The sequence below is a fragment of the Prionailurus viverrinus genome, chromosome E3 (genome assembly GCF_022837055.1).
Source record: "Prionailurus viverrinus isolate Anna chromosome E3, UM_Priviv_1.0, whole genome shotgun sequence".
Taxonomy (NCBI): domain Eukaryota; kingdom Metazoa; phylum Chordata; class Mammalia; order Carnivora; family Felidae; genus Prionailurus; species Prionailurus viverrinus.
Window position 1 is genome coordinate 34,772,581 of NC_062576.1, and position 69,455 is coordinate 34,842,035.

The following is a 69,455-nucleotide window of genomic DNA, read 5'->3' on the forward strand; positions in this document are numbered from 1 at the left end:
CTCGTGGGGCTCTGTTTTGAGGACTCATTATTCACATATCCTGTTGTGATTCGCGACTCGGTTTAATTACGGCAATTTTATCAGGGAGGGTTTTGTGTCGGAACCTCCGGAAATGGGAAGAGCTCAAAGGCTATGCATCTTGAACCACTCACCGCGCACAAATCACCGGGGTCTTGTCAAGGAGCAGAATCCGCGTCAGGCCTGGGGCTGGGGCTGCTGCCACCGGTGGCCAGGGAAACTTGCCGCGGGAAAGCGTGGAGAGTGTGGGCTCCGAGCCCGACGCTGCCATTTGGCAGCTCTGTGATGTCGGAAAGGTGGCTTAACTGCTCTGAACTCCAGACTTCTCATGTCAAGTGGGGATCACTCCTGCCCTCTAGGGTCTTTGTAAGGCTTAGAGACGATGCGTGTGAATCTCCTTCCCACTCCCAGAGGGGAGGGTGAGACTCATTCATGGACGTTCAGCTGAGATCCGTCTTTTTTTCCTAAACAAGCTAACATTCTCCCTGATCCAGATCTCTGACCCTCAGCGCTGCCGCCCTGGGGGCCGTCCTATGCATTACAGGACGTTAGCAGCATCCCTGACTGGTAGCACCCACCTCCCGGAGTTGTGACCACCAAAACCTTTGCAAACACTGCCAAGGGCCCCTGGAGGTAACAATGTCTGCAACTGGGAAACCCTCTCCCCAGCCACAGTTCCTATTAATTGTTCATTCGACAGTTTGTGTTGAGTACGTACTTTGGGCCAGACTGTGTGCCAGAAACATGTGGATATTTAAGCCAGATAGGGCCCTGACCTGTGGACATTTTTTCTGTTTAGAGCCGATGTCTTCTCAACTGTTCGGTGGATGTAACCAGACTACTAATGTCACGTCCTGGCTGGGAGGATGAGGTGAGTTAATCTGGTGTCCGAATGGAGCCGGAGAGATGCCAGGAGCAATCTGGGCTGTGGGGCAGGCAGGGAGGCGCACATGCTGGGCCCGGGGTCCAGGCCTGCAGGAGCAGCAATACGGGAACGGGATGTGCAGGGAGGGCCCAGGCAGCAGGAAGTGGGACTGGACCGGAAGGAGGAGGAGGGGGAGATGGTGGGAATGGTCGTAAAGCAACAGGAAGGGGTGGAGACAGGAGGGCCAAAGAGCAAAACATAAAAAATCAGACGGAGATGTGCTCCTGTGATACAAGCCGAGCAGGGAGCCCCAGGGCAGGAGGGGAAGGAGCCGGGCTGTGGGAGGGAAGGCTGTGATGCAGATCATGGCACGGACCCCGGGGCAGCCACACAGGGCGGGGAAGAGCGGCTCTTTCTGTTCTGGGCTCCCACGATTTTGGTTACAAAGAGTTAAAACAGAAAATAAAGGTCACTTGGCCAGCTCCTGCCGCCTCCTCTGAATGGGCGTACCCAGAGGGACAGGAACGGATCACAGGCAGCCTTGGAAGGAAATGAGGTTGCTTTGCCTCACTCTGCGTGGTGTTTTTGCCGCCAGTGTGGCGTGGACATTAAACACATCTGTGAGCAGGTGACAGAGGGGGGCACTAAATGCCCCGGGCCGGGCCCTGGGTCCCCTGCCCCCCAGGAGCCCTCCAAGTAGTCCACTCAAGTGGAATCCAGTTGCAAATGTTGATTCCAAGCCAGCTCGCAGCTCGCGACACGGCCCTGGAGTGCGCATGATGAGCTGGCCGCACGGAAAACACGGGCAACGACACGACTTCCAGCCCAGAGCAAGAACGCTCTCCGGCTGCTGCTGGGAGGCAGCAACGGCCCCCAGAAAACAGTCTTGAGGCCTGTAACGTACACCTGCCACATTTTTAAAACGATAAAATCTCAAGCACATCACTTTGTGAGCTTTTGATTTTATTAGAGATGTACTCTAAGAACAGTCGAGAAGCCATGCTTGGGGATGCGGTGGGTCACATCACCGGTTCCACAAAGATCTTCCAGAGCTCCTGCAGCAAACAGAGAAAGCGGGGGTTCCTGAGGGGCGCAAAGGAGACCTCGCGATGTCAGAGAGGCAAGTGATTCACCACGGAGGACAGCACACAGCACACGAGCTGCCCTAAGGGTGGGGAGCGCCTCCTGATTCTGTCGCTCTGCCTCGCCACGGGAGAGCGAGGAGCTGGACAAACGAGAGGACGTCACACAATCAAGATGGGCCAGAAGAGGGTCAGCCAGCCACCGCTTTCCCGTTTGGGGAGCTCTTAAGTGCCATGCCCCGTGGCTGCTGACTGTCCGGGCCGCGTGCCTCTCCTCCGACCGCGGGCAGGTGGAGAAGGTGCAAACACACAAACTCCTGGTGGAAACCCGGCGTCCTCGCGGGCAGAGGACGGTTGGCCGTCTGTGGGGGGCGGCCCGGAGGCAGCGGAGCCAGAAACACAAGGTGGCTCCTCGCGTGCGGCAACCACACGGATTCAGCGCCGTGCTTGCTGGGCGGGCTCCCTGTTGGCCCTCCTCCCCCCTGTCCTCCTCAGAACTACACCTGGTCTCCACGCACCCGGAGAAGGGGCACCCACAGCCAATAGGCAAGGAGAACAAAAGAGATTAATCCCGGACCTTTGGACTGCAGCTCCCAGTTACGTAAGTGATTATTATCAAGGGTAATTTTGACTTCTCAGATTTCCTCCATGAGGGGGGGTTTAAAGCTGTAACAGGAAGCAGCTGGGCCCCAGCTCCGTGGCTGCCTGGCGGGGTGACTTACCTGGTCTCGGCATCAACTGAGGCTGGGGAGGAAGGAGCTCAGCCCGGTACCCGGCCCGTGTACCGCTACTGGGAGGCTTCCTCAGAGGCCTAGTCTGATGGACCCAGCGGGCCTGGTGGGAAGGGCCACTGGCCATTAGACAAGCCTGCCCAGTCTGGGAGGCCAGCCCATGTCCATGGCGAAGGTGTGGCCTCCAGCACTGAGAACTCCAGCACTCCTGCATCGAGAACCCCACCACGTGCCCCCCGGCGGACTTCCTGCACCCCAGCCGCCTCCTGTGCTTGGCCCACTTCCTCTGCAGCAGGAACTGCCCGCAGGGAAAGAGCGCCCTGTAAGTCCAGGGCGACAGACGGCCCGCAGGCCCACGTGCAGACACGGTGGCCCCTCAGGATGGGGAGACCCCAGCGCCGTCTTTGGTGCTAGCCGCCCCTCTGCCCCGGCAGCACCGGGGTGCGGCACCCGCGTGTGGGGGCCCTGGGTCCGCGGCGTCGCGCACGGCAGTGACAGCCTGCACCTACCAGCTGCTGGATGCGCTCGTAAACCAGGAGCTGCGGGAAGGAGGCCTCTACCCGCTCAACCGCGAAGCGCAGCCGGCCGTCCGCGAGCCCCTCCAGCCGCCGCAGCCAGGAGCGGAAGTGGTCGTACGCCTCGCATGTGACGTCCAGGTGTCTGAGTGTGAAGTTCAGCCTGCAAACAGGCAGGTGACACACACTCGCCTCGCCTTCCCGCCGCCTCCCCGACCGCACTCCCCACCGGTGGATCTTCACTGCGCGCCTACTGGTGCTGAGCACTGGGCGCGCTTCCTTCCCGAATCTGCAGGGGAGCCCAGGAGGTGGTTCCACTTCACAGACGCGGGAACCGGGGCTCAGGGAAGTCGAGTCAGGTGCCTGAGATACCACCGCCTGACAGACGGGCCCCGCCCTGGACTTCAAAGTGGAGCAGGAGGCAGACACTGAACCGCGGGCTGGCTTCCCCACTTCCCCAGCACAGAATATGCGCGTGGGGTGCCCCCGGCTGCACATGTGACCAAAGGACGAAGGGCAGGGGCCTCAGAGCAGTGGGCGCCGAAGGCTGCCGGGAGGGGGTGGGCCAGGGCCACTTCAAATGGGTCCTTCCAGAGCCCTCCCAGCCCAGCTGCTCGGCCATTTCTCCACCCCAACCTGCAACACGATGCATCCTGAAACTCAAATTCTTTGCCTCTTTCCCTTTGCTCCCCCACATCTTTTACTAAGAAGAATTTCCAACAGTGTGATGGATGGCCCCACTTGCACCACCACCAGCTCACAGCCGCTGAGGCCCCTCGCACACCCAGAATGGATTATTAAATGGCTAAGGCCAGCCACCACAGCATTTCTCCCGCGAAGATGGACACAAGCATCTCAAAAACATAAAGCCTCTTCTGTTTCTTTGGTTCACCTAAAACAAATCTAATGATAATTCTTTATCATTCCAACATTCAGTCGGGGTTCAACTTTTCCTGACGGTCTCGCGTTCTCCCTGGGTGGTCTATAAAACCAGTCTCCAAATGAGATCCACATGCTGTCAGTGGTCACGTGTGCCTCAAAGGGGCTCCTCGACATTTTAGGTATGAACGATATGCCCAGATGGATGGTGTGGACACAGCCATGGTCATTTCCATAGGGCGGATTTCTAGATGCCAGACTGCTGGCTCACTAAGTACGTTTGGTTTCACGGCTTTTTTTTTTCTTTTTAATATTTTATTTTTAGGCAATCTCTGCACCCAACATGGAGCTCGAACTCACAACCCTGAGATCAAGAGTGGCAGGCTCCATTGACTGAGCCAGCCAGGCACCCAAGTTTTATGGCTTTTGCTACATATCCTGAATTGCCTTCAGAAAAGTTGTGGGCTAGGGGCCCCTGGGTGGCTCAGCTGGTTGCGTGTCCAACTTCGGCTCAGGTCATGAGCTCACGGTTCGTGAGTTCAAGCCCCACATCGGGCTGGTGGCTGTCAGCACGGAGCCTGCTTCCGACCCTCTGTCCCTCGCTCTCTGCCCCTCGCCTGCTTGCGCTCTCTCAAAAACAAATACACATTAAAAAAAAAAAAGGACAAGTTATGGTCTACCACATGATCGGAGAAAACCGTGTGAAAGGTGTCTGCTTCTACCATGAAATGCCACTCCCTCAGCGGGAGCCCCAGGGCTTCCGGGTGGAGGGGTCCGTCTGCATCGGGGGAGGACAGACGGACAGAGGCCTGGGGTGCTGAGGAGACAGACGGCATCCTGGAGGGGACGTTCAGAGAGATAGGCCCTGGACAGCGTGGTGGCCACGTGTCCATGGTGCAGCTACGTTCAAGGGCTTGTCTGCTCGCAGACCAGCGTGACAGGCTCCCTGGCGCCCCTCAGCCTTCCTCTCCACCGGCAGGGCGGGGGCGGCCGCAGGCACACACAGGGCCGGGGGATGACACGAGGTCACGTGTGGGAGGGCAGCACGGGCTGGCACACAGCAGGGGCTCCGTGCGTGCGCGTCGGGACGGCGCGGACAGGAGCGCACTCCAAGGGGGGCGCGGAGCTCACCGCTTCTCCACAGACAGAATGGCCGTGCAGGCGTTCTGCAGCTTGTGAGCGAGGCGGGACAGGGTTTTAAACAGAGCGTCGGTTAGGTCATCATCGTAAAACACTGCGGGGAAGGAAACGGGCATGAGGGGAAAACCCACCACCACGGGCAGATCTGCCCCTGGGAGGACCCCCGGCACTGCACCGAGTCCCTAGAAACGTGCCCCCGCGACGGTGCTCAGGCTGGAAACCGCAGGCGGGCACGGCGGGCGCCTGGGGGCTGGGAGGGCTCTGCGGAGGAGGGGCGGGGGTACCGCTGCGACCGGGACGCCTCACCTTCGGCCGCAAGCAGGATGGTGGTGTGGCTGTACAGGTCGGAGACATCCTCCTGCGACCAGCTGAAGGGGACCTCCGGGTCTGTGAAAGAGGAGAGGCCACTCTGTGCACGGCCCTTCCCCCGTGGGCCAGCCGGGAACGGCGGGCACCAGCAGGCAGGGCTGCACCCAGCAATGGCACGCGTGGCTGCCAGGGGTCTGCCTCCCCACCGAGGGGCGGGCACTGCTGCCCCATGGACTGCTGTGCGGCCCTGAGGAGGGTGCTTCCCCTCCCAGGGCATCACACAGGAGTGGGCGTTACTAGACATGCCCTCAAGGGCGGCTGGGGAGCTCTGGGGCTATGGGCAGACCCTCGACACGCAATGACTCTCCCACCTGACACCTGACGGGAAAGGACACTTTACACACAGCAGGCAGTTCACACAAGCATGTAGGTCTGACACAGCCCAGGTGATCAATTCAGAAAACTCCCCCACCGGGGGGCCCTGCCCTTAGGACAGGACAGAATGCCGTGTGCGAGGCTGCTTCCCAGCCCTGGGCAGGTGCTCAGCCCTGAGCGCCAGGCCTCACCTGTAGCTCAGGGGCCACTGTGCCTACTATATGGGGACGCTCCCAGTCTGAGTGACAGAGCAGGTGGAAGGTGCCAGGAGCGGCCATCATCAGCCAACGGAGAGAAGGGGCCGTGGGCCAAGGGGCTGTGGCACAGCCGGGAGCCTGCAGCTCAGCCCAGGCCACAGGGAGCTAGGACAAGCGGCCGTGAGTCCGCTGGGACGGGGGTGGGGGACGCACCTGTGCACAGGTCGTCGCGGAGCCAGTCCAGTTCTTTGACCTTAACCACACCGCCTGCAAGAGCAAAACCAGGCAGAACGTCCAGACTCTAGTAACAGTCGGGGAAGAAGATAAGCCTTCCCATTCTACGCCGAAATCCCTCCATCCCGCCAGCACGGAGCGCCAAGCATCAGGTCTGGCACCGGACACGGGGAATACAAAGGTGTATGAGATGTGTCCCTGTCCTCGGGGACCGGCAGCCCAGGAGAGACTGGCGGGTGGGCACACACCAACAAGGCAGGGGTCAGGGCACTGTGATGAGGACAAGCCGAGCACAGGAGGAGAGAGGAGCTCAGGTGTCAGGCGGGGGTGTCAGGGAAGGCTCCAAAGAAGGTGAGTCACACCTGCCCCTCCCCTTCCACCCTTGTTGACTAGGCATTCAGACAAACAATGTGATGGGGATCAGGCAGGCCCCGTGGCCCAGCAGGGTGTCACCCAGTCACACACAGGTCAAAATGCAGTGGTTCAAGGCGAAGCCAGGCTCTGATAGGGAGCTGGGACCTCCTGATAGGGAGCTGGGACCTCGTCTGGAGGTCTGAGCATGATTAGGGGCAGCAGCACGAAGGGCCGGGGTCGGCGGGGGGAGCCTCAGACAGGCCAGGGTGACCAGAACGGAGGGAGCCCTGTGAGGCAGGCATTGCAGACGGCAAGGCCAGACCTCAGTGAGATCTGGGACAAGCAGAGGGGTCCCGGATCCACAAGCAGTGGAAGACCTGGAGGGCCTGAGGCCCATGGGCTGGAGCGGCCGGACAGTGGGAGAGCGCCCCCAGCTGCTCGGGAAGGGTCTGCATGTACAGTCAGAGGAGGGTGGCCGCTGCTTCCGTCACATGAACTGGATTCTGCGGGTGGTGCGGGGGGGAGGACGATGGTCTGGGCAGAGGGAGGAATTTGTGACATGAGTGCCCTGCTTGCCAGTGAGGCAGTCAGTGGAAAAGGGAGGGGAGCAGGCAGGGGCCAGACCACGAGGGCTGAGAGGCAGAGGGGCTCAGACTTCACCCTTGAAGCTTTTTCAGAGGGGACTTAAGGGGTCAGGCTTCCATCGTCACTCTAGATGCTTCCCGGAGGACACCTTGGGCGGGCCACACAAGGAGCTGGGAGACCAGGTGAGGGCCACTGTGATGTCCAGAAGGGAGCGAGCTGAAGCAGGACATGGCAGGGGATGTGGGGAGGAGGACAGGGCGCGACGACGCAGTCATCAGACGTGAAGCTCTGGGAAGCCAGGCCCATCTCCCAGTGTCACAGTACAAGGTGCTTGTCCCACCTGCCAGAGAACCCTCCCCCCAGCTGGAAGACCCACCGGGCCTCACCTCCAGCAGCAGTCAGGTGGCCATTGAGGGCAATATTTCGCTGGCACATGGCCAGGAGATCTGCGCCGACATCTGGAACAACAGAACGGCAGGCCATAAGACCCCAGCCGTCACCACACTGTCATCCCCCGGTTTCTGCCTGGAGAGAGCTGGGACGACAGCATGACTGCAGAGAGGCACCAGACGAAGAGGAGAGCATCTCCCGCGTGCGCACTGCCACGGTTCAGTGTGATCCCCTGGAGGCTCTTCTCGATGACCTTTCCCTTAGGGAAGAGTTGACGGTGCTGGTGGGGACGGACTCTGTGCGCGCTCCAGAGGGAAGGGGTGAGGGCTCGCAATGCGGTTAGTGCGTGTGACACAGACACGGGTGTTTGGATGTGACGAATCGAGACACACAGCGGGTTCCAACGAGCCGCGGGTGCCCTCCCGTGCATGACTCGCCGTCACGGCTGCATGCGTCCCGGGCCTCCCACTGCTCTGACCAGGTGGTGTCTCTCACCATTTCAGCAGAACCCAGGCACAGTCAGTGCATCCATCCCTGATGGGCATGGGGTGTGGGCATTTTACCAAAACCCCTAACATGCGTCAGGAGAACACACGTGTGGAAGGCACCGAAGGCCGTGTGGTGACGCCTGCCTGGCCTACGGTTGTGGACGCCCAGACTCTGTCCCATCACTCACTGTGGACTCAAGGAACGTGCAGAGCCTGGTTGTGGGGGAAGTGCCCTGCTCGGCACAGGGACACATCTGTCCCTTTCCCTGGGCCACTGGCTCAAGGGACTACTGCACACACCAGTCCAGCGGCTTGTCAGTGTTTAGGGCAGTTCTTGTCCAAATAGATCTCGTGTGGGATTCTGACACAGAAAATGGGACAGAAGAGAGCAGCTTTGGCCGAGGGGGCGTGGTGGTAGACCAGAGGCCTGGGGCTGGCCCCCAATTATCCCTCTGCCAGCTGCTGAGGGAGCTCTCACATCTCTGCTCCGTGGAAAACTCTGTTCCATGAACCACCAGCGCCCTCCCCACGCCCCACATGACAGTAGCTGTGTGTATGACCTGGGGCCGGCCACCCAACCTTAGCCTTAGTCTGCCCACCTGGACAGACTAGTGCCCGGCTCCCTGGCGAATGCCCGGGCTCACTTTGAAGGTACAAGCAGGTGCAGAAGCATGCGAGAGGCCGTGCAAACTGCAGCGTGCTGTCTAGAGGCAAGCTCTCTTCTCTGTGCTAGGAAACCTCCCTCTCAGGGGTAAGACAGCTTGGTCACGTCCTGCAGCTGGGCACCAGGCACAGGGCAGAGCACCCGCGAGTGGCATTATGGCCTGACTCTGAGAAGCGCTTGCTGGCAGCCGACACGACCCAGTGATGGAGCAAAGGGGGGGGCTGCCCTGCGGACTCCCGGCAGTGGCTGATGCAGAGTATCTGCCAGGCGTGCCCCGTCCCAGGCGACCCCCAACCTCCCTTTCCTGTCTCAGAAGCAAAAGATGGGCACCATGAGCAGGTGGCCGGGTGTCAACGAGATGCAGACCAAAGCAGCAGATGCCCCTTCCCGCCTAGCAGATGTGGAAGATGTCAGGCACAAGGACACTAGCTGATGAGCTACTGCCCTCTTACGAACTGGTTCCTACTCTCTGAAAGGGTGTGTGGGCCAGCGGGGAGCCGAGAGCACTGCTCCCGCATCGAGCTGCCGGCGTCATCGCCGAACTACGGTTAAGTAAGACGTCATCACTGCGGGGAGGGGAGTGAGGGCTACACGGCATTTGCTGTAATATTTTCGCAGTTTCCATGCCGGTATAATATTATTGCAAGATAAAACAGTGAAAGAGAAATCCCTTGGCAATGTGTAGCAAAAGCTTACAAAGGGTCACGCCTGCTTCTAGGAGTCCAGCCTGAGGACTATGAGACAACGCGGCACAAACGTGCTCGCCACGGTGCAACGGACAACTGTGAAAAACACAAACAAACAAAAAAGACCAAAACGCATGGCAACCACCAAAATGCCCAGAGATAAATATTACCTGGTCATTAAAAGTCATACTTATAAATAATTTCTAATGACTTTGGAAAATGCTTTTGGAAAAACGTTTTTCAACATTTTTGGCAACACACAGCACAGAATACACAGTCTGATCTCAGCTACTGTCTGGGAGTAGGTACGCTCCAAAAAACCCACAAAACCACACACACAAAAAAAAACCACAAGGGAAAAAACTGTGTAATGATCGCAAAGCTCCTTGCAGACAGCAACTTCATCTGTTCTATTCACTCCTGGATCTCCTGCATCTAAGACCCTGTCTGGCATATTGCCGGCCAGAGCTCCATAAATTGCACACTGTTGAATGGATCTGGGGTTGGTAACAAAATGAGTAAATTGTATCTGCTGCCCTAGAAAGCTTCCACAACACGTAGGCAAGATTTTCACAACCAAGATAAAAACGATAAACCCGTTTTCAAGCCTTATAAAAGGTACGCTCCTCCCTGTTTTCTGAGACATCTGCTCTTTCCCAGGGTGATGGGGTGTGAGAGGAGGTTTCAGGGGGGTAGCTGGTGCCTCCTGGAGTGAGGGGTCCTGCACCGTGGGTGTGGCCGGAGGGTGGAGAAAGCAGCAGAATGGGATGGCAAAATCAACAGCGGGCCAAGGCCCAATTCCCAGCCGCTCCTCCCTTTCTGATAGCACGCTCCCTGCGAAGAGACGACGTCCCCACAGCCCGAGGTAGCGGGCTTACCTGTACAATATACCGTGCGTGCCACGGTGGCTGCGATGATGCTGGCCAGCCCCGTGCCCGCCCCGAGCTCCAGCACGGTGCGGCCCTGGAAGAGGTCCCGCTGAAAGAGGATGTAGTCTGCCAGGAGCAGGGCGCCCCGCCACACCTGGAGGAGACACGGACCAGGAATGACAGGGGACGTGAGGCTCCGGGGAGACCCCACAGGGCCACAGGAAGTGGATGGGGCCTACCCACCTGCTTGCCAACATCCTCCAGGGGGGTGGCCATGGTGTGCTCTGGACAGGATGGAGACCAAAAGAGAAAGGGCCACTGTGAAAATGCAGACGGACAGAACACAGACAGACGAGGCGCATGGCATCTGCAAACACGGCCAGATGGGCACTGAAGTTGGGCGTTCTAGAGAGTGGCAGAAACACAGGCCACGCAGCAGTCGGGGCGGAAGCGGGTGGGTGAGCATCACTCACAGTGCAGGCCCTGAGGCTGCTCAGAAAAAAGGGTGTCTGGGACCCACAGCCTGAAGACTAGGGTCACCGTGGGTCGTGGGCCCACCTCGTCAAACACGCACACGGCACTTCATGATGCTCGATAACTACATGTTACATTACAACATACTTCTGTTGTCCTGATCAACTGTAAGCTGGTAGGAGTCACAACGCATTCCAAGTACTTTCTTTTTAAAATTTTTTTTAACATTTATTTATTTTTGAGACAGAGAGAGACAGAGCATGAACAGGGGAGGGTCAGAGAAAGAGGGAGACACAGAATCTGAAACAGGTTCCAGGCTCAGAGCTGTCAGCACAGAGCCCGACGTGGGGCTCGAACTCACGGACCGCGAGATCATGACCTGAGCCGAAGTCGGCCACTTAACTGACTGAGCCACCCAGGTGCCCCATTAATTTTTAAATTTTTAAAAATTTATTTATTTTTCAGGGGGAGAGAGAGAGAGAGAGAGAGAGAGAGAGAGAGAAAGAGCGAGCACAAGCGGGGGAGGGGCAGAGAGAGAGGGAGACACAGAATCCGAAGGAGGCTCCAGGCTCTGAGCTGTCAGCACAAAGCCCGACGCAGGGCTCGAACCCACGGACCGTGAGATCATGACCTGAGCCGAAGTCGGACGCTTAACAGACTGAGCAACCCAGGCACCCCTCTAAGTATTTTCTTACACTTCCAACCACACCAGAAGTCAACAATGTAACTTGGAGCTTATATCCTTTCTTAGGTGAACTATGATAAGAAGTCTTCTCAAGCGCAAAATATATTCAGCTAAAGTCAGTGGAAGCATGGGGGCGAGGGGGAGAGAACAGAAATTTGAGACCAAAGGGCAAAAGGAAAATGGCAAATACCCTTGCTGTTAATCAGAGCTGGCTGTCGTATTTCTTAAAAATTTTTTTTCAGGTTTATTCATTTTTCAGAGACAGAGAGATAGAGTGTGAGTGGGGGAGGGGCAGAGAGAGAGGGAGACACAGAATCTGAAGCAGGCTCCAGGCTCCGAGCGTTCAGCACAGAGCCTGACTCCCGGATGGCAAGATCATGACCTGAGCTGAAGCTGGACGCTTAACCAACTGAGCCACCCAGGTGCCCCGCGGCTGCTATATTTCTAAGCAAGATGGTGACAGCCACCAGAGGAAAACACACACGGCACGTGCACAGGGGGGCATGCACACAGTGGGGCAGCTCCGTGTGACCACCAGCCTTGCACAGATCAGACCACACGCTCACAACAGGAGCAGGGACCAAGGCCCACAGGGATGTGTCCCCACGTGCCCTCTGTGAGGGTCTGCCCGAGGAGGTGAGGGGGTCCCCACGTTCTCAGAGTGCCGGCATCTCAGGGAGTCCCGTGAAAGCCGAGAGCCGTGCATACGAGCAGGGTCCAGAACAGAAGGCAACCTCTCTCGTGCTCAATCAAAGCGGCAGCCACCTTTCCCCGGGCCAGGGGGGAGACCGGTCGTGTGCGCTCCTCCTGAGAACCGGGGCCGCTGCTCTGTGGGCTTTTCCAGGGTAAATCTGACCCAAGATTTTTGCCCGAGGTGCAGACTTAAAATCTGATCCCTGAATGCATGACTGACGCACTGCCTGGTGGCACCTTGGCTGGACAGGATACTGGTGGTTCGGGAGAGGCCACGTCTAGCCCCGACACGCACCCTTCAGGACTTCAGGCCACCAAAGCCCAACACGTACCCACCCACCAACAACAGAGTCCCTTCACTGAACACTGACTGGACAGATGCCCCCTGAGCCAGGCCAGGGGCCACCGAGGTTGTACCTGATCCTGACAACAGCCCTGTGAAGTAGCCATCACCACCCCACCTACAGACGAACACACTGAGGCCAATGCACGGCACTGTGGTTGTAAAAGTTATGGAAAAAGCACCTTTTCTCTGAACCGGGCACCATGCCAAACGCTCTGAGAGCAATCTCTCATTTCACCCTCAAAACCACCAGGGGAATGGGCTTGGGTGCTATCTCACAGATGAGGAAAGGAGGCTGACAGAGGCGAAGCGGACGGCCTGAGGTCAGAGCTAGTAAGTGGCGGGCGTGCGGTTGGACCCAAAAGGGTGCCCAGGGATGCGGTGTAAAGAACAATGGGCAGGGGACCCCTCTGGCAGGCTGAAGAACCTGGAACTGAGAGTGGCAGGGAAGAGGCTTCCCCGGGGTCCTGTTTCTGCAGCCCTGCTCCAGACCCTCGGTGTCGGCTGCCCCCGGCCTGTCCCCTCCCCAGTCTTCGCACCCCCACCACGCACCATCCCCTGGGTGCGGCCCGTCTTTCCTCCCGTGGGCCTCCTCCCATGCTGAGGACTATGCCCATGAGAAACTGGGCTTAGCAGACGGGCTGAGACAAAGTTTCAGAGTCTGGTCTATGTCTCTAGACCTGTGAGAACCTCCCTCTCTCTCAGCCAGCCTCCCTCCCTGCACTCAGAGCAGACCCCAGGGACTAAAGCTAACGATCTGACCAGGCACTGTGCTAAGAGCTCTTTGCGAGCCATCTCCTCGTTCTTCACAACTAGAAGTGGTTACACCCATCTTACAGATGAGGAAATAGAGTTTGGAGAGATTAAGGGAACGTGGCCAAGGGAAGAGGCATGGGCGTCAGAAGCTGACAGCCTGAGTTCCAGCCCTGCCTCTTCCTCCTCTCTTTGGGTCTCAGTTTATCTATAAAGCAGAGAAAATGGCCATAATTTACTTTGAACCTTGGGTCTGTGGATTCCTAGCAGGTCCATGGATAAAGTTTTTAAGTTTTTGACAATCCCTTGAAATGACCTGGAAACCATTCTCTTTCCGTATTTTTTAATCGGCTTCTGAGATGCGTCCACACCCTGAAAAAAATGACTTGGTTTATGGCTCAGAGGAAAAGGGTGGTCAGGAGACAGACATCAGCTTAGCATCCGCTCTGTACCAGGCCCCGTACAGACACTTACTGGGCATTATTTATTACATTATTATCAAAAGGCAGTATCCTGGACTCTGTTTTATAAGTGCAAAAACAGGCTCCGGGTGTGCAAGACACTTGTCAAAGATCACTGGGCTTGTGAGGGTGGTGGGGGGTCAAAGCCCAGCTCTGCCGGTTGCCAGAGTCCAAGACCTGGTCCCTTACGTCACAGTTGGAACAAGAGGTTACTGCTGGAAGCTAATTTAATTGCCTTGCACTCCCCTCCCTCGGGGCAGGTAGGACTGAATGACACTTGCTGAAAGGAAGGGACCCCGCCATGAGGTCAGTGAGATGGACTGGCCGGGAACCTGGCCATACACTGGCCCTTAGCTGTGGGACTTTGTTCTCAGTTTGCAAGATGGTAAATTCTCAGCATGTTAAACACACACGCACGCCAGAGGCCGAACCCTCAGTATGAACAACCAAGTTGGCCACTCTCTGCTCAGGGAAGCCAATTAAGTGACGAGTGAGAGCAAAATGAGCCATCATGGCATTCCCCCCAACCCCCCTGCCAACAGCTCCCCAGAACAGAACTTTCCAGTGTTCGGATCATGTGACATTGAGTAAGAACATAGGCTGTGGTGTAGACAGACCTAAGTGGGATTCGTCATCCTGCCACTGACTGGCTGTGTGACCTGGGGCAAGTACCTCAACCTCTCTGGGCCTCAAATCTCACATCTGTGAAATGAGCATGCTCACCCCTGGAAAGGCTGTGAAGAATAGAGGTAATCCATGGAAAACACGGAGTAGGGTTCTGGTGTGAATTACACATCACCCCCAACGGAACGGTCTAGAACAGTCGGCCTTGTACCAAGCAGACACTCAGCAACTATGAGTCGTATGGCTGCGCGGATGGAGAAGAGCTGCTCTGCTTCTGAGAGGGCCCTAACTGACCCTCCGGCCCCAACCTGCACCGTTGCCAGGGGTTGTGGGACCCTGGATCTCAATGAACAGACTCAATTCAGAGTCCTTTTCCCCCAAAACAAGCAGTGTTGGGGTGGCAAGAGGCCTGGCTGTGGAGATGGACGGCGTGGATTCAGAACCTCCTCACTGCCCCCCAGCTGCATGGCCTCAGCTTGTCACCTCCTATCTGTACACTCCCCCTGACCCTCGGAGCAGGGCTGTCAAGACTCCTTTTTACGAAGTGACGCAGATAAAATGTCTAAACACAACAGGTGTTTAACATCAGTGGCTCACTTCCGGCCCCAGCTCCCTACCGCTCCTGGTGTTTCTAATGTGCCCGCTTCCAAGATCTGAAATCCTGGTGTCATCAAGCCCCTGTGCCCAGCGGTGACCACGTGATGCTGCCCTGCACGCCTGCCAGAACTCATTCCGGCCCTTCTCCTGCCATGTCACCGCCTCCCCTTTCCCAGCTGGCCTCTAGCTCCCAGGCCGTCTGATTAGCCCACAAGCCTCCTCCACATTAATTCTGGTCCACCTCCTTCTCCCCCCCTGCCATGCTCCAGCTCCAGAATCTCCCATGGCTCCCTGTTGCTGGCCAAGTTTTCCACAAACTCTACCCTGACCCATGGTCCCAGCACACTGAGTTGGATCAGAACATCGACGCAAGAGGGGTAAAAGCAGGGCTCCCTGGAGGAGGCGATGGCTAAGCTGATACATATAACAACTAGCAATGTGTTAAGAAAGCAAAGGCTGGGGGCAGGCTCTCCAAGAGGGAGGTGGAGCAGAGCAGAGGTCCGCAGCAAGAAAGCGTATAGAGGGGTGTGCGGTGAGCACAGCCATGTCAGACAGGGCCTTGCGAGCTATGCCCAGTGGCCTGGACTGTACCCTGGGGGCAGTGGGGAGGGGACCTGTGTGTCCTGAACAGCTCCCCCTACTGGCAGCGGCACCACCTGCTCTCAGTTTCCGCGGAGCTGGCTCTGGTCCCTTGTCTGGTCCTACTGCACCCAGACTTGGGCCTGCACACAGAGCCCCCCACACACAGCCCACGCCCTGGGCCGTGATCAGCACTGCGGTGCGACCCACAGCGCAAACCGGACCTGCATTTACCTATTCTGACGATATCCCGGGGGCTGCTCTCTCGTGCTCCATCTGCCAGTGGGTCCTCTTCCTCCTGCGTTAGAATCGTGGGATGTACCTTGTCTCTCAGAGGCCCTGCTGGCTCGGGGTCCGAAGCAGTCGGTGGTCTCCTCTCCACGTCCAAATCCCCGTCTTCGTCCAGCCGAGTTCCCAGCCCCAACTGGCTGGTGGCGTCACTGTGGCCACTCCCCGGAGGGGGCCTGGCACTGCCCGGCCCGGATGGCGGCGTCTCCTCGGCGAGAAGAGCGCCATGACCATCACCCTCGGCCCCTGAGTCTGTCCGAGAGTCTCGGTTCCACAGAAGCTTGAACTGGGACAGGAAAACTGAAAGGCAAGACGAACACAAAAGGAAAGTGTCTCCAAGCTGTCTCCTCCTTCCAGAAAATCTTATTTCCACCCAGAGTTTTAAACGCCAGATGGAGGCATCCCAATGCCTGCAGCAAAGGCCCGCTGGACGCAGCCCAGATGCTGGGGCCACTGAGAGCAGCTACCATGTGATGAGCGTCTCCCGTGAAAACACTTAGCTCTCATTATCTTAGCCCTCCCTGTTGCTATGAAGACAGTGGCACCAGCTCCATTTTTCAAATGGGGAAACTGAGGCTTAGAGAAATTAAGTGGGTTGACAAGGCCCCACAGCTTTGGACATGGCTGAGGCAAGACTCAAACCCAGTCTGCTCATTCCTAAACTGATGCCCTTCACACTACACTGTTCCACCTCTTAAGATCTGGAGGACAGGGGGGCTTGGGTGACTCTGCTGGTTAAGTGTCCGACTTTGGCTCAGGTCATCATCTCATGGTTTATGCGTTTGAGCCCCACGTCAGGCTCTGTGCTGACAGCTCGGAGCCTGGAGCCTGCTTCGGATTCTGTGTCTCCCTCTCTCTCTGCCCCTCCCCTGATTGTGCTCTGTCTCTCTCTCAAAAATAAATACACATTAAAAAAAAAAAAAATCTGGAGGATGGGACAAGGACACCAAGTAGCCGCCCCCATCTGGTGGCTAGAGAGTTACTGGGACAAGTTTCAGTAAGAGCACAGGTTCCAGAGAGGGGGGCTGGAGGCAGGGGTGCAAGCCCTCCACCCCCCTAGGCTGTCTGACCCCAGGCCAGTCACCGATCTGTTCTGAGTCCCAGGCTCCTGAGTTCAGGATCCACATGGGACACAAAGAAAGGAGAGCACTACAGAGGCACCTTGGTGGCTCAGTCAGATGAGCATCCAACTTGGGCTCAGGTCATGATCTTACAGTTTGTGAGTTCAAGCCCCACGTTGGGCTCTGGGCTGACAGCTTAGAGCTGGAGTCTGCTTCTGCTTCTGTGTCTCCCTCTCTCTCTGCCCCAATGCACTTGCATTTTGTTTCTGTCTCTCTCAAAAATAAATAAACATAAAAATAAAAAAAGAAAGGGGAGCACTGCACCCAAGGACAGGCTAATACAGGGAAATCAAAGCCAGGGAGGGTGGTCAGGAAGGACCTGTGTGAGGTGACATGTGGAGTCAGGGCTGGGAGGGAAGAACCTTCTGGGTAGAAAACCGGTGAGAGCCAAGGCACTGAGGAAGTCCATGCAGTGCATAAAAGATGGAAAGGAGCAGAGAATGATCAGTGTGGACACACAGGCAAGGGCTGGGTCAGGCTGGGCCACATGGGCCGGGCTAAAGAGTTGATTGTATTCTAAGAGCAAGAGGGAGTCACTGGAGGGTCTACATCAGGTCGCTGATGTGATATGCATTTTCAAAAGATCCCCTTGGCTTTGGGGGAGAGGAGCAGGAGGAAGGTGTGCAGAGCAAAGCCAGGGAGCCCGGGTGGGAGGAGCTGGAGGCGAACAAGTGATGCAGGGGGCTGAAGAAGGGGGTCAGAATGCCTTGGTGGGGGTGCCACTGGGAGCCCCAGCCTGTCTCCCTCCTGGACCATGGGCTCCCTGAGGGCAGGGCTTGGCTCATCCCCTACTGCACTCCCAGCATCAAGTCCTGGTGCCTCTCCCCCTCCACAAAGTAGGTGCTCAGGAAAGCACAGTTTACTCCATGAAAGAGGGCGCTTAAGTGGAGTGAGGTCGTGCACCCCAATGTTTATAGCAGTACTATCGACAACAGCCTAAGTATGGAAAAGAGCCCAAATGCCCATCAATGGATGAATGGCTAAAGAAGATGTGGTACACGTACGTGTACACACACACACACACACACACACACACACACACACACACGTACAATGGAGTATTACTCGGCAATCAAAAAGAATGAAATCTTGCCATGTACAACTACATGGATGGAACTGGAGGGTATTATGCTCAGTGAAATTAGTCAGAGAGAGACAAAAATCCTATGACTTCACTCATATGAGGACTTTAAGAGACAAAACAGGTGAACATAAGGGAAGGGAAACAAAAATAATATAAAAACAGGGAGGGGGACAAAACAGAAGAGACTCTTAAATATGGAGGATAAACAGAGGGTTACTGGAGGGGTTGTGAGAGGGGGGATGGGCTAAATGGGTAAGGGGCATTAAGGAATCTACCCCTGAAATCATTGTTGCACTATACGCTAACTAACTTGGAGATAAATTAAAAAAACAAAATTAAAAAAAAAAAAGTGGAGTGAGGTTGGGGTGCCTGGGTGGCTCAGTTGGTTGAGCACCTTAACTCTTGATTTTGGCTCAGGTCATCTCAGTTTGTGGGATCTGGCCCCGTGTTGGGCTCTGTGCTTACAGTGTGGAGCCTGCTCGGGATTCTCTCTCTCTGTCCGTCCCTCCCGGCTCACACACTCTCTCACTCTCTCTCTCTCTCTCTCTCTCTCTCTCACTCACTCAATAAATAAACGCTTGGGAAAAAAAAAAAAAAAAAGAATTGGAGTGAAAACAGCTGAACGATCCAATCTTCCCAATCTTCTCCCCAAAGAGAGGAGTAGGAGAAAACAAACAAAACAGGGTCCACAGGGTGCTGGGCCCCTCCGCACGCACCCGGGTCTTACCAGGCTGCCCCATGCCGTTCAGCCGCACCATGAGGTGTCTGTGGTTCGGGGTGTAGAGGTGGACGTCTGACAGCACAGTGTCACTTTTGAAGGTGACCTCGTCCATGGCCAGGGTGGGGGCCAGCTACCATGGCCGGGCTCCACGGGAATCATGGGACAGGAGCACCTGGAAGGCAAGATCAGGTCCTCAGGATGGCAGGTCTCAAAGGGGAACAGTGTAAATACTTAAATAGCTTTGCATTACCCCAGGAGAAAATGCTTCCTTTTGTAATTCTCTTCATTTTTCCTAAAGGAGAAAGTCTCAGGGCCTTTGCAAGGGCCTTCGCGAGGGAAAAGATTCCAGCTAGAATTGTTTTATTTTGTTTGCACTGTGTTCGCACAGTAATCTTTTATTTATGGCAAGGGATCCGAATTTCCATGTATACTGATATCCTTCCCTTTTAATTTCCAACTCTTCTACTGTGAAAATTTTCAAACAGACTAGAAAGCTGAGGGCATAGCATGATAAACAGGCATATACCCGCTGCTTAGATCCAATGATCATCAACACCTTGTCATAGGAGGTCAAATGATCTACTGGGGTTTTTGCCCTCCTGAACTGAGAGTAAATTCTAGATACTTTACCTCTAAATTCCTCTACAGCGTCTGTCTCCTAACACATGTTCTTACATTACCACAAGACCATTAGCAGATCTAAGATGATTAATTCCTTTGTATTATTTAAAACTCCATCCATAGTCAACTATCCCCATTTCTCATGCAAATGTTTTTCTTAGCTGGTTTTGCCTAAAACAGTATTGGATTTATAAAGTCAATTCAATTCGCGCTTTGCATTTATTTTCTCTTTACTTCTTTTTTTATTCTAGAGGTTGACCCTAGCTGTCCAAATGCCCTTCGTTGCTTTGAAACTTTCTTTTTAAATTTAAAAAAGAAAAAAAAAAAAAAGAGTAGATGCAAAGGAAAAGCAACCAAGGGGCACTCACTATACAGGTGATATGTAGATAGAGGAAATTATGCAGGTTAACACAGCAACAACTGAAGTCTGGAAAACCACGCCTGAGGCAAAGTGGCCAGAAGAGAAAGGCTCCCCCTCCAAACCGAGTGGTCCGCCTCATCAAAAAGCATCAAGCAGACCCACGTCTACACCCCAGTCTCCCACCTCGTGGTGATGAGACCTGGGGGAAATTGCGTCACCCATCTGGACCTGCTTCTCCAGCTATATTCTCACTGTGCAGGGGTCCTGGGGCATAAAGCACTGAGCATTGTCGGTGGTCCACAGCTGTTAGTTCCTTGTCCTGGGGGTGGTTTCAGGCCTTTGGCCCAAACCTGCCCATAACCCCCGACAGGACTGTTCCTTACCTGGCTTAGGTGTGTGCACTAGCTGTGTGTGTTAGGCATGTCCTGAAACCTCTCAGGCCTCCATTCCCTCAACTGGAAAACGGGATGATAACACAGGCTCTCCTTGCAATCTGAAGGCATGTACTGTCACAATCTGAGCACGTGTAACAGAAGTTCCTCGGTTTAAGGACTTGACGTGGGGGAGCCGAAGTTTCACAAAAATTTCCAAAAGTTGTTTCGTGAAAAAGCTGACACCTTGTTAAATTAGTCTCTATGCTGGTTCTTCCCACATGACAGTGTAAGCCAGGACAGAGCCAAGTGGGCTGTGAAGGGAGGCTGTGAAGCTCATAAAATGATGCATGATTTCATGATGCCATTGGAAGTTATGGAGGAGACATGCCCCATCCTCAGGCAGAAGCACTCAGCCAATGAGCACTGGAAAAGTTAGGCTGGATCCCAAAAAAGGACCGAAAGTCTTAAAGGTAGATGTGGCTCTCCCAGCACTGAAAGATGTCCTGGGGGAAACTGAGGACTTCCACCTATAGTTTTGGAAGAAAAAAAAAAAAGATCCTCTGTGACGATGTTGTGAAAAGTCAAACTTGAACCAAAGGATGCTGTTTCCTGCCATAGTGCCATTTTGTTGGAAAAATGACATCCCACAAAGGAGCGTAATATTACAATTACACATCAGCTTTTCTTAAAGACAGACCAAAATAATACTCATATTCTTAAATGCTAGTTGAATTTTCGGTTTTAAAAGCCGAATTACCCAGGCTTCCTGGAAATGTGCCCTACAACTGAGAACCAGGAAGTGGAACCCTTTAAAGGGCTTCTTCTAGAATCAGTTATGGGGGAATAGATGTGTCTTGTACATACCTTGGGGCTTGTGTGAGGATTAAACGAGACGAGGATCAGTTTTAAGGTTTGGGTCAAATAAAGAACAAGAGTAAGTATCAGTCATTATAGCAATAATCGTAGTTCTTGACGAGCGTGCTTGGAGATGGAGAAAGGCAACAAGTTTTTCCATTTGGGAACAGCTGACTCGGAGTATCTGTCTGGGAATGCTACAAATGGATGTGCCTCGACCCGCTCTCCTCACTGGAGAGGAGGGAAAGGGCACCCGCACTGCAGATGGGATCCCCTCCGACTTCCTTGGGGCTGCAGGTTCATCCCGCAGCACCTGCTGACAAGTGTGTCCTTGGCTCTTAAAAGCTGTAAGGGCTAGACTAAGACGCCGTCATGGTTTCTACGGCGGTTCCCCAGTCAGGGTTACCCCCCAAAGCAGTTTGCTTTCTCTGACAGTAGGTGGCCAGGCGTGGGATAATACAGACCAGGGGTGAAGACGGGGAAGCTGGAGGGGCCACCGCCGAGAGTTGGGGTCACGGGCCCCAGAGACCTCCTCCTCCCCCGGGGCTCTTTCCGTCCTGCCTCCTCCCTGAACCCCTTTCAAAAGTCATAGTTCGGCCTCGCTCTCCCTTCTTAATCCGGAACCGAGGGGGCTACTTGGGCCCGGGACAGAAACTCACATGACCAAGAGGGCTCCTTCTCCCTACACCCTTGCTCGGAAGGGAACAGAGACCGAGCGGACTTGGGCTTTAGGTCCATGGGAGCCCGGTCTCGAGGCCAGGCTCGCTGCCAGGAGGCTCCCTGCACTCCCCGCATCCGGCCGCCTCTCCCAGGAACTTACCCGCCGCGAGTACCAGGACGGAGTCCGGCTGAGACTTCTCAACCCCGGGCTCAGGCGGCCGCCATAGTAGGCGGCCTGCGCAGGCGCGGCCCCGCCTCCTCCGCGCGCGTCGGCGGGCGCCACGCCGTAACCACGCCCACCTGCTAGAGCTGCCCGGGCGAGGACTCTTTAACAGGAAGCTGGTGGCCCTTGGTCCCTAGTACTTTGTCCCTTCTTCCATTCAGGAGGCCTGACACAGACCTGCTATGTTAGGCCATGAGGGTCCTACCTTAAGTTATGACCCAGTGGCAATCCTACGTTGGGGTCAACTCCTCCAGGAAGCCTTCCCTGAGTCCTCTTCCTCCAGCTTACATTGACCAGAGTCTGGGCTCTCCCAGTCCGCTATACTCCGCCTATCAGAGCATCTGTGACTCTGGTTGTCAAGACCTGTTTACCTGTTTCCCTCACTAGTTCTGAGTGCCTTGGGGGCAGAAGCAGCTGCTGGTTCACATCTGCAACTAAACTTCTCCCTATCTGGAAAGGATAATAGAATAATGCTTGTAAAGCAGTTAGCATCATCCTTGGCATGCTGTGAGTACCCAAGAAATGACAATTATAAGGTTTTTTTGAGAAGCTTTTATTTTTATTTTTAAAAATTTTATTTATTTATTTATTTACTTACTTCAAGTTTATTTATTTTTAGAGAGAGACAGCATAAGCAGGGGAGGGGCAGAGAGAGGGGGAGAGAGAGAATCCCAAGCAGGGTTCACACTATCAGCACAGAGCCCTATGTGGGGCTCGATCCCACAAACCGTGTGATCATGATCTGAGCAGAAACCAAGAGTTGGACACTTAACTGATTGAGTCACCCAGGCACCCCTTTAAATTTTATTTTTATTTTTTTTCATAAGTGTACTCTTAAATCTCCACCTTGTATTTCCCCCATCCCCCTCCCTCCCCTTTGGTAACCATCAGTTTGTTCTGTATAGTTGAGAGTCTGTTTCTTGGTTTCTCCCTCTCTTTCCCTTTGCTCATTTGTTTTGTTTCTTAAATTTCACATGAGTGAGATCATACGGTATTTGTCTTTCTCTGACCGACTTAATTCACTCAGCGTTATACTCTCCAGCTCTAACTGCGTCATTGCAAATGACAAGATTTCAGTCTTTTTAAAAGGCTGAATAATATTCCATAGTGTGTGTGTGTGTGTGTGTCAGAATGTATGTTTATATAAATATATATATTTATCATATCACATCTTTATCCATTCGTCGGTCAATGAACACTTGGGCTGCTTCCATTGTTTGGCTATTGTAGATAATACTGCAATAAATACAGGGGTACATGTATCCCTTTGAATTAGTATTTTTGTATCCTTTGGGTAAATGCCCAGTAGGGCAATTACTGGATCATGGGGTTGTTCTATTTTTAACTTTTTGAGGAACTTCATGCTGTTTTCCATACGGGCTGCACCAGTTTGCATTCCCACCAACAGTGCACTGAGGGTTCCGTTTGCTCCACATCCTTGCCAACACCTGTTGTCGATTTTAGTCATTCTGACAGATATGAGGCAGTATCTCATTGTAGTGGGTTGTTTTTTTTTTTCTCATTGTGGTTTTGATTTGTATTTCCCTAATAATGAGTGATGTTGAGCATCTTTTCATGTGCCTATTGGCCATCTGGATGTCTTCTTTTGAGAAATGTCTGTTCATGTCTTCTGCCCAATTTTTAGTTGGATTTTGTGTTTTTGGGGTGTTGAGTTGTGTAAGTTCTTTATATATTTTGGATACTAGCCCTTTATTGGATATGTCATTCGCAAATATCTTCTCCCATTCCGTAGGCTGTCTTTTAGTTTTGTTGATTATTTCCTTTGCTGTGCTGAAGTTTTCATTTCGATGTGGTCCCAATAGTTTATTTTTGCTTTTGTTCCCTTGCCTCAGGAGACATATCTAGAAAGAAGTTGCTATGGCCGATGTCAGAGAAATTACTGCCTTTGTTCTTTTCTAGGATTTTTATGGTTTCATGTCTCACATTTAGGTCCTTAATCCATTTTGAGTTTATTTTTGTGTATGGTGTGTGAAAATGGTCCAGTTTTCCCAACACCGTTTGTTAAAGAGACTTTTTCCCACTGGATATTCTTTCCTGCTTTGTTGAAGATTAATTGAATTTACAAGCCATAATCATTGCTAATCCGAAATCATTCAGGTAGTAATCACCCCCGACATGCTGGGGAGGGTGGGGTGCCATACGCGTGCAGACTGTCTGGTCAGTGGGCCTAGGTGAATCTGATCTTCACCCCTCCTTCCAGGCCCTGCAAACGTAGGCAACAAAACTATTAATGTCCCGGCTGAGGTAACAAATTGCCATAAACGGGAAGGCTTAACTCAACGAGGATTTATTCGCTCACGCTCCTGGAGCCCAGAAGTCCAAAATCAAGAGTCACCAGGGCTGTACCCTCTCCCAAGGCTCTAGGGAAGGATCCTGTGTATTAGTCAGCTCGAGCTGCTGTAACAAAACACCATAGGCTTCGTGGCTCAAACAAAAGACCTTTACTTCCTCACAGTTTGGGAGGAGGGGGCTGAGAAGTCCATGACTGAGGTGCCACCGTGGTTGGGGGTTGGTGAGAGCACAAAGTTCTTGGCTGGCAGACCTCTCTGTCGTCAGGCGGCCACTTTTTGTGTAGGCAAGGAGAGAGGGAGCAAGCTGTCTGGTGCTTCTTCCTATAATGATATTAATCCTCTGCCATCAGGCTCTACCCTCATGACCTCGTTTAACCTTACTTACTTCCATAAACGCTTCATATTCAGAAGCGGCCTCACTGGGCTTTGGGGCTTCAATCTATGAATTTAGGGGGACAGAAACATTCAATCCACACGACCTCCCTGCCTGCCTCCTAGCTTCTGGTGGCTGTCAGCTGTCATTGGCTTCTAGATGCATTACTCCAATCTCTGCCTCTGTCTTCACATGGTCATCTTTCTTGTGTCTATGTGTCTAAATTTCCTCTTAGGAAGGTACCGATTACTGGCTTAGGGCCCACCTCATCCAGCATGACCTCATTTTCGCCTTACTACATCTGCAAAGACCCTATTTCCAAATAAGGTCATGTTCCAGGTTTGGGGTTAGGACTTGAACATATCTTTTGGGGAGACACAATTCAACGCACAATAGAAACCATCTTGGAAGGGTTCCCCCGGAGGGACCCAGCTCTTCAGCCCACTGCTGTAAGAGTACCCCCCTGCTCTCCACCTGCCCTCCACTCGCCCCCCCCCCCCACCTGCCCCTACCCCAGACATCATGGAGCAGAAACAAACCTGGCCCCATGGTGCCCTTCTTGAATTCCTGACCCAAAGAATCCATGAGCATAACAAAAGGGTTATTGTTTATGCCACTGAATTTTGGGGTAGTTTGCAACACAACAGGAATTTATGGGAATAAGGGGGAGCGAGAGTCAGCCCTTCTTTGCAGAGCTCTGCAGGCTTGGGGGAGAGGTCCCTTCCCATTCCGTATCTCAGTTATTTACAAGCCCCTCTGCTGGCCCCTTCGCCCTTCAGTTCCTCCTTCATCCACACAACAGCCCTGAGGCTCAGAGAGGTGATGTGCCTTACCAGGAGCCTCCCAGCTTCTGCATGGCAGAGCTGGCATGCAGACTCGTCTCCCAGACCTCCGAGCGGGTGTGCTGGGTGAAGCCTGCACGAAAGGCCCTTTCCTGCACGCCTCTTCCCTCGAGCAGCTGTCCCAAGGCTCGGTGACACAAGGGTTATGGTGCTCGCTCACGCATGCGGGAGTGTACATTACCTCCACCATCAGGGCTAATGACAAATCATGTATGCAACAGAGGAAGGCGGCCGGAATGCCAGATGTGTGATAAGAAACCAGGTTGCAGGAAATTGCTGTCAGGTGATTCTTATTGGTTCATGTGTTCTGAGCAGCCCCTTTCCAAGGGTCGTGTGTTTACCGAATACTTGATGTGTTTTCCCCATCAGCTCTAGAAGATTGTGTCCTCCTGAGGGAGCACTTTCCCAACCTCCCCCCTCCCCTCGCCCCAGGACTGCTGAGAGCAGGTGATTAGAACTCTGCCCCCTGCCTCCCACTAGCTTCTAAGAGCACCTGCTGTCTGTCTGGCTCCCGGGTCTGTGTGCAGAGGCACCAAGCTGACCTTTGGGTGCTCCAGCACTGGCTTCAGATCAGTTGCAGGGCCACCGACCAGTCCTTTCCACTCGTTAGACACCTGATTGTGGAGAATGTTCCACAAGTGAGGTGGTCGGGAGTTCCTTTACTTCCCTGAAACTTAATTTTCTGATTTCTTGAGTATTGTTAATCATACCCATCTTTAAAAAAATTTATTTTAATGTTTATTTTTGAGAGAGAGAGAGACAGACAGGGTGTGAGCAGGGAAGGGTCAGAGACAGAGGGAGACACAGAATCTGAAGCGGGATCTAGGCTCTGAGCCATCAGGACAGCGCCTGACGCGGGGCTCAGACTCACGAACTGTGAGATTGTGACCTGAGCCAAAGTCAGACGCTTAACCGACTGAGCCACCCAGGAGCCCCTTCTGTTTGTTTTTTAATATTTATTTATTTGTTTATTTTGAGAGAGAGAGAGAGAGAGCACGCGAGAGAGGAGAGAGAGCGCGAGAGCGTGCACTCACATGCCACAGGGACAGAGAGAGAGAGGGAAAGAGAGAATCCCAAGCAGTCTCCATGCTCAGTGCAGAGCCTGATGTGGGGCTTGATCCCATGACCCTGGGATCGTGACCTGAACTGAAATCAAGAGTCGGATACTCAACCAACTGAGCCACCCAGGCTCCCCAACATCCCTTGCATTTTAAAGAACACATTAATTTCACTAATTTGACCAAGTCACATTGTTAGATTAAAAAAAAAAGCAAGTTATAGGGTTATAGAAACTGTATAAATATCAGTTATGTAAGAGCAAACATTCACAAAATATTACATGTTTTTGTTTTTGTTTTTTCAGGATGTATGCACAGAAAGAAGTCTGGAAAGATGTCCTCAGACAGAAGTAGCAGTCTCTTCTTGGGGGAAGGGAAGAGGGCGACAGGTCCAGGAGGACTTCTAGCCCCGGACGTCCAGCCCCCAGAGCTGTGAGAGGTAAATCTCTGTGGCTTATGAGCCCCTCTGTCTTCGGTGTGCTGTTATTGCAGCTGGAAGGTGAAATTTACGTACCACAAAAGTCACCTGGGGAAGTATACAGATGGGTGGATTTAGCGTATTCAGGGAGACTGTACAACTGTCACCACCATCTCATTCCAAAACGCGTTCGTCACCCCAGAAATACGCTCTGCACCCACGAGCATTCATTCGGATTGCCCTCATCCCTGGCCGCTCCTATTCTATGGATTTGCCTCTTTTGGGTGTTTTGCATACTTGGAATCATACGAATGCTCTCTTTTGTGTCTGGCTTCTTTAACGGAGCATCTTTTCAACGTTAATCCATCATGTCCTAGTACCCATCATTACTTCATTCCTGTTTCGCGGCAAGATAACATTTCATTGTATGGATAGACTGCATTCGTTAGTTGATAGGCATTGGCTATTACGAATAAGGGGGCTATGAATATGCACGTAAAGTTTTTGCCTGGACTACGTTTTCCTTTCTCTAGGCTGCGTACCCAGGAGTGCAGTTGTTGGGTCTTCTGTAATTAATGCTGTATTTAACGTTTTGAGAAACAGCCCGCCCGTTTTCCAGAGTGTCTGCCCCATTTTTCATTCCCCCTTTTTGAGGGCGAAGGCTCCGGTTCCCTGGAGTTTCACCTTGTTGGGGAATTCTCGGAACCAGCGTAAAACATGTGCTTCTCTGAGTTGTCTCACCCAAGAGGCGAGGGCTCTGGGCTGTTTGTACACCAAATCCTGCAGTCGTTGGGTAGGGCTGCCGATTCCTTGGTGTGTCTGGTCAGCTGTGTGTGAGCAGTGAGTCCAGAGAAAACCTTCTGGGGCTGCCTGTTAGAAGCAGAGAAATGGTGGGGACGAGGGGCCATGGTGAGGGGTCCATGGTGCCTGCTACTGTTGTTCTTGCTAATCATATTAGAATCACCCAGCCAGTCTCCCCCTCCTCCGTAGGCCTGCAGATGACCGGCTGCAGTGTTAAAATTGCACAATTTAGGGTCTGCAGTGGGCTGAATGGTATCTTCCAAAAATTTGTGTCCACCTGGAACCTCTGAATGTGATCGCATTTGGGAACAGTCTTTGCAGATGTCATTAATTGAGGACTTTGAGATGCAATCATGATCCTACAAGTGTCCTTATGGAAAGAGGAGGGGATGCAGAGGGAGGAGGTCCATGTGAAGACGGGCGCAGAGATTGGAGTGATGCGTCTACAAGCTGGGGAATGACAAAGATGGCCACAGACCCCGGAAGCCAGGAGACAAGCGTGGGCGTGGGACAGACTCTCCCTCAGGGCCTCCTGTAGGAACCAGCCCTTGTGGACACCTTGACCCCGCAGACTCTTGGTGCGCAGGGCCGCGGGAGAATGAATTCCTCTTGTTTCAATCTCCCTGTTTGTGAGCAGTTAGCAGACTGATGGAGCGTCCCAGCTGGCTCAGGCCTCTGGCCTTGCTGCCCCCCTTGGCCCAGGATGCCAGTGCCCAGCCCAGTTTCCACGTGCACAGACGGCTTCTTCACCGTGTAGTTCATGGCTAAATCTCCCTGCTCGGAGAGCTCTCCCCGCCCCCCTGTCCTATGTTACCCGGACCACCTGCCTGGGTGTCTATCACAGCCCTGTTGTATTTTCTGCATCAGCTCGTTGCTCTCCAGACTGATGTTACTTATTTTTCCTTGTTTGTCGTCTGTGTCTTGCACTGGGATGTAAGCTGTCTGAGAGCAGGGTCTTGCCTGTGCTGGTGGTCGATGTAATGCTGAGCACCTGCATTCGCAGAACGACCGAGAGGCTGGAGGCGCTGTTGTCCTGGATGTCATTGGGAACACCCAGTTTCAGAGAAGCTGGCCATCGACACACACACACTCTGTGTGTGGGGCGGGGTGGGGGTGGGGGGGCGGAGAAGAGGTTTTATGGTCCACTTAGACCTGAATCCAAATGTCCTCTTTTGAGATGAGCTTACACAGACGCCCTGTTCTTTCCTGCCTCTGCCTCCGGGAGATTAATGAGCATTTCCAACTGTCACAAGCCTGCCCTGTTTCTCTTCCTCCTGCTAGGTTATCCAGGGCCCAGGATGCTGGTGGAGGACTTGGGGCAGCAAAGTGTCTTCCCAGCCAGGCTCCCTCCCTCCACCGACTGTGGCCCCGCCTGAGCAAAGCGTCCCATCGCTGTATCCTGGCATGTATTATGGGGTCCCAGGGCATTCGCTGGGGGTACATCACCTCTGAATACTGGCAGCAGCAAAACGCGCTAGGGGCAGGGAGGGGGCTGACACATCGTCTCCCCAGGGAAGGGCCACCCTTTTCTCAACAGCCTCTTTGGGTCTCTCATCTGATTTCGACTTCATTTTATTTAAAATACATTTGTGTGTGTGGGGTACCTGGGTGGCTCAGTTGGTTAGGTGACCAACTTCGGTTCAGGTGATGATCTCGCGGTTTGTTAGTTCAAGCCCCCCGTCGGGCTCTATGCTGACAGCTCAGAACTTGGAGCCTGCTTCCGATTCTGTGTCTTACTCTCTCTCTGCCCCTGCCCTGCTTGTGCTCTGTCTCACTCTGTCTCTCAAGAATAAATGTAAAAAAAAATGTTGAATACATTTGTGGGGGGTGCTTGGGTGGCTAGTTGGTGAAGCATCCTACTTGGGCTCAGGTCATGATCTCCCAGTTGGTGGGTTCGAGTCCCACACAGTTCAGAGCCTGGAGCCTGCTTTGGATTCTGTGGCTCCCTCTCTCTCTCTCGGCCCCTTCCTAGCTCACCCTCTGTGTGTGTGTGTGTGTCTCTCTCTCTCAAAAATAAATCTTAAAAAATAAAAAAAAATAAAGAAAATGAAATAGATTTGTTTCCTTTGAGCTGGGCATAGATTGATCTTTTTGAGTTGAATAAGGGGCAGTGATTCTGGAAATACAAACCATGTCCTGGTTATTAATCCCAGGGGAATGGAAGGCATGCCAGATGTCTTGTGGTCATAATGGCTGTCCTGGGACAGAAGGCTTGTTCCCATTCTATAGATGAGGTCAGAGAAGTAAGGTCACAGGCCCAACACCCTTCCCTCTTCTCTCCTTCATTTCTTAAAACATTGTTAAAAAATTAATCAACTTTCAGGGCACCCGGGTGGCTCAGTCAGTTAAGCATCTGACTCTTGGTTTCAGTCCAGGTCATGATCTCATGATTCGTGAGTTTGATCCCCATGCTGGGCTCTGTGCTGGCAGCCTGAAGCCTGCTTGGGATTCTCTCTCCCTCTCTGTCTTCCCCTACCCTGCTCATCGTCTTTCTCTCTCTCTCTCTCTCAAAAATAAATCAATAAACATTAAAAAAATTAATGAACTTTATTTTTTAGAGCATTTTTAGATTCACAGCAAAACTGAGGGGAATTCAGCGATTTTCCATGTACCTCCTGTTCCCGCACATGCACAGCCTCCCCCACTATCAACCCCCCCCCCAAAACAGAGTGGTACGTTTATTACAATTGATGAGGGCACATCATCCCCCGGAGCCCATAGTTCACCTTGATGTTAGTCTTGGTGGTGTGTGTTCCATGGGTTTGGACAAACGCATAATGACGTGTGTCACCACTGTAGAATCACACAGAGTATGTTCACTGCCCTGAAAGCCCCTGTGCTCTGCCTGTTCATCCCTCTCTCCCCTCCAACCCCCGGCAAGCCCTGATTTCCTTTTTTTTAAATTAAAAAAATTGTTTTAATATGAAATTTATTGTCAAATCAGATTCCATCCAACACCCAGTGCTCATCCCAACAGGTGCCTTCCTCAATACTCATCACCCACCCTCCCCTCCCTCCCACCCCCCATCAATCCTCAGTTTGGTCTCAGTTTTTATTTATTTATTTATTTATTTATTTATTTATTTATTTTTTTGTTTTTCAACGTTTTTATTTATTTTTGGGACAGAGAGAGACAGAGCATGAACGGGGGAGGGGCAGAGAGAGAGGGAGACACAGAATCGGAAACTGGCTCCAGGCTCTGAGCCATCAGCCCAGAGCCTGACGCGGGGCTCGAACTCCCGGACCGCGAGATCGTGACCTGGCTGAAGTCGGCCGCTTAACCGACTGCGCCACCCAGGGGCCCCTGGTCTCAGTTTTTAAGAGTCTCTTATGGTTTGGCTCCCTCCCTCTCTAACTTTTTTTTTTCCCTCCCCCCCCCCCCCCCACCATGGTCTTCTGGTAAGTTTCTCAGGCTCCACATAAGAGTGAAAACATGGTATCTGTCTTTCTCTGTATGACTCGCTTCACTTAGCATAACACTCCAGTTCCATCCACGTTGCTACAAAGGGCCATATTTCATTCTTTCTCATTGCCAAGTAGTTTTCCATTGTGTATATAAACCACACTTTCTTTATCCATTCGTCAGTTGATGGACATTTAGGCTCTTTCCATAATTTGGCTATTGTTGAAAGTGCTGCTATAAACATTGGGGTACAAGTGCCCCTATGCATCAGCACTCCTGTATCCCTTGGGTAAATTCCTAGCAGAAGCACTAATTTCTTTATTGTCTCCATACTTTTGCCTTTTCCAGAATGTCATACGGCTGGAATCCTGCAATATATTACGTTTTCAGACTGGCTTCTTTCACTTAGTGATATGCATTTAAGGTTCTAACATGTCTTGTCATGGTTTGATAACTCTTTTTTTTAAAGTTTATTTATTTGAGAGAGAGAGAGAGACAGACAGACAGAGCACGAGCGGGGGAGGGGCAGAGAGAGAGGGAGACAGAGAATCGGAAGCAGGCTCCAGGCTCTGAGCTGTCAGCACAGAGCCTGACGCGGGGCTCGAACTCACAAACTGTGAGATCATGACCTGAGCTGAAGTTGGACACTCAACGGACTGAGGCACCCAGGTGACACCAGAATTCTATTTTTCACATGCGGTCTGGCCACTGTCTGTTTGCATATTCCGTTTCTCATAATGAATCTCATAATGAATTCTCATAATGAATTTATGAATTCTCATAAAAAAAGTCTTTAAAAAATTTTTTTTAACGTTTATTTATTTTTGAGACAGAGAGAGACAGAGCATGAATGGGGGGAGGGTCAGAGAGAGAGGGAGACACAGAATCAGAAGCAGGCTCCAGGCTCTGAGCTGTGAGCACAGAGCCCGAAGTGGGGCTCGAACTCACAGACCGCGAGATCACGACCTGAGCCGAAGTCGGACGTTTAACCGACTGAGCCACCCAGGCGCCCCTGAATACAAAGTCTTGGCTCTCACTTAAAAAATGTTTACATGTAATGACAGACGATAGAAAACATCTGTTTCCTGATGCACACAATAACACATTGATTTCTCTTTAAGCCTGTGTGTTGTCCCTGGAATTTTTAAAAATTATTTTTATATATTATTATTATTATTATTATTAGTCACTGGGATTTCTTTCTAACCCAATTCACAGAGAGGCATCTTGGGTTTTCAGGCTGAGGGTGTAGCTACTGACCATCAATGGCCAGAACCTCTCAGAGTGCCTGTTTACAACAGGTGTTTGATAGGTTTGGTCAGTCCCAAATAATTGCAGGTGACGTTCGCCAGGATTGTTGGTTTTAATTTTTTTTTAATGTTTATTTTTGAGAGAGAGAGAGAGAGAGAGAGTGGGAGAGGGACGGGAAGAGGGGAGACACAGAATCTAAAGCAGGCTCTGGGCCCCAAGCTGTCAGGACAGAGCCCGACACGGGGCTCGAACTCATGAACCCTGAGATCATGACCTGAGCCAAAGTCGGACACTTAACCAACTGAGGCACCCAGGCGCCCCATAAACCGTCTACTTCTTTTTGTTTTGAATACTGTTGCTCAGCACTCCAAGATTAGTCTGTGCTGTGTGTGATGTAGCTCATTCATTTTTTTCTGCAGTACGTTATTTTGGGGAACGAACACACGCAATCGATTGATTTGCACTACTATGATGGACATTGGGGTGAGTCTGTCTCAGTGACTTTACTTCTGCTTTTTCCGCTGTATTCGGCTGTGTCGACCCCACGTGGAGCAAAACTGATGCTGTTAGTTTGTTCAGAGAAGCTTGACTTCACTTTGAGAGATAGGGTGGTGCACAGAGCAGGTGAAATCCTCAACTCTGTCTGGCTCTGACCAGGTGAAAGTGCATTTTTCCACCGTGCCACCAGAGTACCTTTCTTTACGCCGTCCATGTGCCAAAACTAACCGCAGAGAGGCCCTCAGGCTGAGCCGTAGTTAACCTGTTTCTCAGCGGCACTTTGAAATTTGTGCAGGTGTGCAATCGTGGTCTTGGCATTCGGGAAGATGGTGGTGGGAGGGATGACCGTCGTTCCTCTGGGCGTCGTGCCTGAATTGAGTAGGAACCTTCAAGAACGTGTTGTGATTTGAAATGCTGAACTTGGTGGTTGGGGAATGGGCTGGAGGGTGGAGAAAAACAAGGTTGGAGGGAACCTCAAGCAGTGTAATGGAGGCCGGGGCTGGGGGTCTGGGCTCTGGACTTGAGCTGACCTGGGATTGAGCACTCCTCCCCCCCGGGGGAACTATGGACAAGCGCTCTGAGCTCCGGTCTTCTTCTGGGTGACATAGGGCAGGGTTATGCAATGCCTTCTCCTTGAAAATGCCACCCCCACACGTCAGCACCCCCCCTCCACTGAGAACAGAAAATGGGGACTATTATTTGGGGGTCAGAATGCAGGTGGCCCCTTTCATTTTGTTCCAGGCTTTGTGGTCTATCGTCCTTCCCTGTCTCCAGTTCGCATTTTCCTCTGTTTAAGCCCACGACACTTTGGGAGCCTTCAGATCTCACAAATACACTTTGATGATACGGCTCTGCATCAGCTCCTTTTATCTTGGGAACACTTCATGAACCAAAGCTAATCAACACAGAGCAGCCAGGGTCCACGTCTTCCAGAGTGTGCTTCGAAGCCCCCGCCCGGGGGTGCAGTTACGCTGCCCGGGAGCTCACACCCGGCTGGACCTGCCCACCCGGCTCCCACCCTGTGGTGCAGAACACCGCACCCAAGCCTAGGCACCTGCCGCGTGCATACAGACACCAGCTCTGACTCGCCAGGGCACCCGAGGCATGCCAAAGACTGTTTCGGCTCTCTACTGCTCAGTAAAAAACAATGGTAAAACTCAGGGTTTAGGGCAACCATTTTGTTCTGCTCCTAAATGCTTGGGGCAGGGATTTAGGAAGGATTCCTCTGGGCTGTTTGTCCCTGACCCGTGTGGTCGGAGCTGGAGGAGCTGAGGCTGAAGACCCACTTCTGGGCGGGTTCTTCTCTCTGGCGTCTGGACCATCCCTGCTCCCTGGTGTGTCTCTCTGTCTCTCCCTCTCTCTCTCTCGCTTCATACGGCTGGACATCCTCCAGGCCCTCTCCTGCACTGTGGTGGGGGGAGGGGCGTCTCAGGGTAGCCCATCCACCTGCTTTTCCTAGAGGGAGTGTTCCTGGTGACCCAGGTGGCAGTTGCACGACCTCTTCCGTCAGCTTTAGGAAGAGTCACGACAGCACTTCTGCATTCTGCCCGGTCAACAAGTCCCAAGGCCTGTGCAGGTTCAAGGGGAGTGAGAGCCCACCTTCTGGCGGGGCGGGGGGGGGGGGGCAGTCCATGGTGGAGGATCTGGGTGGGGAGCTGCCTGCTCCGTGCACCCTACCTGCATACGGTGCCGGGAAATCTCTCTGAGCCTCACCTGTAAAATGAGTGAAAACAGGTGATCTCTGTCTTTCTCTGACTGACTTCACTCAGCATAATACCTTCCAGTTCCATCCATGTTGCTACAAGTGGCAGGATTTCATTCTTTCTCATTGCCAAGTCATATATCATTGTATATAAAAACCACATCTTCTTTATCCATTCCTCAATTGATGGACGTTTAAGGTCTTTCCATAATTTGGCTAGAGAGGGAGAGAGGCAAACCATAAGAGACTCTTAAATACGGAGAACAAACTGAGGGTTGATGGGGGTGGGAGGGGAGAGGGGAAAAGGGTGATGGGCATTGAGGAGGCACTTGTTGGGATGAGCACTGAGTGTTGCATGTAAGCGATGAACCATGGGGATCTACTCCCAAAGCCAAGGGCATGCTATACACGCTGTATGTTAGCCAAGTTGACAGTAAATTATATTAAAAAATAAAAAAATAAAGTTACGTCAAAGAAATGAAGATAATTATATGTTACTCCACAGGGATTCTTGTAAATGTGCTAAACGTGCAAGAACTCAATCCAACGCAGCCATTAACCACCATCGTTATTTTTGACACTTTTGCCCAAATGATGCTGGGGATCCCTTATTACGTGTCCTAGACACCGATTGTAACTGTCCTGTGGGTCGTGACCTCATGGGTCTGTCATCTCTGATAATCCTCCATGGGAGGGAGACTCAAAACTCTGGAGGAAGAAGGACAGGCCAGTCCTCAGAGACCAGCCCACCCCAATCCCCTCGGACCAGACAGAGCCACAGGGCAGGGTGATCTGTCTGTGCATTTCCTGGTGGGGACAGAGCTGAGAATGTTTCATAACATTTATCAGGAGACACACACACACACACACACACACACACACACACTGCTGTGTTTCACTACGAAATTAAGCCAAGTGGTGATGTGGAGAGACAAGTGCCCAGGGCCCGTCTCTGTCACTTTCCAAGTGTTGACTCCCACCTGCCCATTCCAGCTTTCTGACCCTCAGTTTCCACATCTGTAAAATGGGCCTAGTCCCAGTGCCCGCATCACAGGGTTTCTGGGAGAAAAATTTTAAATATATAAGGAATTAGGACAGCACCTGTCATGGTTTTCTTTGTGTCCTCCCCCAAAAAGATATGCTGCAGTTCTAACCCCAGTGCCTCAAAGTGTGACCTTGTTTGGAGATAGGATCTTCACAGAGGCCAGCAAATTAAGATGAAGTCACGAGGGCTGGCCCTAATTGAATATGACTAGCGTCCTTATAAAGAGGGGAAATTTGGACACAGACATAGACAGGCATACAGGAGGACACAGATGAGGGATGGCAGAGATTGGGATGATGCAGCAGAATCCGAGGGACTCCACAGGTTGCCAGCAAACTGCCGGAAGCCAGGAGAGAGGCATGAACAGGACCGTCACCGTGTCAGGAGGATCCAGCCCGGCCGACCCCTTCACTTTGGACTTCCGGGCTCCAGATCTGTGAGAGGATACATTTCTGTGGTTTAAGTCACTCAATCTGTGGTGCTTTGTTGCAGCAGCCCTAGTCCATGGACACAGTGCCTGACGCATAGTAGGTACTCAACAGATGGGGTCTTTTGTTATTGTTTGCTTGCGGATCCCGTAGAGATGGTAGGTGGGGCCGTCTGGGTGGTTCAGTCAGCTACGCGACTGACTCTTGGTTTCGGCTCAGGTCCTGATCCCGCAGTTCATGGGTTTGAGCCCTGCGTCGGGCTCTGTGCTGTGTCATCGCAGAAGCTGCTTGGAATTCTCTCTCCCTCTGTCTCTGCCGCTGCTCTGCTCATGCGCTCTCTCTCTCTCTCTCTCTCTCTCTCTCTCAATAAATAAATAAATAAATAAACTAAAAAAAATTAAATATTAATACAGTAATAATATTATTTATATATTTATTACATATTATATTATTATTATTCATATATTTATTATTATCATATTTTGTATGTTTATTATTTATTAAAAGAAATTAAGCAAACACAATAAAATTAAAAAAAAAGAAACTCCTGAAACCAGCAATGGCTGATCTTATGCTAAGAGTTGTGATAGTGCGTGAGGGGAATCTCACACCAAACGGGAGGGAGAGCTGGAGAAGCCAGGCCTTGAAAGGGCCGGGGCCAGAGAGGCTCAGGAAATTCAGGACAGGAAACAAAGGGACCTTCTGCAAAGCGTTATCTTACAAGGGAGTAAACCCCATGCCCACGCGCGTTTTCCTTCATCACGTCCGTGTTTGTGGGGAAACTCCGGAATCAGGAGCATCTGCAGGGCGCGTCTTGTGGCGGGTGGGTGGGACCCCTGGATCGACAGCCCCACTGGCATTGTGCAGCAGAAGGGATGGTTCTCCTCCAAAGGAGGGGCCGGATGCCCACCAGACCGCCTTCTCTCTCCCGGCGGACGGCCTCACCAGCCTGCTGGCCGCTTTGCCAGGACCATGCTCTCCTTCTGGGCTTTTCCCCCGAATGCCCTTCCTCGGGACTCTCCCACTGATGAGTTCCTACAAGCTCTCTGTGTTTTGGGATCTCCCCCACTCCTTTGCCAGGCTGAATTAAGGGAAGTCTGTGCTCCCGCAGGAGGGTCTGTGCTCACTTCTATCCACTCCTGGAGATAGCTCTGTCTTCTTTCCCCTGCTTCTCCAGTCCCTTGCCAGCCCCTAGCCAGCTGCTCGCCCGTGTGCCAGCTCAATATATATCGACTTTTTGCGTGACTTTGGTTGTTATTCCTGTTCTGTGGGGGGTTTTTAGCCACGGGCGAAGAGGACATCTTGTGCAAAAACAAAATTTTCGATTTGTTCCTTCCCAGGTGGGTAAATGCGTTGCTGACAGAGCAGCATGCTGAGCTCTGTGGAGAAGGAGAGAGCAAGGTAGCTGATGGGGTGGAGGGACGGGAGGGGGATTCAGGGAAAGTGGTATAAAGGGCTGTGGGTAGAAATGTTGCATGGTCTCAGAGATAAGTGGGCTTCCACAGGGGAGGCTGGAGTGCCGGCAGGGGCGGGGGATGCACACCTGCTGCGGGACCCAGAGTGGGGTAACCAGAAACAACGGCAGCCCCCGGGGGTGGCAATGTACCGTGGCCACGAAGGCCAGGGCTTTGACAAAGTCTTGGATTCAAGTCCTGACCTTTGCTAATGAGCTTTGTGACTTTGGGCAAGTTATTAATGACTCCGAGCCTCCGTCTCCCTCATCTGTAACGTGGGGTTCATGCCCACCCGACAGAGTTGTTTTAGGGACTCAATGAAACAGCCCTGCTTGGTACACGGTATATAATAGCTGCTCAACAAACACAGATTCCTCACTTCAACCAGCCAGCAAATATCCAGCATGCCTGCCTGCTTTTGTAAGTAAACTTTTGCTGGAACACAGCCAGGTCTACTCATTTGCAGCTGTTCACAGCTGCTTTCATGCTACAGGGGCAGAGCACAACAGTTGTGATGCAATGAGATGGCCAGGAATGCCTCAGATATTTACTGTTCTGGTCCCTTAAGTAAACGTCGGTTGAGCCTTTATCTATTTATAAGATATATGTCTTATATAGGGGTCCTCAGCTCTCTCTAGATTTTCACTGGTGTGTCCATGTAGAGTAGGGGTCAATAGATAAGCACAAAGGCTAGAGTCGTCGGGCTGGTCAGACTCATGCAAACATTTCTGTAGATGGATACATTGTCGTTCATTATTCTTTCCTCTTTCCTTTCCTTTCCTTTTCTTTTCTTTCTTTTCTTTTCCTTTCTTTATCTTTTCTTTTTTAAGTTTATTTATTTATTTTGAGAGAGACAGAGACAGCATGATTGGGAGGGGGCAGAGAGAGAAGGAGACAGAAAAAAATCTCAAGCAGGCTCTGTGATGCCAGCGCAGAGCCCGATGTGGGACTCGAATCCACGAGACCATGAAATCATGAGCTGAGCTGAAACCAAGAGTTGGGCAGGTGCTTAACCGACAGAGCCACCCAGGCCCCCCTTGTCCATTTTTCTTGAAACAGGACATTTCTGTGTCTCATCGGTTGTGTGTTTGTTCTCCACGTTTGAGACTGGGTAATTAGAAATTTACTGATTGGTTCAACAAAGTGTTGAGTGCTTGCTGTGGGCCAGGAAGGCTTCTGTAAGCTGAGAGTAAAGCAGTGAACAAACGAGACAACCACTCTTGCCCTCACAAAGCTCACATTCTGGTGGCAGAGACGGACAATGGTCCAGTTAACATACAGCGCTGGGTGGTCATATCTCCTGTTAGGAAAGGCACAGAGAGATGGGTCTCTTCTGGATGGGGTGCCAGGAGCAGTCAGCCTGAGTGGGAAACTGAATGGGTGGTCTCTGTCCTGAGGACAGAAACTTCTGTGCTGGAGGGATACACAATGTGAGAGGAATGTGATCGTGCCAGGGGCTGAGCCCTCTGCTTCTGTGTCTTTCGTAAGGCTGCAACCTGGTTATTGGCTGGGACCAGGGTCTCATTGGAAAGCTGGACTGCGGAAGGGTCTGATTCCAAGCTGATTCTGCCAGGTTGTTGGCAGAATTCGGTTCCTCCGCAGCTGTTTCCTGAGGACCTCAGTTCCTTGCCCGTGTCGGCTAGAGACCCGCGTGCAGTTCCCGGCCGTGTTGGCCTTTCCAACGCGAAGTGTGTATGCGGAGAAGGCAAATAGAGAAAGTCTGCCGGCAAGATGGGAGTTACAATCTCAGGTAACGTGATGATGGAAATGACATTTCATCACCTAAGCTGTTTAAAAAAATTTTTTTTGATGTTTATTAATTTTTGAGGCAGAGAGAGACAGAATGTGAGCAGTGGAAGGGCAGAGAGAGAGCGAGCGAGATAGAGAGAGACAGAATGTGAAGCAGGCTCCAGACTCTGAGCTGTTATTACAGAGCCCGACGCGGGGCTCGAACCCACAAACCGCGAGATCATGACCTGAGCTGAAGTTGGACACTTAACCGATTGAGCAACCCAAGAGCCCCTTTAAGATTTTATTTTTAAGCAATCTCTATACTTGACATAGACTCAAATGTACAGCCCCAAGATCAAGAGTCGCACGCTCCACCAACTGAGCCCGCCAGGCGCCCACAATTCTATTAATAACATCTTCCATACCGTGAGTGCTTCCTATGAGCAAGGCTCTAGTTAAGTGTCTTACCTGCATTATTTGCTTCTCACAATGATGGGATGAAGGAGGAACTGGTTAAATATTCTCTTTCTCTACATATCAGGTGGGAGCCCACCCTTGACTCACACATAATGACCAGTGAGATATTTTATTAAATTAACAGACGGGGGTTATAGAGGGGCGCCTGGGTGGCTCAGGAGGTTGAGCGTCTGACTTCGGCTCAGGTCATGATCTCACGGTCCGTGAGTTTGAGCCCTGTGTTGGGCTCTGTGCTGACAGCTCAGAGCCTGGAGCCTGCTTCAGATTCTGTGTCTCCCTCTCTCTCTGTTCCTTCCCCACTAGCACTCTGTCTCTCTCTCTCAAAAAGAAAGATTAGGAAAAATTTTAAAAAAATTGTTTAAAACAAACACAGGTGTAGAGCGTATCACCATTTGTAAAAAGGAATGCAGCCCATGGACACACACACACACACACACACACACACACACAGGTGTACTAAACCATATTTGCTTGCCCCAAATATCTCTGAAAAGATGCAAAGACGTTGCTAACAGCAGCTCCCTCTGGGGGAGGGACCCCGGTAGCTGGGATCAGGAGAGGCAGGGAGACTTGTCATGGTGTTGCGTATTTTGTACCTTTTTAAAACTTGTGCATATATCACAACATGCCTCAATTTTACGTACACAAAGGATACATGAAGTTAGAGAGAAAGAGAGAGAATTGGCAGTCTGCCCCCAAAGTCTCTACTCTTGCCCACCATCCTGGCTCTGTTCAGCTGTTTAATGCTCCGTCTGCCCGTTAACTGCGGATGATAATGCCGCCTGCCTCACAGAATTGCCGTGAGGATCGGGACAGTGGATGCAAAACGCTCAGAAGAACGGCACCTTGCGCCCAGGGTAAGCTGCAATTATCGTTATTTTATTCGTAGAGAAAAGGTTAGAAAGAAATGCACTTCCTGTGCTAACAGAGGTTTGTCTGCTGTGGGATCATGGGCAACTTTTTATTTTCTTCCTTTTCCCCGAGATTAAAAAAAAAAAGTTTCCGTGTTTTCATACTGAACGTTTTTCCACGTCTTCCCAGCCCGGGCCTCCTTAGGAGGCCCCGAGAGGGGTTCTGTTCAGACTGAGTCACGGCCGAGGTTGGGGGAGGCCAGGCTTGTCTGGCCTGTGTCTAGACGCCTTATTTCTCCCGGCTGTTGTAGACGCGAGATACTTGTTCATAATGGAAAAATGCTTCTGGACAAACACTCCACGGCCAGGGAGAAGGATGGAGGGAGGGAGGCAGGGGGGTTAATGCGCTTATGTTAATTGGCAAATGGGCATCAATGATGCTTTTTCTTCTTCTTTTTTTTTCAGAAGGGAGATCTCAGGGAGGTTTTAGATGTTCAAATGAGTTCTGGAGTGGAGATAACTAATTGGTCAAGCTCAGCTACTGTTCTTGTCTCAATGATCTGGACTGCAGGCGAAACTGGCTACCAAGCTTCTTTCCCCCGTGTTTTGCGTGCGTAGACGTCACTCTGGGGAGCGGTGGTGCAGAGTGTAGCTGGGGGGAGGGCAGTTCAGCCCCAGGATGCCCTATTTATGCCCCGACTGCAAATGCCATCTGGCTTGGGATTCCTCTCTCTCTCGGGAAGCCGTCTTTCACTGCCTGCTCTGGACTTCTTCCCACTGTCTTTGTAGCAGAGGGGAGACCCGAACTTACACACTCTTAGGGACCGGGTAAACCCAGACGCAAACCCGTCCTCCTTTTGTGATTTTGGATAAGCCTCCGTTTCCGCGTCTCTAACATGGGGTGATGGTGAGTCCCCACCTTACCAGGGCTTGTGCTGGGCAGAATCAGGGACCCTGAAGGTGTCCGCATCCCAATCCCTGTGACTGTGCTGCTTTCCACGGCAAAGGGGACTTTATAGATGTGATTAAGTTGAGGGTCTCCAGTGGGGCGATGTGTCTGCATTTTCTGGGTGTGCTCAATGTGATCCCAAGGGTCCTTGTACGAGCCAGGCAGGAGGGTCAGAGGCAGAAAGTACAAAGACAGAGAGGAGAGAAGATGACAGACGACTGGCCTTGAAGATGGAGGGAGGGACCACTAGCCACTGGCATCCGTTGGCTTCTGGAAGCTGCCAACGGCAAGGATCCTCTGGAGCCTCTAAAATGAGTGACACCTTAGCGTTCGCTCATGGAAACTGATTTCAGACATCTGACCCCTGCACCTGGAAGAGATTAATATGTGTTGCTTCAAGCCACTAAACTTGTGACAATCTGACACGGTGGCCACGGGAAACTCCACGGGTTTGTTGTGAAGCCAAGTCCTCATCAGCGTGGCAGGTGCAAGGGACAGCCCCCAGGGTCGTCTATCGGAACACCCTGGTACGGGATTTCTAGATCACTCCACAGATGGCAGCGGTTATCAAATAGGACGATTTTGGTCAACTTCTGTGACCACATGTGCTACATCGTGTGACATGTATTCCTTCCCTTTTCTGTGGCCCTCAGGACACTGCGAGGTCCTCAGCTGAGAAAGGGGATCTTGTCCTATTCCTGTTGTTTCCTCAGTGCCTGGCACACAGTAGCTGCTCAGTTAATTAGAGCTTGCCAGGCTGAACAGAGATGTGGCCAAGTTCTTGTCCTCTGTGAGGGCTTGAGTGGCCGTACCCTTTCTTTTTGGGTCCCTCTCTCCTCTTCTGGCTGATGCTGTGGCCCCCGTGCTGAGACATCGGTCTCTCACAGCCTCTACTGCAGGTCCTTGCCAGGGAACGGAGGGACAGTGGCCCCAGCAGCAGGCAGTTTCGAGGGAAAATGACCTTGGAGATCCCGCTGGTTCCAGACACACCCCTTGTGCCGTTCAGAGTGTCTATCAGTGAATTTCTGGCGTGGCCTGTGCTTGCCCTGGCCTCGGAGGGCTGGGAGGGAGCTGACTGGAGGGTGGTGCCCAGTGCTGATGAGGCACTTCTGGCATTCACGATCTGGAAAGATGCTTTCAGGGGGCAGGGCTGGGGCAGGCAAAGTTGTCAGACCCAGTGGTTTAGATTGTTTAGACCTCTGTGTTTAGAGCCGGGCCTGGGTTGCAAGCCCGGGTCCACGCCTTCCTGGCTGTGTGACCTTGCTGGGTCAGACTCTGAGCTGACATGCATGTCTCCTAAAACAGGCACCCACGCTAGGAGCCGGAGCCAGCCGTCATGGGCTGTTTCTATGAACTACCCAGGTCTCTGCTCAGAACTTTACTTGCCCGATTCCAGGCCACAGCCTCTCAACCCCAAGGTCAGGGGCATCTTATCCCTTCTCTACAGATGGAGACGTTGAGGTTTGGGGAGGCTCTAGACCTTGCCCAAGTCCCAGGCTAGGAAGGGCTGCAGGCTGGGTTTGCACCAGCGATCTGTCTGCAGAGCCCCTGTGCCGGTTACGGGTCCCCACCTCTGGCTGAGCAACACCCCTCTCCCCCCCAGCCCCTCCCCAGAAGGCAGTGTTACTGAGGTGGGGTGGTGGAACCACCGTGTCTGGAACGTGGCAGACATCCACGTTCCATCGGCCGTGCTGTTGTGGTCACTGTCATTCAGCTTGTTGTCTCCACCAGTACCTTCGTTCCATGTTCGGTGGAATATGAACTTCTCCCTCCCCGAGCTCCTCCCTCCCCATGCCTTTTGTTCAGGCCTGGGCAGGTCTAGGACATGGCTTTTACAAACTTGCATGTATATATTTACATACATATATATGTATATTCATGTGCATATACAGTGAATATCCCTATCTCTATCTATATGTATATATATGTGTGTATATACATATACATATGCGTATATGTATATACACATATACATATGTGTACATATATGTATATACACACATACATATATGTATATGTACATATGTGTATATACATATATGTGTATATACATATATGTGTGTATACACACACATATACACATATATATGTATATTTAGTACATCTACAGAGTTGTGTGACCATTGTCATAGTCTAATTTTAGGACATTTGTTTCACCCCCAAAAGCAACCTCATGCCCTTCAGCATCCCCCCTATGACAGTCAGTTTTCTCTGCCGACTTGACTGGCCAAATTCAACATTTTTTTTTTCTGGGTGTTTTTTCCTGGGTGTGAGGGTTGTCCCAGGTGGAATTAGCTTCTGTTAAGAGGGTAGCTCTCTGGTTAATGTTCTTACCACAAAACAAAAACAAAACCATAACCAAAAACAAAAGGGCACAAGGAAACTTTTGGGGAAGGTGAGGGATATGTTTTTCACCTTGGTTGTGGTGCTGGTAACACAAGCGTATACGTATCTCTAAGCTCACTGAATTGTGTGACTTAACCTCGTGCAGTTTTTTTTGTAGACCAATTGTAGCACTTATGAAGTGGGGGGCCGGGGGAAGGTGTGGCATGTTTCTCTGATAGGATGAATGTGAAGAGTTAAAAAGGAAACTCACCGGATGTACCTGCCACGATGTAACAGTTCAGCATGTAAGCTATTCCCGGAATAGATTTCCAGGACTTTTACCGGCTCCTTTTACCGATGAGGAAGCCCAGACTCAGAGAGAAGTAACCAGGTCCGGATCTTTCAGCAGGCTGGTGGTGCTGGACCCCAGACATACTGGCTCCTGGTCCTAATGCTCTCCCTACCACATTGCTTCTGGAAGCAGCCTCTGTCTAGCCAAGGAAGTTTTATTCCGATTTGGGAAGACGTTCCCTGAAATGGAGAGAAAAGGCAGCCTGCCTTCAAGCTGGGATGTAATGGGGGAAATTAGACCAGTGGGTTACTGATCTGTTTTCATTGGAAGCTAATTACATCGTATAGGATAGGAAGAGTGGTAACCAGCTCGTTGATGTCTCTGATGGACAGATGGAGGCTTTGCACTTAGATGGTTATGAGCAGGTCAGGTGTGTGGACTCCAGTTGGCCAGTAGAACACCTCATGCGATTTAATAAAGAGACCATTTCTCTCTAGAATCACAGTCTTAATAACTGCACAGATATTCTGGCTATGTGTCTACAGCCCTGAGTTTCTTCCTTACGGGTTTGCCACACAAAATAAACTCCATGCTTGCAGGAAGAGACTTTTGGGTGGAATTCATTTATTAAATCGACAAATCTGCATTGCACATCTACTGTGTATTATGCATAAGCCTAAAAGCCAGTAATATGCATTAGGTGGAACCAACATAATCCCTGTCTGCATAGGTTCACAAAACATTCAGCTGCAAATACGGACAATCTTGAAATGGTGGCTTCAACAGATCGGGTCTTATTTTTATCATCTGAGAGTATTCTGGAGGTAGGCAGTTCAAGGATGGGGCAGCCATTCAACAATGCTATCGGAGACTGTGACTCTGTATCTTCTTGGTTTTGCCACCTGCAAGGAGGTTTATCCCCATGGCTGCAAGATGGCTGCTGTAGTTCCAGATATCACATCTGTATTCCAAGAGGACCAAAAGCCTTCTCCTCCCAAGGTCTTTTTTTTTTTTTTCTTACCTTGGGGCTCACCTTCCTAACAGACTCTACTTCTACCTCGTCAGTCAGAATTTTGTCACGTGGCCACCACTGGCTGGAATGTGAAGGGGGAGTTGGATCAGGGTGGTGTTGAATGAGCTATCCTATAGTATCTACTGTACTGCCCGAGTGTCCAAAGGAGCAGGCAGACAGGTAGCAAATGACTTCATCGTTAGTCATTGATTACTACTCGAGAGTCTCAGTGCATGTCTCAGGTTGGGTTTCTTTTGAGGCAGACCCTGAGATAGGGATTTGAGGGCAAGTAATTTTTTATTTCAACGTTTTTATTTATTTTTGGGACAGAGAGAGACAGAGCATGAACGGGGGAGGGGCAGAGAGAGAGGGAGACACAGAATCGGAAACAGGCTCCAGGCTCTGAGCCATCAGCCCAGAGCCTGACGCGGGGCTCGAACTCACGGACCGTGAGATCGTGACCTGGCTGAAGTCGGACGCTCAACCGACTGCGCCACCCAGGCGCCCCGAGGGCAAGTAATTTTATTTTGGGGGGTGATGCTAGGACACAGTGGTACAAGTGGGGAGGAGGGTGGGGCTCACCTGCCCTGGGAACCTCACAGCTTTCTCCTCCTCTGAGGCTGAGAGAGCTGGCTGTCCTGGGGGCCTTCACCTGCCCGCAATTCCAGCCCTTCACACCCGGGGAGAAAAGTCCATACGTGGGGAGTTGCTGGGTGTGTATAGCAGGATGCTGCAGGCATGAACTAGGAACCCTGGTGCAGGACAGGATATGGCGGGCGGGACATTCATCACACTGAACTGGTATATCGTAAGAGCCTTTAACCCAAGCTGGGGTGTCAGCTTCTCCCCAGAGAAGTAATTTTTGAGACCAAGCAAGAAAAAAAAAAGTGGAGGTAAGAGTGTTCCAGTTAAAGGGAACGGCACGTGTGAGGACCCAGAGGCAGGGAAGAATGTCACGTGTTCAAAGCCTGGGCGTGTGAGGCGGGCGAGGCAGTCAGGGCCTCAGGCCCTCAGAGCTTCACGAATCCAGAATCCACTAAATACAAAATGCGTCCTTGCCCATGATGCCTGGAGCTTTGTCATGAGAGGTAACCTTTCTTCTTGACGTCCTGACATCCTTCCTCCTTTCTGCCCTTCTTCTCTTTCTTTTTTTTTTTTTTTTCAACGTTTATTTATTTTTGGGACAGAGAGAGACAGAGCATGAACGGGCGAGGGGCAGAGAGAGAGGGAGACACAGAATCGGAAACAGGCTCCAGGCTCTGAGCCATCAGCCCAGAGCCTGACGCGGGGCTCGAACACCCGGACCGCGAGATCGTGACCTGGCTGAAGTCGGACGCTTAACCGACTGCGCCACCCAGGCGCCCCGGCCCTTCTTCTCTTTCTTTTCAAACATTTCCTCCTTGGGGCGCCTGGGTGGCTCAGTCACTTAGGCCTCCGACTCTTGGTTTCAGCTCAGGGTGTGATGTCCCAGTCCATGGGATTGGGCTCTGCGCAGATAGCTCAAAGCCTGCTTGGGATTCTCTCTCTTTCCCTCTGTCTCTGCCCCTCCTCTGCTCATGCTCTCTCTCTCTCTCTCTCTCTCTCTCTCTCTCTCTCTCTCTCTCAAAATAAATATGCTCTAAAAAATTTAAAAAAAATTTTCCCTTACATTCTTAAATTGCAGTCCCTCCCACCCCCATCTCAAAGTGCTTTCCACACATACTAATGGTAACATTGCTCTGACTCTGCAGAGGTTACGAAGTTCTTTTACATCCACCAACCTCACCCACTTATCCCATCCTCATAGTGCCCCTTCTGGGACTGGTAGGTAGGAGTAACCCCATTTTACAGCTGAGGAAACTGAGGCTCAGAGAAGGAAGGCACCTTGTCTGGGCTCTCAGGGCCTGTAAGATGCTGATCTAAGACTCAAAATCAACCTCTGAAGCCCCCTCTCTGATGTTGTTCTCTGCCACTCCCAGACCCAGCATGGTGCCCGGTGTGGCTTTAATTCTAAATGCTGTGGTTTGTTTGGATTCTGCCTCAGGAGCCTTCCAATGTTATCATGCCTCTTCAGTTGACTGGCTGAGTAATGATATCATCCAGTGTCTGATGTGCTTCACCCCTTTCCCTATTTATTGAAAAACATTAGTGTTTTGTTTTTTTTTTTAAGAGTGACTGAGCACAGTTAGGTAGATTATATTAAAATCCTCAGGAACAACAGAGTGATGAAAACCAACCAAGTTATCCTTATAAAGGGGCCTGGAAGAAGTCCTCCTTTTGGGGTTGAGGAAAGTGAGACCTGGTGAAGACACAGGAACAGGCTGGGCGGAGGGGGCATCTTCTGTGCTGGTCTTCTTCTGGTTCCGGTAACAGCACCTTGGTTTTCCTTTGGGAAGCTACCTGATTTTTGCCAGATAAGATACAGGATGCTCAGTTAAATTTGAACTTCAGGTTGGAAAACAACAATTTGTGTGTGTGTGTGTGTGTGTGTGTGTGTGTGTGTGTGTGTGTGTGTGTAAGTATATTCCAAGTATTGCATGGTACATACTTGTACTATATATCTACTCATTGTTTATCTGAAATTCAAATTTGACTTTACTTGCTGCATTGGATAGCCGTGACCCCTCTTAGCTCAAATGTTGGGGGGAAACTGATTCACCTTACCTTGGGTCCAGGAAAGGACAGGTGATCTGGGCTTGGCCACCATGGCATTTTATCCCTCCTACCCACAGAGATGAGTCAGAGATGGGGAGATCAGCTTCAATGTTGGAAATTTGCCTGGCACCATTGAAAAAGAGATTCTTTTGGCTGGGGTCACTCATCTGGACCCCTGGGGTCCAACAAGTGAGAGTCTGCATAAGAATGAAGCCAAGAGAGAGGGGAACAGCAACAGAAAGAGAGAGAGAGAGAGAGAAGAGATTTAACGTTAAAGACGCCACTGGGGGGCCTGGGACCAGCCTCACTGAATTTCACCTCCATCCTGCCTCCCTAGTGCTGATGGAACAGGGGAGGGCTGATCTCATGATGTTGCAAGCGAGGGCAACAGTGACAGTGGGATGCATTGAAAGCAAAGGCTTCGTTTGGGGATGGTTGTGGGAAAGGCCAGTCCTCATCATGGCGGTGGTGGAGGCAGTGACCGAGTGGAAGGGTGTGCACAGTCAAGGGGAGGGTGTGGTCTTGCTGGCGGTCGTGCTGCTCAGGGTGCAGGTGCTGCGGATGACGAAGGTGCAGATACCAGTGATGGGGGTCAGGATGGTGTTGGTAAGGAGAATAAAGTAACGAGGGAAACACTGGTTCCTGAGCTGTCCATCACCAAGTCTTACCAGCTCTGCCCTCCTCAGAATTTTCAAATTATCTATTCACTTCACTGTGTACTGCCATCACCACCCAAGCCCAAGCCGCCAGCAGCTCTTGTTGCTTCTACGGCTACGTCCTCGTCACTGACCTCCTTGCTGCCCTTCCTGCCTCTCCCTATGGTCTCTGCTCCGTGCCAAAGTCTGCGTGGAGCATGACATTTAAAAAAAAATGTAAATTCAAGTTTCAGTTCTCCGCCCAAACCCATTCAGTGGCTGCAGCTAGGATCCCAACGCTCCATCATGGCCTCAGGACTGGAATGTCCTGGCCCCTACCTGTACCCCAACCTCATTTCCCTCCAGTAGCTTCTCTCTCACTATGTTCTCGTCTGATTACTCTTCTTTTGGTTTTTCTGGAATATACTAAACCCTTTGTGTAAGGCACGTCCTGGGAGTGAAATGCCTTGCCATGCTTCACGTGTCAGTGCCCATGTCACTTCCTAGATTCCAAATCCACATGACCTCCTTCTGTTCCTTTCTCCCGTGGCACCCTGTTCTAAGGACACTCTGTTGAATGATTCTCTCTCCAGTTTATCAGTTGCAGAGTCTTGGTGCAATGTTTCTTCAAGAATGTGTCACAGGAGTGCTGCAGCTCCTAGGGACGGTCATCTCCAGCAGCTAGAATCCTCATCCATTGACCTGGGTGTGCCACACAAATAGCATTATTTCCTCTTTGTGTCCTGCTTTGAAAAGGCTGAGAAGCCTACACCATGCACTTCTCAATGGCAGGGGCTGTTTGGGTTGCTCATGTCTACATTAACATAAGCTATAGTGTTTGGCCCATAGTAGGCACTCAAGAGGTATTTCTTGAAAGAATGAAAGGTTTTATGGTGGCGAAGAAGGTGGTGGAATTCATAAGGTGCTGATAAAGAAGAGGTTGGCGGGGCGCCTGGGTGGCTCAGCCGGTAAGCGTCCGACTTCGGCTCAGGCCATGATGTCGCGGTCCGTGAGTTCGAACCCTGCGTCGGGCTCTGTGCTGACAGCTCGGAGCCTGGAGCCTGTTTCAGATTCTGTGTCTCCCTCTCTTTCTGCCCCTCCCCTGTTCATGCTCTGTCTCTCTGTGTCTCAAAAATAAATAAACGTTAAAAAAAAATTAAAAAAAAATATATTGAAGGGGCGCCTGTCTGACTCTTGGTTTCTGCTCAGGTCATGACCTCACGGTTTCATGAGTTTGAGCCCCACATGGGCTCTGTGCCGACAGCGCGAAGCCTGCTTGAGGTTCTCCCCCTTTCTCTAATCCTCCCCCACTCGCACTCCCTCTCTCTCAAAATAAATAACTAAATAAACTTAAAAAAATATACACGAAGAACTCCTACAACAACAACAAAATCAAATACCTATATGCAAAAAATGGGCAAAGGCACCTGGGTGGCTCAGTCAGGTGAGCATCTGACTTTGACTCAGGTCACGATCTCACAGTTGGTGAGTTGGAGCCTCGCCTCGGGCTTGCTGCGGGGCCTGCTTCGGATACTTCTGTCCCCCTCTCTCTCTGCCCCTCCCCTGTTCATGCTCTGTCTCTCTGTGTCTCAAAAATAAATAAACGTTAAAAACAATTAAAAAATAAAAAAAAGAAGAGGATGGTGGTGGTGGTGATGGTGGTGGCAGTGATGGAGGTCTTCCACGAAGGGGCAGGGGAGGCGATAGACTCAGAGCACCTGGCCTAGCCCATCGCTTTAAAAAACTTTCATGAAAAATGGGCCCGCCTTTTGCCTCTGCAGTCAACCTAGAAATATCAACCAGAGGTGGGTTTTGGAGGAAGTGTATTGGAGCTGGAGGAAGAGGGGCTGTTGAAGACTGCCAGGCCCGCGAGGCCCCGCAGCCTTCCTCCCAGGTTGTGGGAGGGCTGCCCTCCTGCAGTCCGCCACCGAGAACTTCCGTACTTGTCTGGACGAGGGACGGGGGGCCGGAGGGGGAGCCGTGGGAAGGCCCCGAGCACGTGTGGCTGGAAGTGGGGAGAGCCAGGAGGGCTGGGGCGGAAAGGGCCAGGCAGCGCAGACTGGGTGACGGCAGGCCGGCCGGACAGAGGGAAGAGAGCCTGGGAGGAAAGTAGGGGGTGGGAGTGGAGGGCTGGGGTGGGGTGCGAGCGAGGCGGGGGAGGTCCAAGGGGAGGGATGAGGGCTCGGATGGGGGTCTGAAGGCGGAGGTGGAAGGCCGGGGTCTCAGGTGCGGGGTCTGAGAGTGGCGGTGGCTCCGCGAGGCCGGGGCGGTTGAGGGAGGGGCGCTGGCAGGTCCGCGGGCGCAGGTGAGGGTCTGAGGGCGGAGCCAGGGCCGGAGGGAGGGCTGGCGGACGGCAGGCCCGCGCGGCTCCGAGTCCCGAGGCTGGGGAGCCGGAGCTGGGAGCCGCGGGCGGCGGTCCCGGCTGCGCCATGCGGGTGCACCTGGGCGCGCTGGCGGGCGCGGCGGCGCTGACCGGGGCGCTCAGCTTCGTGCTCCTGGCGGCCGCCATCGGCACGGACTTCTGGTACATCATTGACACCGAGCGGCTGGAGCGGGGCGGCCCGGGCGTGCGGGGCCGGGCGGGGGCCGCCAACCGCAGCCAGCTCGAACCTCTGAGCTCGCACTCCGGCCTCTGGCGCACCTGCCGGGGTAAGGCTGAGCGCGGGGACCGTGCGCGCTGCGCGCCCGCCGGGGACCTGTTGCCGGGCTCGCAGCTCTTCCCCTGCCCCCCACCCACCCCCCGCCGCCCCAAGGCACAAAACGGGGGGGTCTGGGCCCGGGCCAGGTGGGCGGGGGGCTGCACAGCGGGGCTGTTTCCGGCCGCAGCTGCTCCGGACTCCGCACAATCCTCCCCCGGGGCGGCAGCCAGGGTGGGCGCGGGGGGCGAGGCCACCGGCTGGGGGGTCCCCGCTCCGGACCCGCAGCCGCTGATTCCTCCGCCCCATCTAGTCCAGAGCCCGTGTGCGCCGCTGATGAACCCCTTCTGGCAGGAAAACGTGACCGTCAGCGACTCAAGCCGGCAACTTCTCAGTGAGTCCCGGGAGGTGGGGGATCGGGGGAGAATCCCGGGTCTGGACGCCAGGTTTGGGGCTCTCCTCCAAAGAGCGGGGCCAGGGCGCTGCGGAGGGGGCGCTCCGGTACCGGGCCGGGGAGGGGAGGGGAAGGGAGGGGAGTGAGGGGCAGGGGCGGGGCCTCTCTTGCTCCACAGGTTACATCGTGTGGTTTAGAATTCATTCGACAAACGTTCATCACAGGCTTTCTATGTGCCAGGCATCATGCTGACAGTTAAGACCTAGGTCATGCCCTCCAGGAGCTCAGATACTAGCTGCGGAGACCGATGTAGAAATGCACAGTCACGTTTCAGAGTGACAAGCAGCGGGGGTGTGGGGTGGAAGAGACACCTAAACCAGCCTGGGGACCTGAATGCTGAAAAGAGAGATCTTAGCCCAAAGATCCGAAGGCACGCCCCGTGTCAGCCTTATTTGTATCCTCAGTGCTGAGAACAAGCGCTTGGATTTGTGCAATGATTCAAGAAAGGCAATCAAGAGGCAGAGAGCAGCCCCCTCCCTCCAGGGGAAATGAGCATAATAGCTCAGTTCGTTCACCGAGACTCGCAGTGGACCAGACATGGAGCTAAATGCTTTCCATCTATGTTTTCATTTAATGTGCACCTGCTGTGCTATGGAGTTAGTATCATCTCCATTATTGCCTTCATTTTTCAGGGAGGTACCATAGAAACAATCTGATGAGGCAGTGAGGGCTAAGCTCCATAGACCCTGAGAAATGTGAGTAGCTCTGGGTAGGCTTGTTGAGGCTTGGGGACAAAGGTGAAGTCACTGGCCAGGGTGCCTCTCCAATTCCCTTCTCCCCCTTGCTCTTTTTCTCTGGCTAGTAGAATGTGCTAAATTTCCTCCTGCTGCTGGGACTTTGCACGTGCTATTTCCTCTGCCTGAACTCTCCCTGCTCCCGTCCTGCAGCTTGACTTGCTCAGCTTCTACTCATAGTACAGGTTTTGTGACAGTTTTTGAGTCAAAGTCTGGCTCCCTCATTAGACGATGAAAACATGAGGGCAGGGACCATGTCTGTCTTGCCTCAGCTTGATGCCTAATATTTAGCACAGAACCTGGCATGGAGTGGGGTCAAAGCCAAGATTTGCTGAGCAGGGGTGAGAATGAGTATATTATAGTGTGTTAGAAGTGGAACATAAATGAATAAATATGTCAGTGAAACAGACCCTTTCTCCGAAGTCTGGTGGTGTGCCGGGAAAGAGTTAACAATGGTCTTTCTGGGGAAGGAGGGAGTCTCCTGGTCTGATTTGAAGCATTTGCCGATTTCTGTGGTGTAGATGTTTCAAGCTGTCAACACGATGTCAACTGGCTCCCCCAAATCCCCAAAACTTAGCTGTTGGCTCTCATGAGGTGATAGAACCCAGTCCCACTGCATAAGGTCCCAGTGAAGGAGATGTCCCCTAGACCCTTGAAATATGTGGGAGATGAGGGAGCTCTGTCTTCAGCCCCAGGCAGAGCAGAATCAATGTTCGGTGTTCCTAGAGCATCATTTCAAGAATAATCAAGAGTTCCTGGCCTTGACGTGAGGGAGGTGGGTGTCAAATGGCAGCCCAGACCTTTAGCAGGACACTCTGAGCTCCTGGGACAGGTGTCTTAACCTCTCCGAGCCTCAGTTCCCTCATTGGCAAAGTGGGCATACCAGCCATCTCTCTTCATGAGGATGCGGGGAGCATGGCATGGGCGGGTGCGTTTGAGGAGCCTCAGCGGTGCCTGTGCTCCACGAGTTCGCCTTGAGCCGGAGTTGCTGCTACACCACGAAGGCTGCCCCTTCAGACCGCCTGCTCGTTGCACACCACCCCCAGAGAGAGCCTTTTCTCAGACTCCCTTTATCCCCAGAATGAGCCGTGAATCTTGGCCAAGCTCTTTTGTTATGTGAAGATGTTCCTTTCCTTCGAGGACCTGCTTTTGAGGCCGTAGACGAGACAGGACACTTGTCAAAGCAGCACGTTCTCCGAGTCAGCTTCCTAGACAAATCCCAGTGGGAGTGTCTGGGGAAGGAGTCTTGGGTTTTTTCCTGCAAGGAAACCCAAGCAGGCAGACCACTCCAGCGCCTGCTAAAAACCCACCTTGCTTGGATGTTTTGTCTTCCAGATTAGCTCTGGGGTTGACATGGGTTTGGTTGCTTGGCCAGGGACTGGAATTATTTTTTTTTGGGGGGGGGGCTCGTCAGATTGCATACCATGTCGAAAAAAGAGCCATAATCTAGAAACAACCAGGCTAGCTGCATCAGCCAGGAGTCTTTTGGTGAAACACAAATCATCCTTGTTTAAACAAGAAGAGGAATTCTTGGTCTGCTTGAAAAGTTCAAGTGTGCTGGGATCCAGAGAGCTAAACTCAATTTCTTTCTTCTCTTCTCTGCGCTTTGCTTCTGTTTGGGCCCTGTTTTCAACAAGTCCTCTCCAGTCTCAGCAACCCAAGTGGCAGGAGGCTCTCTGTTTCCCAAAAGTCTGCAGAAACTTCCAAGTAGGCTTCTCATTGGGCCAGATTGGATCACAAGCCCAGGTCTGAGCCAATCATTGTGGCCGAGGGGATGGGATGTGGTGATTGGCTGGGCAGAGTTGGCACTTGTAACTTGGGATAGAAGCAGGGCCAGTCCTGTCATGGAGGGGGGCCCCCACATCTGACCAGCTGTGTGACTTCTGGCAGGTCCCCTGCTTCCATAAATGGGCTGCTTTGAGACGGAATGAGATCACATAAGCAAAGCAGCATAGTCACACCATGCATAGTGGGAGCTCAATTAATGTCATCTCCTCCTGCTCTAAGTCACATTGCCTCCCTGAGCCTCAGGCTTCTCATCTGTAAAATGGAGCTAATCACTAGAGACTTAGTCCATAAGTATTCCTTCTCACACTGGGCTAGACGGGCAGGGGGCTAGAACATGAGGAGACCGGTGCGTCTCACACAGAGTTTAGAGTCTAGCGCAGAAGGCAGATAATAAACACACGGGCCAGTGACTAAATAAACGTAAACTTGTTTCAAATAGTAGCAGGTGTACAAAGGGAGTGAAGCAGGGTCACCTTTCCGTGGAGTGGTTGAAGAACAGCGAGAGGAACAGCCAATATTTATGGAAAAGTCGCGTGTGCCCGATGCTATTCTGAGCGCTTTGCATATATCACCTCACTTAATCTTCACGACAGTCTCACAAGGCAGGAACTTTTATTATCACCCTCACTTTTCAAATGAGGAAACTGAAGCACAGAGAGGTTAGGTAAGTTATCAAAGTTTGCACAGTAACAGGTAGGTCTGGGAATTGAATCCAGGCCGTTGCTACCCTTTGAGAATGAGACGACACTGAGTACGATTCGCACGTAATGTGAGCGTGCTGAGCCCGAGGCCATCGGACTCCAGAAGAGGAGCTTTTGGCTCTTTCCTGGATTCAGAGTCCCCATCCTACACTGCTTCTTCTGACAAGGGATCAGATTGAGATTACCAGGAGGCTTAGCATGAGCAGAGCTGTGCAGTAGATTTGGGGTGGTGGGGGAGGTCCACAGACAGCTGGAAGGCTGGTGTTTCTGGAGACAGTGTGGAAAGTGGGTCTGATTTTTTCTTCTTTTATGTATTTATTTTAAAAGTTTTAATGTTCATTTATTTTTGAGAGAGAGAGAGAGAATGAGCTGGGGAGGGGCAGAGAAAGACAGAGACACAGAATCTGAAACAGCTCCAGGCTCTGAGCGGTCAGCACAAAGCCCAACGTGGGGCTCGAACCCATGAACCGTGAGACCGTGACCTGAGCCAAAGCCGGACGCTTAACTGACTAAGCCACCCAGGCGCCCCTCTATTTTTTTATTTTTGAGAGAGAAAGAGCGTGAGTGGGGGAGGTGCAGAGAGAGGGGGACAGAGGATCTGAGGTGGGCTCCATGCTGACAGCAGAGAGCCCGATGTGAGGCTCGAACTCATGACTTGAGCCGAAGTCAGATGCTCAACTGACTGAGCCCCCCAGGTGCCCCTAGAAAGTGCTTCTTACGCACACCTCAAGTCCTGCCTGTTCCTTACTTTGGCTGCATCTCCTAAGAGCCAGGAAAAAGGTCAGACTGATCCTCCTACAGCCAAATGCATCAGACATGGAGAGGCCAAACGCCTCGCCCAACACAGCATAGCAGGGGCAGAAGCTGGACGGAGGGCCAGAGGCCTGGCCTGCTTGTCCTCTGAGGAGATGATGTTGGAAAAATCACAAGACTGGATCTCCAGTCCTTCTGGGAACCCAGCTGTTGCAGCGGTGTGGAAAATTAAAACCAGCCCTCCCATGATGCTTGGTGCAGATTTCAAGAGTAGAGATGGTTGGGGACAGAAAGAAAGGGATTGGGGACATAATGGCTTTCAGAGGCTGCCTGAATCCAGGGGGAAATTCTCAGTGTGACTTATGCATAGCTGTGTGGTAGGCAGGAGGGTTTCAGCATCTCCGGGCACAAAGGCCCTCTTGGCTGCCTCTTGGCGTGCCTGTTGAAAGTCAAGTATACACTTTAAACGAACAACGAGCCACTCTGGAAAACAGTGTGGAGGTTCCCCCCAAAATTAAAAATAGACCTACTCTATGACCCAGCAATAGCACTGTTAGGAATTTACCCGAGGGATACAGGAGTACTGATGCATAGGGGCACTTGTACCCCAATGTTTATAGCTGCACTTTCAACAATAGCCAAATGGTGGAAAAAGCCTAAATGTCCATCAACTGATGAATGGATAAAGAAATTGTGGTTTAGGGGCGCCTGGGTGGCTCAGTCGGTTAAGTGTCCGACTTTGGCTCAGGTCATGATCTCATGGTCCGTGAGTTCGAGCCCCACGTTGAGCTCTGTGCTGGCAGCTCAGAGCCTGGAGCCTGTTTCGGATTCTGTGTCTCCCTTTCTCTGACCCTCCCCTGCTCATGCTCTGTCTCTCTCTGTCTCAAAAATAAATAAACATTAAAAAAAATTAAAAAAAAAAGAAATTGTGGTTTATATACACAATGGAGTACTACGTGGCAATGAGAAAGAATGAAATATGGCCCTTTGTAGCAACGTGGATGGAACTGGAGAGTGTAATGCTAAGTGAAATAAGCCATACAGAGAAAGACAGATACCATATGTTTTCACTCTTATGTGGATCCTGAAAACTTAACAGAAACCCATGGGGGAGGGGAAGGAAAAAAAAAAGAGGTTAGAGTGGGAGAGAGAGCCAAAGCATAAGAGACTCTTAAAAACTGAAAACAAACTGAGGGTTGATGGGGGGTGGGAGGGAGGGGAAGGTGGGTGATGGGTATTGAGGAGGGCACCTTTTGCGATGAGCACTGGGTGTTGTATGGAAACGAATTTGACAATAAATTTCATATAATAAAAAAAAATAAAATAAAATACATTAAAAAATTAAACGAACAAGGAAACAAAAGATTCATATTCGAAGTGATTCCATTTCTTGGGATCCTACTACAACGTTTCTAAGAAGAGGCTCACCCAAACCGTGTTTGTAACAGCAGAGAACAAGGTACGACCTCAGTGCTCATGGGTGGAGATATGCTACGTGTCTGCCTGTGGTATGTTCATTCTTCGGAAGATGATGTAAATCCGTAAAGAAGAGTATACTAAAGTGGATAAAACGCCAAGAAATACCGTGGAGTGAATAAAGCAAGTTCCAGAGTGTTATGGGTAGTGTGATGCTATTCCCAACACGATCTCTTTGCTATGAGTACGGCCAAAAACAATAAGATGCACCTTTATTTACGTGCCATTAGGAAAGGAAGCAACACGGCCATTGTAAGTCTGAGATGCTGTGGAAGGTCCAACACATGATGTTTGCAGATTGAAGGGTGCCCTTTAGAATTAGAGAGACAGGTGAATACCTAGGAAGATACGTAAACATATGGAAAGAAGACTGGAAGTATGTACATGCAAGCATTGACAAGAGGTTCGCTCTGGGGAGGAGAGGACGAAGGAGGGGTTGAGGTGGTGGCCACACCAGTCTTGTCTTCGTTTCTTGGAAGAACAATGTTGTTGTGTTTGCTATAGAGCAAGCCCCAGGAGGACGCCCCCGGGTGGTTGGATTTCTCCTTATCATGGCTCCTGGGACCTTGGTGAGCCCCCCCTGGCTCTCCAGCTTCAAGAGCTGGGATGTGCGGATGCTTCCAGATAACTCCGGCTTCATGGACTTGGCGCTTTCTGTCCCCTTGTTCAGGAATGCCTGCCCCCACGCCTTCTCATCTGACCTTACGTCCAGACCTCTTTTGCAGCCCTGAGAGACCTTCCTAATCCCCAGACTGGGTGAAACGCCCGTTTTACCACCCCTTTGTCAGCCTCCTTGGCTGTTCCATCTCTGCTGCTCCACCTTGAGCAACTGACCTGCATGTCTTGAACCTCACTTTCCTCATCTGTGAAATGGGAATCACAGTTCTTACCTGGTGGAGCCCAGGATGCTGGAGGGCAAGAAGGAAACAGTTATTCTCACACTTGGCGCTCATTAACAGCTTGGCAAAGTCAAAGCCCTTGGTCCAACGGACAGGAGAGGAAGCAGACTTTTGGGAGACAATGACATTCACCTGGGTACAGGTAGAGTCGGGAATTGAACCCAGGTCTTTGCTTGTAGAGCCCTGCTTTGCCCGCATCACAGTAATGCATCTTGGGTTGCACGGTGTCGTCCCTGTTCTCAAAAGGACCGAGTTGTGTGTGGTCACAACGGATTCAAGGACAAATATGTAAAAATTTGTTTCTTTTTAAAAATTTAAATCCAATTTAATTAACATATAGTGTAATAATGACTTCAGGAGTAGAATTTAGTGATTCATCACTTACATACAACACCCAGTGCTCATCCCAACAAGTGCCCTCCTAATGCCCATCGCCCATCTAGCCCATCCCCAACCCACCTCCCCTCCATCAGCCCTCAGCTTGTTGTCTGTATTTAAGAGTCTCTTTTGGTTTGCCTCCCTCTCTCTTTTAATCTTATTTTTCCTTCAAATTAAAAAAAAATTCACTTCCTTACCAGGCACGGTAGGGCTGAATATCTCTGAGCCCTTCCTGGGGCTCAGCGTCGCTTTGACAAGGTTTGAAAATAAAGTCAGTGTGACATTTCCCCCTTTGGGAGATGGTTCCTGAGATTTTCTTCTTTTGCCAGTGCCTCGGATATTTCTGGAGAGAGTTGTGTCTCTGCTTTCTTTAAGAGCACGACTATTACTCGGGTAACCACGCTGGGGCTGCCTGACCTCGCTGGCGTTGTGGAATTGGAAGCCTGGTTTTCCCAGTGAGCAGTTCTTTGAACAGTGTGAAAACGGGATGATCACAATAATCTTTTCCTTGGCATGAACATTTTTGCCTCTTTCTGTATTTGCTCTTCTCTTTACTTGCCACAAAGCACTTCTGTATTGAAAGGTCTCTTGCCCTTGGACACACATTTGCCCTTGATAAAACAATGACCTGTCAACATTTATGATGATGATGATTAATTCTATGTAGTAATGTTAGCTACTATCTGTTGAGCTGCTACCATAAACACTGTACTGGATTGGAAGGTGTCACCCCCTCTCCCCCCAAAAAAGAAAGATACGTCCATGTCCTAACCCCTTGTCCGTGGAGATGTGACCTTATTTGTAAACAGTGTCCTTGTACATGTAATTAAGTTCAGGATCTTAAAAATTTTTTTTTTAAGTTTATTTACTGCTGGGAGAGAGAGAGAGAGAGAGAGAGAGGCAGAGAGAGAGGGAGACACAGAACCTGAAATAGGCTCCAGGCTCTGAGCTGTCAGCACAGAGCCAGACGCGGGGCTCGAACCCACCAACCATGAGATCATGACCTGAGCCGAAGTCAGACGCTTAACCGACTGAGCCACCCAGCCTCCCCAGAAGTGGATACATTTCTAAGGGGAACAGAACTCAGAATCAATATTCATGCCCCACGTCTGTGGCTCTGGAAATAACAAAGACTAGGACACACACACACACACACACACACACACACACACACACTCACACTCCACAAGAACCTCAGCCAAACATCAGCAGGAGATTTTACAACTCTCCCACAGGAAGCCTGTTCTTACCCAGACATTTAATTGAACGTGTACGTCAAGTCAGCTTGCGGCGTGTCTGGGGAAACTCACACGCCGTGCCGCCGGGCTGAACCCGCCCCAGGAAACCTCATTAATTTCTAAATGAGAAATGATTTCCCTTCCCAGCCATAGTCTGGAGGCAATGCCATACAGGGCCACAGATCTTACAGGTTCTGGCCCAAGACTTTTCCTTAAGGAAGGAAGGAAGGAAGGAAGGAAGGAAGGAAGGAAGGAAGAAGGGAGGTCAGTCTTGTTTCCTTGACTTGCCAGGGCTGGTAGCATTTAGAGGGCTGAAGACAAGGTGATCTGGTCTCAGTGGGTGTCGGACCGGATTATTGTCTCCATCATTGTTACTACTGGCAAGGTCACCATCTATCTAGTACTTACCACATGGTTTACGCTTCCCTGCGCTGCCCCATCATCTTCACGCACGCCGTCCTTATGGTAATACTGTGAGTCCCATATTACTGCCTCCGTTTCACAGATGTGGACAGGGAGGTTCTGTGGAGTTAAGTGACATGCCCATGGCCCCATAGTCAGCCTGAATTCAGATGCAGAGCATCTGGCTCTCAAGTCCATCGTTTTAACCACTGGGGTGCTTGCTTGACATACAGCATTATATTAGTGTTGGGGGAGGGGCACCTGGGTGGCCCAGTCGGTTGAGCGTCCCACTTCGGCTCAGGTCACAATCTCAGAGTTCGTGAGTTCGAGCCCCGCGTGGGGCTCTGTGCGGACGGCTCGGAGCCTGGAGCTGGCTTCAGATTCTGTGCCTCCCTCTCTCTCTGCCCCTCCCCTACTCACACTCTGTCTCTCTCTCCCTCAAAAATAAATAAACACTAAAAAAGTTTTTAAAAATATATTAGTGTCAGGGGTACAACATAGGGATTCGACAATTCTGTACATGATGCTCAGTGCTCATCATGACAGGTGTAGTCACCATCTGTCTCTATACAACGTTACTACGGTATTAATGACTATAGTCCCCATGCAGTGACTCATTTATCTTATACTTGGGAGTGTGTACCTCTAAACTCCCTTTATGTCACTTGTCCTGCCCCCCCCCCCCCCTTGCTGGTAGCCACCAGTTTGTTCTGGGCATGAAAGTGTTTTCTGTTTGCTCATTCACTTGTCTTTTAGATTCTACATCAGTGAAATCGGATGGTATGTGTCTTTCTCTTAACTTCATTTAGATGAGGGAATATTACTCAGCCATGAAAAAGAGTGAGGTCTTGACACGGTAGTAACAATGCTGTTAATTTTTGCTCCCAGCACCTGGGGCCTGGCCCCTAGGTGGTGCACAGTGTTTGTTGATTGACTGCAGGATGTTGCTAACCCTCCTCTGCCCGCTGTCCTCCTCTCTCTTCTAAGCCATGCACGGGACATTTGTGATTCTGCTGCCGCTCAGCCTTATCCTGATGGTTTTTGGGGGGATGACGGGGTTTCTGAGCTTCCTCCTTCGAGTCTCCATCCTCCTCCTGCTCACGGGGACCCTCTTCCTCTTTGGAGGTAGGTGCCCCCATGCGTGGAGCACGGGCTTCGGAAGGGGATGTGCATGAACCCTCGGTAGGGGTGGGTGGGGCGGGCGTCCCATTCCCTCTCTGGGTCTTGGTTTCCCCATCTGTGACATGGGGATGTCCATATGTGACATTCTGTCCACATAGCTGGGTGGGGTGAATGGTTTTGGCCCAGGGTCCCTGGGTCTGTGGCCCCAAGAGAGAAGCAGAGGGCAGGGGCAGATCCTCAGGATTGCTTTCCTGGTTCCACAGAAGACGCTGACAGCTTCCGCTTGAGGGCTGTGGGTTGGCCGGAGACCCTTGGTCTTCATGTCTCTCTGATGTTCTGACAGATCCTGCTTGATGCTTGCTTAAAAAATGGGCAATGCCTGTCATCCCTGTGGTCTGGCAGACCAGAGGCTTTCAAAGATGGGGTCCAGCGTGAGGCTGGGAGCGTAAGGCCTCCCTCCTTGAAAACAAAACAAAACAAAACAAAACAAAACAAGAACAGAGGTGATGCACACACCTGGGGTCCATGGAGGAAAAAACCCAAAAAGAATGTCTGGACGTGAAAATATCGTGAGGCTCAGATGTCCTCCAATCACCCACTACTGTTACCAATACTGGCGTTAACAGCTCACTCAATGACTAATTCTCGAAACCACGCTGGCCAGTTGTACTTTCTGCAGTGGCGGGAAGTCTGATCTGCGCTGTGCCAAGGGGAAGCCTCGAACCAGGCTGTGGGGCGCTTGAGGTGTGGCGGATGCCCGGAAGGGCTGAGGGGTTCGTTTAAATTGGTTTAAGTCATCCCCTGTAGCCAGCAGCTGTGGCCCTGGAGGGCACTGCCCTAGTTCACGGTCTATGGAGGCCCACCGCGTGCCAGCCCCGTTCTGGGTGCCGGGGGAATCCAGGACGAGGCCCCTGGAACTCATAGCCCGTTGTCGGGGGGTGGACGTCAGCTCAGTGATCTCACAAATGCAAAATGCGCCTCTGACCTGGACAGTGACGGAGGGCCGTGAGGTGCTGTGAAACCACAGGGGGTTTGACCTGCTCTGGGAGGTCCTGGAATCAACACGAGCTGAGATGTGGTGACGAACAGGAGTTTTTTCGGGCAGAAGGGACAGGGAAGGGAGCAGAGGGGGAGGAGGAGCGGAAAGGAGGGGGGAGGGGGAGGAGCAGGAGGAGGAGGATGCAGAGCCCCGGGGTTTGATCTGCTCTCCTTTGCCTGTCCCGCAGCCTTGGTGACCCTCGCTGGAATGGGCGTCTACATCGCGTACTCGGCCGCCGCCTTCCAGGAGGCTCTGTGTCTCCTGGAGGAGAAGGCCCTCCTGGACCAGGTGGACATCCGCTTCGGCTGGTCCCTGGCCCTGGGCTGGATCAGCTTCGTCACCGAGCTGTTCACCGGGGTGGCCTTTGTGGTGGCGGCCGTGTGCTCAGCCTGAGGCAGAGGCAGGACCAGGCCGTCTGAGCCCGGGTGCCTGGTCCGCTGGGAGGGAGGGGCTGGCCGGGGGCGGCCGGGACCCGTTGCGGGGGGGGGGGGGGGGGCGCTGCAGTCTCCTCCTCCTCAGCCCGAGAGTCGCTGTGGACTGAGCTCTGGACCCGGCTGTTGACTTTGTGCCGTGTGTGCGGCCGGGCCTGGCGCGTCTGTGTGTCCGTGCACGTGTGTGTCCGTGCAGGCCGGAGAGAGCTGCGGGAGTGCAGAATCCCCATCACCTGGAGTGACAAACGCACCCCCTTCATCAAGTAAGCAGAGCCTCCCAGCATCCACAGGCCCCCCCAGCTTCACCTCAGCTCTCACCCCACGCCCCCGCCCAGTGGATCGGCTCGCCTTCTTTGCCAAGGACACGGGAGACCAGAGAGGTCAGGAGAGCTGCAGAAAGGTGCACAGCGAGCTGGTGGTGTTTTCCTTGCTGCAGGGACAGTGCTCAGTCCTTTCCCTCGGCTGCTCTGAGCCGGTTTAGCGGCTGGCTGCAGGGTGCTTGCTGTGAGTGGCTGTGCTGCGACCTGGAACCCAGGGGGGCGGAGGCAGTGCAAAAGTAGGGGACGAGAGGAGAAGTCTGGGCTTCTCACCAGCCAGGCCGTGCACACGTCCTGCCGAAGTCAGCCGGGTGCGTGCTCGTCCCACCTGGAGTCCCGGGGCTCGAGTAAGTCCGGCTCACTCGGAGCGGAGATTCTGCAATCAGGGCCTGTGCTTTGAGACGTCACGCGATCGTCCCAGACATGAAGGCCCGAGGGCCTCTGGTGGTCAGTGCGCTGGTCCCCTTGCGTGTGGTTTCATCGCTGTTGCCGGGGAGGACCACCGACACGCTCACAACGGGCGGGAAGAGGAATCGGCAGGCGTGGGGTTTGCAGGAAGGAACAGTCAGCAGACTCGCCCGGGGAGGGAAGAATGATGAGCACGTTCGCGCTCGGTGGGCGAGAACATCCTCACAGACGCAGCAACAACTCCTGGGCGGTTGTCTTGGCCCTTAGTTTCCACGTGAGTGTGTTGACTGAGCCTGCTTCCCTGGCCGCAAGCCCACGGCTGGCGAGGTCCACACACGCCGGGAATGCGGAAACCAGGGTCCCCCGAGGAATCGGCACATCTCAGTCGTCACTGGCATTTAAACAGTGAGCAGGGGCCACCTCAGGAAACTGCATTTCTAACACGCCTCCAGAAGGGAGGTGTTTGTTGTAAAGTGTCCCCCCCACCCCACCCTGCTGTCCCCACACGCGGTCTTCTGTCCAAGGTGTGAAGTCCGCCGTGGACCGAGTCCTGGTGACACTTTTCCAGCTCTTGTGTAATGACACAGCGTTAGTTGTCGTGTGGCCTTCGTGGGTCTGGGTGGGGGATGGTGCCCACCTGCGTGGGCCTGTTGGCATGGAATGTTCTCCAGGGAAGCCTGGCTCCTTCTAGGCAAACATAAGTCTGCGGGTGACGTGGGCCTTTGTCAGTGTAGGTGCTGGGGGTGGGTCTAGGATGTGAGGTGACAGACTCCCATGGAGTTTGCCGACGGGACGATCTTCAGGGACTCCTTGTATCCCTTCCTCCCTCCCCCAGGACATTCCATCCCTCCTTTCTTCCTGGTTTTCCAGCCCATGGGAATGGGGGTGCCCAAAGTGTCCGCATATCTGAATCCCCTGGGGTGGCTCTGCTCACACCGGAGCATGTGAGACTCTTCTCGGTGTCCAAACCCCCCTGGCGGGCTGCCCTCCCCAGGGGCCGAAAGAGCCAGTCAGGAGGTCCTGGTGGGACCCGAGAATTCACATTGCTAACCAGCTCCCGGGTGATGGGGATGCTACTGGCCCGGGACCACTGTGTGTATGACATCAATCTGGAGGATTTACTAAGTGACAGGGGTGATTGTCACCTTACCACACATTAGAATCACCTGGGCATCTTTTAAAAGCCCTGTGCCCCGGGCTGCATCCTTGCTCTGATGGCATCTGGAGTCAGAGAACTCTCTGGATGGTTCCAGCGCACAGCTGAGGTTTTGAACCTGTTCTTGTAAGATTCAGAAGATTCCTCGGTAAGTGCAGGTTTGGGGGTCGTGAGATGACACTACCAGTGTCCTCACCATGACACCATCACCCTTACCGTGACATCACCCTCCTTGTGTGGCATCACTTCACGATGACCTCCCCTTCCTGTGTCGTGAGCATCATCACAGCTGATCCTTGCTGGGTACTTGTTAGGCACCTGCACTCTTCCACATGCCGTCAGTCAGTCACTCAACAAACAGGTGCATGCTGGGAGCTGGGGGCGCTGACCCACCGGAGCAAGCCCTTGGCCTCTGAGTTGCCCCGTGATTGAGGAGGGAGGGGGGCAAAACCGGTGGTGGGTGGCGGGGACTATGGAGATAAGTGGGGCAGGATACAGGAGAGGAGACTGAGGCACAGACAGGCGAAGTTATCTGGCCTGAGGGCACGAAGAGAGAAAGGGGTACACCTGGGATGGAAATTAGTTCTGCCTGACGGCAGGATGATTTCCTTTCTCTCCCGCGAGCCAAGCCAACACTGGCACCACTCGGCTTTCTGTCTGCTGGTGGGTTTAGGACATCGCCGCTGCCTCCTGTCTCAGTCTGGAAAAGTGCAGGCTGAGCAGATCGCTCACAAGGCCCCATGGGGAGGGGAGCCGGCAAAGTTGCAAAATCGGTTAGCACGCCTCGCCTCGGAGAGAAATGAAAAGTTTTCCGGAAGAGAGGGCCGCCATGCTAGTGAGACGGCGGTCTTTGCTGCCACCTGCTGGTTGCGATGTGGACGTGCGTCGGGGGGGCGGCCTGATTTCTCAAATCGGTCCAAGGACTCTTCAGTCTTCTGGGTGCCCAGCCATGTGTCTGACACTGCAGGGCACGGGCTCTCCGCTGGGGCGATTCACCGTCTCCTGCCCACCTGGGATGTTGGCTATGGCCACAGACATTTTTGGTTGTCACAGCTGGGGATGAGTGCTCCTGGCATCTGGTGGGCAGAGGCCACAGGGACACTGCTAAGCATCCTTCAGTGCACAGGACAGTCCCCACGACAGAGAATTACCTAGTCCCACGTGTCAGGCGTGCCGAGCTTGAGAAACCCTGCTCCGGGCACAGAAAGCACATGTGTACTCAAGGAACCAACAACATAGTTGGAAAGAATCTCATTCATTCAGTGAATAATTGCCAAAATCCTATGATGTGTCTAGAACTGTTCTTGGGGTCTGGGACACTGGGGACACATCAGTGCAGGTGAATGACAAGATCTGTGTCCTTACTAGCTTATACGGAAATGGCCGATACACGAACCAATGATACACATGAGAAATTTAGGTAGTATTAGGGTCATGAAGAAAACAAAACAGGGTCATGAGCTAGAGGGTGGCCAAGAGAGACAGTAGTCTAGGAAGGACAGTCAGAGAGGGCTTTCTGGAGGAGGTGGAATTGTGCTGAGACCCAGTGAGGAATCTGCCATGTGGGAAAACAGCAGACCAAGCAGGTGACAGACAGTAAGTGCAAAGGCCCTGAGGTGGAAACAAGCTCATGTGTTTGAAAAGAAGAAAGAAGGAGAGTGGAGGGAGGGTGTAGGAGGTGATTAGGGGTGGGAGGTACGTAGGTAAAGGGGGGGAGGAGGGAGAGGAAGGGGTCGGCTAGTGCCCGTTGTCTATGGCAAGGAGGTGCCGATGATAAGCGGGGTTTGCGATTCTGTTCTGTTCTGTCCTATCGTACTCCATTCCATTTTGAGGGCAAAGAGACCTCTCTAGGTGAGGGAATGCGTGGACCCTACAACTGTGGTTCTCAACCCCACCTTCACATCAGCACCATCCAGGGACTTGAGGAAACCACATGTCTAATGCTTGGGCCTCAAACTCCTACCACTGGCGAGCCCGGAAGCTTGCAGGGCAGGCGCTGTTAGCCCCATTTTGCAGATGGGGAGCCTCAGGAGCAGAGAAGGGGGACCGTGCGGGTGATAGATCCAGGACTGAGACCCTGCCCCAGTGTCATCAGCCCCTCCCTCCCTCTGACATCGGGCTTCTCACTCCCAGTACCTGAGAGTCAACGCCCTGGATTTCACTTATAGTAAAAAGGGGAGCGATCTGTGGTCTCTGCGTGTCCCCAAGTGAATTTCCACTTGTTATTTTCCCAGCACATGACACCCAACCGCTGGGTCACTGGTATTAGGTCCCCGGGAAGGTTGGAGGCAGGCCCATCATCTCTGCCTGGTTCCAACAACAGCCCGTGCTTTGTGAAATGTTTATGAGTTAGGTCCCCTCTGGGGCACATGGAGCGTGTGGGCGGAGAGGGGAGGCGGGAGAGATGGAAACACACACACGCACACTCACACGCGTGTGCAGGTGCACACTCACGCACGGACGCCTGGAGAAATGCATAAACACGGTGACAGAGACAGAGACAGAGACAGAGAGAGGGGTGGGGAGAAGGCAGTAGAGGAGGAAAGAGCTGACTCGGAGACGGGCAGGAGAGAGATCCGCGCAGAGAAAGGAGAGGCAGGAAAAACAGAAGAGACAGCGAGAAACCAAGAATGTGGAGACGTCGGGGGAGGGGGCGGTGAAAGACCCCTCGGAGTCGGAGAGGGTGGGGAACAGAAGGATGGTCCGTGCAGGCCCTTCCGGGCTGCAGACACTGGCCAGGGCGACACTTCCGGGCAGCATGCGGGGCCGGGGGAGTGGGGTCCCTTAGGACAGGGCCCTGGGTCCCCACAGAGCTGGGGACAGTCAGAGGGTGGGCGGGGACGTTCCCTGGTGGATGACAATAGCCCTGAGGCAGTAGTGGGTCCCCTTTCCAGGAGCATATCCCATGCAATAGTTGGGACATACTTATCTTAAACAATTATGTATCGCTTCTGCGATATTCAAATTTAAACGGGCGTCTTGGGTTTCAGTCTGCTAAATCCGGCAACCCTACCCCTCCTTTCTGGCTCCACTCTTCTCCCAGGTGTCCACACTGCTCCAGCCACACGGGCTTCCTTGCTGTTCCTCGAACACGTCCGACATTTACTGTTCCCCTGCCTGGAACGCTTTCACCAGAGAGCAGCGAGACCTTCCCTGGTTCCTTGGCTAAAATTGCATCCCCTTCGCCACACTCCCAAACAGCCTCTTCCCTCCTGCGCTCTCTTGATCTCCTTAGCGTTTGCTGCTATGTAATGTGACCTGTGTTCTATACGCTTGATTTATTATCTGTTTTCCCCACTGGACTCTGTGCTCCTCGCTGATTCCTGAAACAGTACCTGCTATTCGTTGGATAAATGTGTAAACCCCAGACTCTACCCAGTCTCTTCTCTGAGCACATTTGCCACCCAGCCCACCGCCTGGGGCGTTGGTCGCCTCGTTGCTGTGTTGAAAGTTCCAGGTATCAGGTGTTTAGGGTTGTGCTGGGCACCTCGGCTTTTCTTGGCTACCTCGTAAGTCCTACACATTCATTCACGTCAATAGGAGTTTAGGAAGAGTCAACTATGGGCCAGAAACTGATGTATATGGAGGTGTGGGGGGCAAACTCCCCTGGGATCCCAGCCCAGAACAATCTTCATACGACGTAGGGGTGAGATGATTATCTGAGAGAGGCAGGGAGGAATGGAAGAAGGAAGGAAGGAAGCAATGTACGCACAGGAGGGGTCACATTAAAAATGATGGGGTGCCTGGTTGGCTCAGTCAGTTAAGCGTTCGACTTCAGCTCAGGTCATGATATCACCGTCCGTGAGTTTGAGCCCCACGATGGGCTCTGTGCTGTCATTGTGGAGCCCGCTTGGGATCCTCTCTCTTTCTGTCTGCCCCTCCCCCATTCGTTCTCTTTCCGAAAAATAAATAAAACATTAAAAACTATATTTAAAAAAATGACATGGCTACTTATCATGAACCATTCGTTCTCTCTCTCTTTCCGAAAAATAAATAAAACATTAAAAACTATATTTAAAAAAATGAAATGGCTACTTATCGTGAACCATCCGTTCTCTCTCTCTCTTTCCAAAAAATAAATAAAACATTAAAAAATGTATTAAAAAACGAGATGGCTACTTACCATGAACCGCGACTGTACCCAGTTCTGTCTTTTAAAGGAGGACGGGCTGGCATGGTTCCCGCCCGTGGGGAGGTAGACCCGGCCAGGATTCGTAGCTGCCAGCAGTGGAGACGGATTTTGGCTGGCGTCAGCATGGACGGAGAGAAAGGGCTGCCCGTCGCTCTTCCGGTCTCTGCGAGGGCTGGGGAATAGGTTTGGGGTTACGCACCCCGGGTGATGGCACAAATCACGCAGTCAGAGGGATCTGTGGAGGGCTCGGCACCACGGCTGGCTGGCCTTGCTGGCTATGTCTGCTTGCTGTCCCCAGCCCTGGACCTCATCCCACCAGCTGTCACGGATGTCCTGGTGTCCATCCCCCAGCCATGGCAGGTGGATCTGATCGGCTGAGGCTCCTCATGCGCTGGGAAAAGGAGGATCTGGATTTTGAGCCACCTGGTAGGCTGCTGGCACGGTCTCGTCCATGAATCTCAGGACGGGCATCCCCTCGGCCCAGGGAGGAGGGCTGATTTGGGGGCGGCTGAAGGGAATGACAAGTGTCCCCCCACCCCCCCAGCAATGCCCCCCTGTCCTTGCAAAGCCTATCGGGAGGAGAAAGGAGACCTCAGGCGATGCCCATTGTGTAGCAGAACTTGGCATGACTGCTTGGTGGCTGTGGAGAGACAGGTCCACACGTGAGCTGACTGAGTGTCACTCTTTGAAAAAGGTTTTTATTTATTTTTGAGAGGGAGAGAGAGAGAGAGCAAGGGAGGGGCAGAGACAGAGAGGGAGACACAGAATCTGAAACAGGCTCCAGGCTGCGAGCTGTCCGCACAGAGCCCGACGCGGGGCTTGAACCCACCAACTGCGAGATCATGACCTGAGCCGAAGTCGGACGCTTAACCCACGGAGCCACCTGAGTGCCCCCTGAATGAATCACTCTTAAAAGATGAGTGATTTTTTTCTTAAGTTTCTCGAGGGTGGAGATGGACAGTAAAAACCGAATCAGTGGGGGGCTTTGCAAAATTCAGGGAA

The 69,455-nt window shown here is 52.3% G+C and overlaps 2 protein-coding genes and 1 long non-coding RNA gene across 7 annotated transcripts; 2 read left to right on the forward strand and 1 right to left on the reverse strand.

The window, feature by feature from the left end:
• Nucleotides 1–1,829: 1,829 nt before the first annotated feature.
• On the reverse strand, nucleotides 1,830–21,922 carry METTL22 (methyltransferase 22, Kin17 lysine). 4 transcript variants are annotated; one of them, XM_047838915.1, is made up of 13 exons: nucleotides 21,836–21,914; nucleotides 20,170–20,687; nucleotides 18,811–18,976; nucleotides 15,825–16,178; nucleotides 10,625–10,665; nucleotides 10,391–10,535; nucleotides 7,671–7,742; nucleotides 6,325–6,378; nucleotides 5,537–5,617; nucleotides 5,222–5,324; nucleotides 3,206–3,374; nucleotides 2,688–2,799; nucleotides 1,830–1,938 (listed from the first exon to the last, which is right to left on the reverse strand). In XM_047838915.1, exons 3-13 carry the CDS (start codon nucleotides 18,914–18,916, stop codon nucleotides 1,850–1,852), a joined length of 1,326 nt encoding a protein of 441 aa, XP_047694871.1. In that variant the 5' UTR covers nucleotides 18,917–18,976; nucleotides 20,170–20,687; nucleotides 21,836–21,914; the 3' UTR covers nucleotides 1,830–1,849. The 4 variants fall into 4 exon arrangements, with proteins under 4 accessions (XP_047694871.1, XP_047694873.1, XP_047694874.1 ...); XM_047838917.1 differs by lacking the exon at nucleotides 20,170–20,687 and having other exon boundaries at nucleotides 21,836–21,922; XM_047838918.1 differs by lacking the exon at nucleotides 2,688–2,799.
• A 395-nt stretch (nucleotides 21,923–22,317) lies between these two features.
• Nucleotides 22,318–45,490, forward strand: LOC125154002 (uncharacterized). Its single transcript, XR_007147650.1, has 4 exons — nucleotides 22,318–22,405; nucleotides 26,789–26,922; nucleotides 37,420–37,430; nucleotides 45,457–45,490. It is a non-coding gene; the product is annotated as an uncharacterized LOC125154002 (long non-coding RNA).
• Nucleotides 45,491–50,818: 5,328 nt separating this feature from the next.
• On the forward strand, nucleotides 50,819–62,402 carry TMEM114 (transmembrane protein 114). 2 transcript variants are annotated; one of them, XM_047837441.1, is made up of 4 exons: nucleotides 50,819–51,038; nucleotides 51,339–51,419; nucleotides 60,836–60,973; nucleotides 62,197–62,402. In XM_047837441.1, the coding sequence occupies exons 1-4, from the start codon at nucleotides 50,819–50,821 to the stop codon at nucleotides 62,400–62,402; spliced, it is 645 nt and encodes a 214-aa protein (XP_047693397.1). The 2 variants fall into 2 exon arrangements, with proteins under 2 accessions (XP_047693397.1, XP_047693398.1); XM_047837442.1 differs by lacking the exon at nucleotides 60,836–60,973.
• The last annotated feature ends 7,053 nt before the right edge of the window (nucleotides 62,403–69,455 follow it).

What these genes read in the sequence shown, in the direction of transcription:
- METTL22 (XM_047838917.1), bottom strand. Translation starts at nt 18,916, where the DNA reads ATGGACGAGGTCACCTTCAAAAGTGACACTGTGCTGTCAGACGTCCAC. An exon ending in TGGAGGATGTTGGCAAGCAG is followed by an intron (nt 10,536 to 10,624) that starts GTGGGTAGGCCC and finishes TGTCTCCTCCAG; the next exon opens with GTGTGGCGGGGCGCCCTGCT. An exon ending in CCACCTGACTGCTGCTGGAG is followed by an intron (nt 6,379 to 7,670) that starts GTGAGGCCCGGT and finishes TTGCTCTTGCAG; the next exon opens with GCGGTGTGGTTAAGGTCAAA.
- TMEM114 (XM_047837441.1), top strand. Translation starts at nt 50,819, where the DNA reads ATGCGGGTGCACCTGGGCGCGCTGGCGGGCGCGGCGGCGCTGACCGGG. An exon ending in CCTCTGGCGCACCTGCCGGG is followed by an intron (nt 51,039 to 51,338) that starts GTAAGGCTGAGC and finishes CGCCCCATCTAG; the next exon opens with TCCAGAGCCCGTGTGCGCCG. An exon ending in CTCAAGCCGGCAACTTCTCA is followed by an intron (nt 51,420 to 60,835) that starts GTGAGTCCCGGG and finishes CTCTCTTCTAAG; the next exon opens with CCATGCACGGGACATTTGTG.